The sequence below is a fragment of the Nicotiana sylvestris genome, chromosome 6, assembly GCF_000393655.2.
Source record: "Nicotiana sylvestris chromosome 6, ASM39365v2, whole genome shotgun sequence".
NCBI classification, from domain to species: domain Eukaryota; kingdom Viridiplantae; phylum Streptophyta; class Magnoliopsida; order Solanales; family Solanaceae; genus Nicotiana; species Nicotiana sylvestris.
In genome coordinates this window covers 19,090,598-19,162,686 of record NC_091062.1, presented here as the reverse complement: position 1 = coordinate 19,162,686, position 72,089 = coordinate 19,090,598, and the positions used below count along the sequence as shown (strand labels likewise).

Here is a 72,089-nt window from a genome sequence, read left to right as displayed (position 1 = left end):
GCGTAGAGTAAATAAACTAAACCTCTTCTGAAAACAATCTTTTAAAGAAAAGAAAAAATATTTTTCTGAATTTTTATATATTTTTTTTATTTTGAAAAGAGATAAAGACTAAAGAAAATCTTTTTAAGGCAGTATTTGGACTATTAGTCGGAATTTATAAAAGAGACACTATAAAAGAAACAACATTTTTTAAAATTTTGAAATTTTCCCCCTTTTTTTTTACTTCGAAATAAATATATTTTTTTGGATTTTGAAAGTGATTAAAGAAATTTTTTTTTTATATGTTTTTTTTTTAAATAATAAATCAAGCTAAAAGACAAATTTTGTTTTCATTTTTTTTAAGAAAATTTCGGCGAGGTTTCGACACTACTTGGACATCGGTTTTATTTTTCCAAAATAAGTAATTATCTCCCTACGCTGCTATTTTTTCTTTTTTTTTTAGAAACCAGTCAGCATGCAGATCTGAAGCAAATAAATGCGCAAAACAAACGGGATGCAGCGGGATGGTTTTTTCATTTCAGGTTGCCTGTCCTAGACGGACCCAACCCCTGTATTGAGTCCCCTATGTCAAATGCAACATGATGCAAATAAACATTCCTACTAGGGATCCGACATGAGGTTTCGTTATACTAGGTTTATAACCTGGGTATATGTTCTAGACTGTGTACCCGAGCGGACAACTCGAGTCGAGGAGGGGGCAACTTACCGGGAACCAAAAGGCCATCCGGCTTCGTAACTTGTCCGAGCCTCTTTTTATTTCAGGGTATTAACACTAATAGAATAGGGAGTGTCAACCAGTAAGCACATCCCCGGAGGTGAAGAGAGAAGAATTTCGGCACAGTTTATATACAGTTCAGATAATATCAACGCGGTAAACATTTAGCACATTAAGCATGAAACATATAGGAAAATCAGATATAACTAAATACAACAATTTATCTAAGCTCGAATTCTGAACCCTGAACAAAATGTTCTGGGTTAAGTCCCCAGCAGAGTCGCCAGAGCTGTCACACCTCCTTTTTGCGCGCCCGCCCCGAAGGGTAAAATGCGCGAGGGAATTTTTTCAATTTAAGTGACATTATTCGAAATGGGATTATTTATTTAATTCAGAGTCGCCACTTGGGAAAGGTTTGGCTTTTGGTGTCCCAAGTCACCGGTTTATCTTGAATCCCAAATCGAGGAAATTTTCGACTTTCTAAATGAAGTCTGCGAACCAGAAATTCTAAGTAAGGAATTTTGTTGACCCGAGGGAAGGTGTTAGGCACCCTCGAATCTCGTGGTTCTAGCACGGTCGCTTAAATTGTTATAATGGCTAAATATCTGATTTAAATACATGTTATGACTTCTGTGCTTTTATTAAGTTTAACCGCTTTTATTATTATCATTTATTTTTTATAGAATTGCAACGTCGTGAAAATGCATCTCGAACCACGTCACAATCAATGCACCCGTAGTTGTTAACACATTTCGACTCCGTTGAGATTTGAATTTGGGTCACAAAAATGCGCACCCGAATTTAAAAATGTAATTTAATTAAGTCGCGCCTAAAGAGTCTAACGCGTTATTATCTTTGGGGAAGGCCGTGAAATTCACTTGAACGGCCCATCCCAAATTCTAAGTATTTTTAATATGTACATTTATGAGGGCCCCGCAGTTTATGCATGTTATTTGGCGAGGCTCGTTTCATTTTGAAAGGATAAACCTACAGCGACTACATTTTTTCTATTATGTTTGTCTCTAAAAAAATGGAAGAAAAGAAAATACATGCTAATTAAATTACATGCTTGGCCAACTCTGGTCCCTTATTAATTATCAGATCAATTACTTACGGGAATTATCTCATGCCTTATATCATGAACGGGCTTTTGATTTAATAAAGAGAATCGCATGCCAAATAAAATGCTAAAACACGCGCTAAACATTCTTCAAGTTTGAATTTAAACTACATTATTTGAACTAGATTAATGGAATTATCTACTAGATGATGCTACCAATGGGATTCGACCCTTGTCCTAATAAACTGCCTAATGGAACCTAATTTGGACAGAGTTAACTCAGATGGTTAAAAGCTATATTGCGTTTGGCGAGATTAGTAGTAGTCTACCCTATACGTACAAAATATAACTAAATGAAGTCTAGTTATCGATTACGCTTAATTACTCATGCATTCCACCAATTGCATAATTATATCATTTATACAACCAAACAACTGTAAATCACAATACTTAAACAAACTAAGTTTCAATTTAAGTACAAGCTAACTAATGTACTTTTGCTATCGAGCTACAAACTAAGAATTACACAAATCTAAAAAAACACTTATAAAGCTGTAAGTGCAGCAGCTAATGATTAAAACTCTTTCGCATCTTTCGTTTCATGCTTTTACTGTTACATCAGTGTGGAATTCAAAAATGTGTACCTGGAAATTGGACAACAAGCAGGAAAAGAGGAGTGAGCAGTGCAACAGCAGTGATAAATAACAAACAGCACCAGCAACACAACAGTTTCAGCAACAAAATGCACCAGGAACAACTCAAACGAAACCCGAAATGATTTGTGAAACCCAAACAGCAACAAACAGCATGCAAAAGACTCAAAATGGACTTGAACTCAAACCAAAGTTGGACCAGTAGATTGCATAGGAAGTTCCAACAAGTTGGAGTCAAAACCCGAAGATCAATATTTGCTACCGGGGCTTTGAACTGAACCAAAGCCCAATAGAATGATGCTTTCCAACAAACTGAATTAGTTTTTTTTTAGGACTGTTTTTTGATGGCCCAAAAACCAACCCCTGAACTAATGGAGACCCTTCTGTTTTTATAGCTTCCTCTCAGCCCATTCGAACAGCCTGTTTAACAAAATGAACCCCCTCCCATGTTCTCCTACTGTTTTTTCCACTCAACATATTAAAATAAAGCCCCCTCCCATGAGATTCCCCCTGACAGCCCTATCTTTAAATATTCAAAGTGGTTTCCATTTTATTAAACTAAAACAAGAGTATGGGAAGCCTGAATATGCCCTGACAGCACATGCTGTCAAGTTAATTTTAATCCCTTAAAGGCTTCAATGCACATGCTGTCCACGCAGGGACAAAATTTCATGTCAATTTGAACTTTGAAATCTATGTTAAACTGTAGCTATAAACCAAACCTTAAGTGTTTTCTGATTCAAACTGAACAAACTAACAAGCAGCTATACTCAATTCTTAATTGGATTCAAACAAAGCTTCAGCAGAAAACAAATTACATGAATCAAATTATTACCATTCAATGCTAAAACTAATTGATGACATATATTGAATCGACTACGCGAATTACAACACATACAATTAATAGCTAATGATCGGAATTGAACAGTATTGAATAGGGGGTTCAGATTGCACTGTCAAAACAAGAAATGACCCTGGGAACTAATTAATCGATCGAAATTTATTTCAATCGATTACTCTGTTAAACACATACACTCATCAACGAATAGCAAAAGAGATTCGACCAAATGAGAGGTCCGGGCAAGGACAAAACAGTCGACACAAAAATTCAAAACAAATCAACTAAACATTTGGACATATGAATAGACATTTAACTATAACAGAACAACAAAATGAACTGACAAGGAAAAGGAAAACAGAAATACCTTAAAGGCTTGAAAGATCAGAAGGCCCTGTCTCGGATTTGAATCGACCTTTCTTGGGGTTGAACGGACTTTAATCGAAGTGTTCTCAACTGAGAACGCTTCGATTAAGGTCCATTAGACCCTAATTTTCTGGTTCAAACGGACAAAAATCGGACTCAGGACTTCTAGGGTTCCTAAGGCAGATTTGGGATTCAGGTTTTCCTGGTTGGATTCGGACCAAACCAAGCTTGGTTTGGTCACGAGGGAGGTCAGGGGAGTGTCTAGTGTGAATCTGGGGTAGGTTGGTGTAGATCGAGGTTTTGCTCGAATCTTCAAATGAAGATTCGAGAACCTAGGGATTGATTCGAACTAAACTGTTGGTGGATTTGGATTCAGGGTGGTTGAGTGGTCTTAGGGTGTTAAAATGGTGGCCGGCGGCGTTGATGCCGCCGGGTTTCAAACGGGAGGGGACTAAGGCGGCTAGGGTTTCGTGGGGTTTGGGTCTGGTGAGGGAGACGAAGATGAGGGAGTGGTCTAGCTTGGAGGTGCGGGGTGAGAGATGAGGGGTTATATACGGGGGGTGTGTTTTGATCCTGGCCATTGGATCAGTCAAGATCAACAGCCAAGATCCAAGAGCTAATCAAACGGTGTCGTTTGGTTTAGTATTGGGGTCGGGGTTGGTCCGGGTAACGGGTCGGGTATGGGGTTATGGGTGAGTGATCTGGACCGTCAATCTAGTGAGATTAACGGTCCAAATTGAGGGTGACACAACGATGTCGTTTGGACGGTCGTGTGGCCAGCTTAATTGGATCGGGTAAAAGGGTATTCAGACTGGGTTATTTTGGTTTGGGCGTGTTCTTATTTAGTTCAAACTGGCCCAATCCGAAAACCCCTTTCTTTTTTATTCTTTAATTTCTAAAAATCCCACATAAATTATAAAACAAAACTATACAAATATTAAACAACTATCACACACATTAATATTTAATTAAAATAAAATCACTCAAGGACGACAAATAGAATAACAGCTGCATATTTTGTGATTTTCCTTTTAATAACCGAATTATGGTTTGATTAATTCCTAATAGTAGAACGATATCCTAAGCTTACACACGACCTATATTTTTTGTATTTTTGTTTGATAAGACTAAATAAACACGGACAAAACCACAAATAACTAACAAAAATGCCACGTAAACTCCAAAAAATTGTACAGCAAGACCATTTGTTATTATTTTTAATTTCTTTTGGAGTAATTGTCGTGTAAACAAAAATCACGTGCTCACAGGTTCAAATTTATTTGTGTGAGGTTTCGGATTTGTAGGAAACCATAGACAACCAAAACTTCTAAGGTGTGAGTAGTTTGGTTTCTTCACATATAGAATCTCAAAGGGGCATTTTTCACTAAGAGTTGAAGATGGTAATCTATTAATCATATAGGTAGAAGTTATAATGCATTCTCCCCAATACCTTATAGGCAACTTGGACTAATATAGTAGTGCTATTGTAGTTTCAAGAAGGTACTTATGTTTTCTTTCGAATATAACATTCTGTTGTGGAGTGTATGGGCAGGTTTTCTGGTGTGTGATCCCTTTGGTTTGGAAAAACATGGATGTTTTAGTACTCACAAACTCTAAGCCATTATCATCTCTGATGGTCGTTATGGAGGTATTGAATTGATTTTGTACCATTGCAAAGAAAGCTTTTATAACACGTAAGGCATTGTTTTTGTTGGGTAGAAGATGTGTCCAAGTACATCGACTATAATCATCAACTAGGGTAATAAAGTATTTGTGATTATCATGAGTTGGTGCATGGTAAGGACCCTACATGTCTACATATAGGAGTTCAAATATCTTGATCGTGGATGTGGTTCTTTCTGGGAAAGAAGATCTATTTTGTCTAGCCATAGGGCATATAGAACATAGAAAAGGTTGTTTATTTGCAAAGGTTATTGGTATAGAATTGATGTCCTTCATCTAGTGTCACACCTCCTTTTTGCGCGCCCGCCCCGAAGGATAAATGCGCGAGGGAGTTTTTCCAATTTAATTGACAATATTCGAAATGGGATTATTTATTTAATTCAGAGTCGCCACTTGGGAAAGGTTTGGTTTTTGGTGTCCCAACTCACCGGTTTATCTTGAATCCCAAATCGAGGAAAATATTCGACTTTTCCAAATGAAGTCTGCGAACCAGAAATTCTAAGTAAGGAATTCTGTTGACCCGAGGGAAGGTGTTAGGCACCCTCGAATCCCGTGGTTCTAGCACGGTCGCTTAAATTGTTATAATGGCTAAATATCTGATTTAAATACATGTTGTGACTTATGTGCTTTTATTAAGTTTAAACCGCTTTTATTATTATCATTTATTTTATAGAATTGCAACGTCGTGAAAATGCATCTCGAACCACGCCGCAATCAATGCACCTGTAGTTGTTGACCATTTTGACTCCGTTGATATTTGGATTCGGGTCACATCAATGTGCACCCGAGTTTAAGAATGTAATTTAATTAAGTCGCGCCTAAAGAGTCTAGCGCATTATTATTTTGTAGGAAGCCATGAAATTCACTAAACGGCCTATCCTGAATTCTAAATATTTATTATGATTATTTATTGAGGGCCCCGCAATTTTGCATTTTTATTTGGCGAGGCTCGTCTCTATTTAGAAAGGATATCCTAAAGTGGCTACATTTCTAATACATTTATCTCTAAAACTAGAAGAAAAAGGTACATGTTGCTTTGGTCTAATCCGGGTTTTTATGATTAATTATTTACAAAGTTAAGAAAACATTATATTTTAATGGAAAAATGCTTTAATTTGACAAGGAAATCACATACGAGTTAACGAAATACAACACTTAATCCGAACAAACATCTTTAAGTCGAATTTAGATTAACTTGCTTAAACAGGGTTAGTAGAATTCCTTATTAAAGAATGTTACCGATGATATTCAAAGCTAGTCCTATAAACCGCCTAAAGAAGTCGAAACTGGGTGATTTAAAACTGTATTGTATTTGGCTAGATTTAACAGCCATTGGCCCCTACTTATTCAAAGCATGCTGAAAGAGTGAGTTCAATTCTAACAATCATATTGAATAGTTTCACATTCCATGAACTGTGTTTACATCCTGTATGCTTCTAAATGAATCAAATACCACGGTTTCAGATCAACATAAACATTAATTAAGTACAAACTTACGAATGTATTCTCTATTAGGCTACAAATTAAAGGATTTATACAACTTTAACAATATTCGCAAAGCTGTAAGTAAAGCCACAGATGATTAAAGATTCTTCAGATCTTTCATTTCAATTTTCATTTCGACATCAGTTACATCAGACAGATTCGAAGTGTGTACCTGAGAAGATGCTTACAATGAAGAAAGCAAGAGAGTCAGTTGAGCAAACAATGCAAGCGAAATAGCAGCAGTAACAGATAACAGCAGCAGGACAAGTTCCGATGCAAGATACAATTATAGACGAGGAAAAAGTGGAAAATGACAGCAGTAGGCAGTGAAGCATAAACAAAACTCCAGGCAGACCAACTCAAAAGAAACTAAGCACGAAAATACCACCAGAAATCTCAATTGAGACTTGGAAGAATCAGTACAGCCCAACAGGTTGACAGCAAATGAAGCCCAAACAGAAAACAGTTTTTCCTGAAATTTCTGTATATTCCCCGTTTCTTGTTCACTCTCTATCTGTGTATATAGCTTCTCTTAATGTGTCTGTATGTGCCTTTTTATGATATCCCTCTCACTATCTCTTTTCTTCTTAAACAAAAGAGTGCCAATTTTCAATCTTGGAATCTATTTGAGTTATCAAAAGAACTCCTCTCAGTTTTTCTTTCTTTTTTTTTTGAACTTCAAGCCCTCAATGATTCAGTCTCTCTCTCTCTATCTCCCTGTTCTCTTATGTCTGTCCCCTTTCTCTTATCAAAATCCCCCCTTTTATAAGCCTCCCATCACCCCTTTAACAGCCTGTTTTACACAAATCAGAACATCCTCCCATGTGCTCTTTTATTTTCAGATTCCACTTACTATTTAAATAAGAACACAAACCCATGATATTCCCTGGCAGACTTACTTTTAGGTAAGGTTTAATATTTTTGAACTAAAGCAGGGTAATGGGCAGCAGAATATTTCTGACAGTATGTGCTGTCAACTATTTTATTCAAAAGCCCTTATGCAGGGCACAGGCTGTGCACAAATGCACCTGTGGTGCACAAATGCACATGTTGTGCACAAGTGCACATGCCCTCCAATTCAGAACTTAAACAAACATTCCTTTTACATTTCCGATTCAAATTAACAACTATAAGTAAACAAACTCAGTTCCTAATTGATTCAAACAAATGTGTCCAGAAGCAAATCGATTTGTTATTGTTCAGGCAGTTGAAACTAATTGACGACACATGTCGACTCGACTATATTAATCATAACATGCACAATCGTAGCCAAAAATCAGACATTTAACAGTATCGACACATGATTTGAATTGTACTGACCAAACAGAATTGTACTCGAGGAATCAGTTAATCGGTTCAAATTTGAGATTCAGTTAATTGCACAACACATACATACATACGCATTATCAGAACAGGAGAGGGACCTAATCAAACATGTAGGTTCAAACAAAGTGGACAAGACACAGTTGATAAAACTCAAAACACAAATTTCACAAAACATGAACAGCCTTTAAAACAATCACATGGACTAAAACAAATAAAGAAAAGAAAGCAAAACTCACCTTAAACCCCGAAAAATCAAAAGACCCTAGCTTGGACTCGAACAGACCTTTCTTAAGGCTGAACAGACTTTAATCGAAGTGTTTCTCAGATGATAAACACTTCGATTAAGGTCCATTAGACCTTAATCTCTTCGGCTTGGACAAGATACGGACCAGCGACGAGGAACCTTAAGGTTCCAAGAATTAGATCCGGAATTCGTGCTTCCCTGGTCAGATTCGGACCAAACCAAGCATGGTTTGGTCACGAGGGGGGTCTGGGGAGTGTCTGGTGTGAAACTGGGGTTAAACGGTGTAAGTCAAGTTCCGACTCGAATCTTCAAACGAAGATTCGAGAAGGTGGGAAGGGATTCGAGTTAAGTGGTTAACAGATCCATGTTCAGGATGGCAAGGGGTTCTATGGTGTTAAGGGTGGGGTCACCGGCGTCCATGCCGCCGACTTTCATGGTGAAGGATACAGGGGCGGCTAGGGTTTTGGAGGGGAAGGGGATGAGGACGAAGGTGACCTAAGGCTGGGGTTCGGATAGGGGGCAGGGTAAGGTTATGGGTTTATATAGTTAGTGAGGGGTTGATTCCTAACCGTTGGATGGGGTGCGATGAAGGGTCAGGATCTCTTGGCTGATAGGGGACAGTGTCGTTTTAGACTAAAAGGTGTTGGGTCGGTGAGACGGGTCGGGTCTATTAGTGGGTACGGGGTGTGGGATCTTGGCCGTTGGATCAGTTTGGTTTGAATGGTTGAGAAGGATCGGCATTGAAACGACGTAGTTTTGGTGTTAAACTACATCGTTTTGGGGCCTGGGGGGTGGGCTGTGTGGACTGGTGGATTGGGCTGTTCATTTGGGCTTCAGATTTTATAATGTTTGTAGCCCAAATTCGTTTTAAAACAAATTTTTCCCTCTTTTTCTTTATTTCTAATTTCCAAAATACACAACCTAATTAAATAAAACTAGACACCATTAATTAACACTTAACATATTTATTTAACGCGTATAAAATGTTAAAAGTAGGTAAACTTAAACAAAGCAACAAATCAGGACAAAAGAAATGCGTATTTTTGTGATTTCCTATTTAACAATCGGATTACGGTTCACATTACGCACGACACATACATTTTGTATTTTGTTTTAATAAAAATGGGCAAAAATCATAAATAATTAACAAAGTGCCATGTAAAAATCCAATTTGTACAGCAGGACCATTTGTTATTATTTTTTTAATTCTTTTGGAGCGATTGTCGTGTAAAACAAAAATCACGTGCTCACAGCTGCCCCTCTTTGTTCGGAAACACGAAGAGTTTTCGTGCAAAGATAAAGTGAGCGGATATAAGCGATTTTTGCCTATGGACTACTCCGTGTGAAGCATGTTTTGAAAGTTTTGACCGAATCTTGCTTCAAAGATTTCCTACATATCCCGGGCTAAACGGGAATCAGGTCAATGTAGTTCGGGAAACTTTGGGTAGTTGGGACTACCATGGGATTGCAATGCTTGCTGTTACTGCTGTGGCTGTTGTCACTACTGCGTCACTGACCGCCTTATTACAACCAAAGGAAAATTGGAACTGAACTAACTACTTATATGCATGTCAACTGCGAGTTACAAGATTCTTATCTATGATTCTTTTGCGACTTGATCTTGGGTCTTAGCTGATTGTGCTTGGAGACTTTGATCCGAATCTTGATGCTTGCGAGTTGCGGCGACTTGTTCCATCTTTGGGATACTGAGTGAAACGCGACTGGCAGAGTTCAGGACCTTAATCAAATGTTGGAGTCGATCCTCCTTCCATTCACTCTGATATCTCGGGATATCTTCTTTTTGTCTTTTTCTTCTTTGATTCTGAGTTGAGACTCATCTCGTGGGTCATTTCAATCCGTGTGGCTCGAGGTTAGACCTGTGGGAGAAAAAACAAACAAACAAACGAAATTTTCTGCCCCAGTTTTACTAGGAAAATTTCGTGAATTATTCTCCAGGAAGTTCATAAAATTGATGAAGGAAGATAAAAAATGCTCAGTTCAGGGTTGGAGCCCTAATACCAACTAGCTGGGGAGAAGTTCAGTTTAGGGTTTAAAACCCTAATGCTGACTAAAGGAAAAATTCAGTTTGGGGTTTAAAACCCTAATGCTGATAGCATGAAAAAGCTCAGTTTAGGGTTTAAAACCCTAATGCTGGCTGAATGGAAAAGCTCAGTTTAGGGTTTAAAACCCTAATGCTGGCTGAAAGGAAAAGCTCAGTTTAGGGTTTAAAACCCTAATGCTGGCTGAATGGAAAAAATTCAGTTTAGGGTTTAAAACCCTAATGCTGGCTGAATGGAAAGAGTTCAGTTTAGGGTTTAAAACCCTAATGCTGACTAAATGGAAAAGTTCAGTTCAGGTTTTAAAACCCTGATGCTGACTGAAAGGAAAAATTCAGTTTAGGGTTTAAAACCCTAATGCTGACTGGAAGGAAAAGCTCAGTTTAGGGTTTAAAACTCTAATGCTGGCTGAACGGAAAAAGTTCAGTTTAGGGTTTAAAACCCTAATGCTGACTGCATGGAAAAGCTCAGTTTAGGGTTTAAAACCCTAATGCTGGCTGAATGGAAAAAAATTCAGTTTAGGGTTTAAAACCCTAATGCTGACTAAAGGAAAAATTCAGTTTAGGGTTTAAAACCCTAATGCTGATTGCATGGAAAAGCTCAGTTTAGGGTTTAAAACCCTAATGCTGGCTGAATGGAAAAAAATTCAGTTTAGGGTTTAAAACCCTAATGCTGACTAAAGGAAAAATTCAGTTTAGGGTTTAAAACCCTAATGCTGACTACATGGAAAAGCTCAGTTTAGGGTTTAAAACCCTAATGCTGGCTGAATGGAAAAAAATTCAGTTTAGGGTTTAAAACCCTAATGCTGACTAAAGGAAAAATTCAGTTTAGGGTTTAAAACCCTAATGCTGACTGCATGGAAAAGCTCAGTTTAGGGTTTAAAACCCTAATGCTGGCTGAATGAAAAAAATTCAGTTTAGGGTTTAAAACCCTAATGTTGACTAAAGGAAAAATTCAGTTTAGGGTTTAAAACCCTAATGCTGACTGCATGGAAAAGCTCAATTTAGGGTTTAAAACCCTAATGCTGGCTGAATGGAAAAAAAATTCAATTTAGGGTTTAAAACCCTAATGCTGACTAAAGGAAAAATTCAGTTTAGGGTTTAAAACCCTAATGCTGACTGCATGGAAAAGCTCAGTTTAGGGTTTAAAACCCTAATGCTGGCTGAATGGAAAACAATTCAGTTTAGGGTTTAAAACCCTAATGCTGACTAAAGGAAAATTCAGTTTAGGGTTTAAAACCCTAATGCTGACTGCATGGAAAAGCTCAGTTTAGGGTTTAAACCCCTAATGCTGGCTGAATGGAAAAGCTCAGTTTAGGGTTTAAAACCCTAATGCTGGCTGAATGGGAAAAAATTCAGTTTAGGGTTTAAAACCCTAATGCTGACTAAAGGAAAAATTCAGTTTAGGGTTTAAAACCCTAATGCTGACTGCATGGAAAAGCTCAGTTTAGGGTTTAAAACCCTAATGCTTGCTGAATGGAAAAAGTTCAGTTTACGGTTTAAAACCCTAAGTGAATTCCTTATTGCCAAAATACTTCTTGTACCCGTGTACCTTCTTCTTTGGGCGACACCTGCTTCTTGCACGGTTGTCTTGGATTAGACCTGTTTCAACTTTTCAGACAAAGAACATTTGTTAGTTCGGAAATGACGGTCGGTTTGGTGACCTTGATCGTTCCCGGTTGCTTTGTTGCGTCTTCATTTCTGTTGCGAAGTCCCGCCATTGATTTGATTCATATGTCGGAACCTTTTAGACTGCTCAGGCTTGTATTTCCAGATTCCGTAATGATTTGCCTCGCAAGGCTCTTTTTTTCTTTTCTCTCTTTTTTTTTGTCTCGTTTTGCTTGGAGGTTCCCAACGGGGATTTTATTGGAGGTATTCTGTGGGGATTTGTACAAAAGGAAGCTCTGTGGGGGGGAATATTTACAAAGGGGATTCTTTGTGTGAAGTTTTGTACAACGGGGCATGCCGGATATTTGTTTCAAAGCGGGCTTTCTAGGATTTGTTGGGGTAAGCTTGCTGGGGAACTTTTTACAAAAGGACTCGCTGGGGATGTGCTGAGGAAATTCCAACGGGGATTTTTTTTTTTTTTTATATATTGGGGAGACTCTGTGGGAGATTGTACAAGGAGAGACTCTGTGGAGATTTGTACAGAGGGAGACTCTGTGGGGATTCGTCCGAAGGCGGACTTGCTGGGGGAGATTTCTCTCTTTCCTCTTTACTTTAAACACCATCAAACATCATGATTCATCAGGCTTGGGCAATCGTACCAACGAAACGAGGCGTTTTCCTTCATGAAACGGAATTCCGTGCAACCAAACCTGCCACCTGTCCTTTCCGGTACATCTAGAACTTGGGCTTAAACATAAAATAGATTTGAAGAAAAACAAAGAAAAGATAAAACGAATTTCAGAAAAGGAGTGCCCCCTTCGGGACGAGAAAGACTTATTTGAGGAAGATAATGCTAGCTTTAATGACATGACATGCTCTTTGGACTGGACACCTGACCTTCCATAGACTTGCGTTTCCCTGAACCAGAACGGATCTGTGATTCCAAACCGGTGGAGCTTTGCCGAGACCTCCTTGGGGTGGAGTCATTCTTTTCGGCCAACAGCGCCCTTTGCGGGTTTTCGCTGGCTGACCTCTCTCATTTCTCTTCCTGTCATCGCTTAATAGCACTCTTTGCGAGTTTTTACTAAACAAGCTCTCTCATTTTGGTTTCTCTACTCCCGTCGCCTCGTGGTGCCCGAAGGTTTTCACCGACGAGACTATCTCATTTTATCTTTCTCGATTCAGAGTGTGCCGGTCTCCATTTGTGACGCTTATTGGTTTCCCACTATCTTTGGTAATTGATCTGAAAGCTTGTTCTTGGTAAAGAGAGGCAGATGATACTAACTTCCAAACTGCTCGACGTGCCCCGGTTTCAATTTCAGGGTGAATGGGATTTTATTGTTGGTGTGACTGAACCTCAGGGAGAGGCTGCCTACGTATCCTTTCGGAATCAAGTCAAACGTAGTTCAGGCCTCAATCAATGTTTTTTTTTTTTTTTTTTTTTTTTCAAAGGTTTGTAGAGAGAATTGGCCAGTGTTTGGGGAGTAGTGGGGAATAAAACCTTCATCATTTCAAATGTGTCAAGACTACTGGAGTATAATTCAGACGTAGTATCTCTTGACTGCATCCGCATTTACTGCTGTGTCGGGGTCATTTCCTTCGATATCACCTAAATACAATGCTCCTCTCGGCAATATCTTCCTTATGATGTATGGGCCTTTCCAATTTGGAGCAAACTTCCCTTTTGCTTCCTCATGATGCGGCAGAATACGCCTCAGTACCAGCTGACCTACTTCGAAATTCCTGGGTCGGACTTTCTTGTTGTAAGCACGGGCCATTCTTCGTTGGTACAACTGTCCGTGACAAACCGCGGCCATTCGCTTTTCATCAATCAAAGTCAATTGCTCTAACCGAGTCTTGACCCACTCGCTGTCTTCGATTTCTGCTTCGACAATGGTTCGAAGCGAAGGAATTTCTACCTCTGCCGGTATTACAGCCTCGGTCCCATAAACCAGAAGATAAGGAGTCGCTCCTACTGATGTGCGTACCGTAGTGCGATACCCCAACAGTGCAAATGGTAACTGCTCATGCCACTGTCGGGAACTTTGGATGGTTTTCCTCAAAATCTTCTTGATGTTTTTGTTTGCTGCTTCCACAGCACCATTGGCCTTTGGCCGATAAGGAGTAGAATTCCTATGCGTTATTTTGAATTGCTCGCATACATCTCCCATCAAGTGACTGTTCAAGTTTGCTGCGTTATCTGTAATGATAGTCGCAGGAATACCGAAACGACAGATAAGATTTGAGTGTACAAAATCCACTACAGCTTTTTTAGTGACCGACTTGAGAGTGACAGCTTCTACCCATTTTGTGAAGTAATCGATGGCAACCAGTATAAACCTGTGTCCATTCGAAGCCTTTGGTTCGATTGGTCCAATGACGTCCATGCCCCAGGCGACAAATGGCCAAGGTGCAGACATGGGATGCAGCTCCGTGGGAGGTGCATGAATCAAATCACCGTGCACCTGACACTGATGACACTTCCGAACGAAGCTAAAGCAATCCTTTTCCATGGTCATCCAGTAATAACCTGCTCGAAGGATTTTCTTTGCTAAGACATAACCGTTCATGTGAGGTCCGCACACACCTGCGTGTACTTCGTGCATGATCTTTCTTGCCTCCTCGATATCGACACATCTTAGAAGATTGAGGTCTGGGGTCCTCTTATACAACAATTCACCGCTCAGAAAGAAACCACTTGCATGTCGCCTAATGGTCCTCTTTTGATCTCCAGTAGCGTGCTCGGGGTATTCTTGTGTCTTCAGGAACCTCTTGATGTCATGGTACCAAGGCTGCGTATTTGATCCCGCCTCGATTACATTGCAGTAACCGTGTCTTTCCTTGATTTGGATTTCCAAAGGATCGACGTGGGCGTTGCCCGGGTAGGGTAGCATTGAAGCCAAAGTAGCAAGTGCATCTGCCAGTTCATTGTGACACCTCGGGATATACCTGAACTCTATTGATGTAAAGCGCTTGCTGAGGTCCTCCACATGCTGTCGGTAAGGGATAAGTTTGACATCCCGAGTTTCCCATTCGCCTTGGGCTTGCCGGATAATCAGGTCAGAATCTCCCATAATCAGTAAGTCTTTGACATCCTGATCGATTGCCATATGCATGCCCATGATGCAGGCTTCATACTCAGCTGTATTATTCGTGCAAAAGAAACGAAGTCTAGCTGTGGCGGGATAATGCTGACCAGAAGGCGAGATTAAAATTTCCCCAATCCCTACACCCTTGGCGTTCACGGCTCCATCAAAGAACATCTTCCAAACATGAACGTCCTCTGAGACTACTTCTACAGTATTTACCTCTTCATCTGGAAAGTAGGTATCCAATGGCTGGTATTCCTCATCGACCGTATTTTCGGCCAAATGATCTGCTAGCGCCTGGGCTTTCATTGCTGTGCGAGTGACATAGACTATGTCGAATTCCGTAAGCAAGATTTGCCATTTAGCCAGTCTCCCAGTAGGCATTGGTTTCTGAAATATATACTTCAAAGGATCCAACCTGCTTATGAGGAACGTAGTGTGGGCTTGGAGATAATGTCTCAGCTTTTGAGCAACCCACGTGAGAGCGCAGCATGTCCTTTCCAGCAGAGTGTATTTGGCCTCGTAGCCGGTGAATTTCTTGCTCAAGTAGTAGATTGCTTGCTCCTTCTTTCCGGTTATGTCGTGTTGCCCGAGGACGCAACCGAAAGAGTTCTCCAAGACTGTCAGATACAAGAAAAGTGGCCTCCCTGGTTCTGGAGGGACCAAGACTGGGGGATTCGAAAGGTATTCTTTGACTTTATCAAAGGCTTCTTGACACTCAGTTGTCCATTTAATCGCCGCATCTTTCCTTAACAGCTTGAATATGGGCTCACACGTGCTTGTCAGCTGGGCAATAAACCGACTGATGTAGTTCAACCTGCCCAACAGACTCATCACGTCTTTCTTTGTTCTCGGGGGAGGCAGATCTCTGATGGATTTTATCTTAGTTGGATCTAGCTCGATACCTCTCCTGCTTACGATGAAACCCAAAAGTTTGCCCGACGGAACTCCGAAAGCGCATTTGGCTGGGTTCAGCTTCAAGTCATACTTCCTTAATCTCTCGAAGAATTTCCTCAAGTCTTGGATGTGATTATCCTGCGTCCTGGACTTGACTATCACGTCGTCCACGTACACCTCTATTTCCTGATGCATCATGTCATGGAAAATGGCAGTCATGGCCCTCATGTAAGTAGCCCCAGCATTCTTCAAACCAAATGGCATGACCCGGTAACAGTAGGTGCCCCAAGGCGTGGTGAAAGCAGTTTTCTCGGCATCTTCTTCATCCATCAGTACCTGATGATACCCGGCGTAACAATCCACGAAAGACTGTATCTCGTGTTTGGCGCAGTTATCAACGAGGATGTGGATGTTGGGAAGTGGGAAATTATCTTTGGGACTTGCTCTGTTCAGATCTCGGTAATCTACACATACCCGAGTTTTTCCGTCCTTTTTTGGTACAAGAACCACATTCGCCAACCATGTTGTATATTGGACTACCCGAATCACTCCCGTTTTCAGTTGTTTGGTGATCTCCTCTTTAATCTTGTCACTGACCTCAGTTTTGAACTTTCATTGCTTTTGTTGAACTGGAGGACAATCAGGATGAATCGACAATTTATGAACCACTAGATCAACACCTAGTCCCGGCATGTCATCATATGACCAAGCAAACACGTCTTTAAATTCAAAAAGAAGTTGAATTATCGCCTCTCGCGATTTCTTGTCCGTGTGAATGCTTATCTTGGTCTCCCGGATTTCTTCAGGAGTTCCTAAATTAACCGGTTCGGTGTCATTCAGATTTGGCTTAGGTTTATTCTCAAAATATTCCAACTCTCGGTTTATCTCCCTAAAAGCTTCTTCCGCATCATATTCTGGTTCTGGGTTCATTGATTCGCAGTTAAATAACTCATTGTGATCTGGGCGTGAAGTCCACAAGCATGTCATATTTAAAGCCGCATTATTATGACTGAAAAGAAAGATAAAAGGAAAAATAACAAAAATCAGAACAAAAGAAAGAATGGGAAAGCAATGATGATTTTTTTTATTTTCTTTGGAAAGTTGGAAGACAACACTGTTTACAACTTAGGAATTCAAAACAACAATTGAAAGGAAGAAAACGTTCAAGTTATGTCCTGGAGATAACTTGTGACACAGGAAAGGTGGCAGGACAGGTCTACCCGGACTTCCGTCTAGTCGGGAATGGCGTGGCCTCCCAGTTTTGAAGTTGGGCGTTCGGCCCCATGTACAGCATCTCAGCAGTGCTTGTGCCTTCACCTGGTTGAACCATGTGGACCTCGTAGAGCATCTCTCTCATCGCCCCACATATCTCCTCGATTTCCTCAGCTGTGAAGACCTCATCATCTTCTTCTTCAACGTACCTTGGCCTGATGAAAGTTGCATATAAATCCGGCAGTGGTCGAGGTAACTTCCAACCCTCATTTTTCCTTTTCTTTGCCCACTCTTCGTCTGCTGGAGTAGGTTTGAAGCCTAGTCCAAAAGGTTTCTTGGTGACTGGTAGGGTAATGGGTTCTGTTATTCCCTGAAGGGTTCGTCCAAGCCCTTTACCTGGCCTAAATCCGTGCCGGATCATCTCTTTGGCCACCATAACCGAGGCGTTAGACAAGAAAGGCTGGGGGCAGGGTATTCCCTCTTCGTGCTGCTCTGCCAGTACAATCTCAAAAGCTTGATAGACCGTATGTTCGCTCCCTTCTCTCGGTTCCAGATATGGGATGGATGGGTCCCGATAAATAGCATGCTCATCTTCCCCATGGACCACGATTTCTCGGTCTTCGTACTCGAACTTCACCATCTGGTGAAGAGTGGAAGGCACGGCTCCTGCCGCATGGATCCAAGGTCTGCCAAGGAGAAAATTGTAGGATGTATCCATGTCGAGCACCTGGAAGGTTACTTGAAATTCGACTGGTCCTATGACCAATAACAGGTCTATTTCTCCCATGGTATCTCTCTTGATGCCGTCGAAAGCCCTTACGCAGACATTGTTGGGTCGGATTCTTCCGGTCCCAATTTCCATTCTTTGTAGCGTGGAGAGCGGGCAAATGTCAACGCCTGAGCCCCCATCCAACATTACCCGCTTGACATAATAGTCTTCGCATTTAACTGTTAGATGCAAAGCCTTGTTGTGTGCCGCTCCTTCCGGGGGTAGATCGTTCTTGCTGAAAGAGATTTGGTTGACGGCGAAGAATCTTTCTGTCATCCGCTCTAATTGCTCTACCGAGGTTTCAACTGGCACATATGCTTCATTCAGGGTCTTTAGTAAGATCTTTTGATGCTCGGTCGACCTCATTAACAATGACAGCATGGACACTTGCTCGGGGTACTTGCGCAGTTGATCTATCACTTCGTAATCCGGCATTTTCATTTGTTGGAAGAACACTTCCGCTTCTTCAACACTTACGGGCTTCTTTGGCGGGAAGCGCCTTTGTGTGGCGTTGTTCAGTTCTTGGGTATTTGAATACCTTCCAATGAAAGTATTTTCTGGAAGTTCTCCCATGACCTCTTTACCTTTGTACATTACCAAAGTCTTTTGATAATTCCACGGCACTGTGGACGGGTTGGTCATTGGCTTTTGTGGCACGCGTCCGATAACCACTGGCTCATTCGGCCGAGGTGGTTGAATCGTCCCCCGGACCACATAGGCCCCTTTTGGCACGTACATAGGTTTTGTCTTTTTGATTCCGAAGTTCTGCGTCTTCTCAGCTTGACCTCGTGGTATGTAAAGAACTCCATCCTTTACCGGTACCACTTTCTTCTCCACCTTCTTTTTAGGCTCTTCCTTTATAGCCTTGGCCTCCTCCCCCTTTTCTGGTTTCTGGTCTATTTCGGGCCTCTTCCTCGTGTCGACAATGGCAATTATGTCTTTCAGAGCAGGGTCGAACTTTTTGTCTTCACAAATTATTCCGATCAGCGGCCTATTATTGTGATCAGGTAATGGATTGTTAGTTACATTCGGGATCTCCTCGTCCCTTAGCACTATTTTCCCTTGCTCTATCAAATTTTCGACCACTCTTTTCAACGACCAGCAGTCATTTGTATCATGTCCCTCGGCCCCTGAATGATAGGCGCATCTGACTCTAGCTTTGTAAGAAGGTGACGTCGGGTTTTGCCTTGTTTGAGGGATTGGTTGCAAGAAACTCAACTGGACTAGCTTCGGGAACAAAGTTGAGTATAGTTCACCGATGGGCGTGAAAGTCCGCCTTCGGGGTGGCTCTTGAGGGCGGAAGTTATTCTGCGGGGGTTGTGGGTTATAGTGGTTGCGGTAAGGAGGCTGATTTCTGGGAGGTGGAGCTGGGCCTCGGTTGGCTTATTGTGGTGGATGGGCATAAGGTTGGGCATTCATGACCATATAAGGTTGATGAGCATATGCCAAATTGGAGTGGGGGTAGTAGTGTTGTGGGGTTCTTTCCGGGAAACGGGGCCTGGGATGACGATACTCCCTTGCTTCCGAGGCTGCCATAGTCATTTCTTCTTTCTTCTTCCCTCTGGTCATTCCTCCGGACCCGCTTTGGACGGCCTGGGAGGTTGCCCTTATGGCTGCTTGACTCAGAATCCTACCTGTTTTCAGACCATTTTCTACCATCTCTCCAATCTTGATCGCTTCCGCGAATGGCTTACCCATGGCTGACATCATGTTTTGGAAATAGTCAGATTCTTGAGCCTGGAGAAAGGTAGTGACCATTTCCACTTCATCTATGGGAGGCTTCACTCTTGACGCCTGTTCACGCCACTTAATAGCATATTCTCTGAAGCTTTCTGACGGTTTCTTCTTCAAATTCGACAGAGAATTTCGGTCTGGCGCAATGTCAATGTTATACTGGAATTGTTTCACAAAATCTCTGGCGAGATCATCCCATATGTGCCATCGGGACATTTCCTGGTCCATATACCATTCCGAGGCTATCCCTACTAGACTTTCCCCAAAATACGCCATTAGCAGTTCTTCTTTTCCGCCGGCTCCCCGCAATTGGTTGCAGTATTTCTTGAGATGTGCAATGGGGTCACCGTGCCCATCGTATTTCTCGAACTTTGGGGTCTTGAAACCCGCTGGCAGGTGCACGTGAGGGAACATGCATAGGTCGGCGTAAGAGACGCTCTTCTGTCCGCTCAATCCTTGCATATTCTTCAAACTTTGTTCAAGGCTTCTCATTCTCTTGGCAATCTCATTTTGTTCTGCAATTCTGGGGTTCTGATCCTGCCCGGGTGCAAGCTCGCACTGAAGTGGTAGAGGATTAGTGCTGGTAGCGAACCTAGTTGGTTCCATTGAGAACGATGGTGCTTGAAATGTAAAAGAGGATGAGTCAAAGCTTGGCTTGTACGTGGCAGGCTGTGCCGTAATCGGGCAAGGCAATGTAGTAAAGATGTTCATGCTTGCATCTGTGGATGACATTCGGGGATGAGGCTCAGAAGGCGATCCAGCAGAGAAGGCTGAGGTGGCTGGGTACCCGAATGGGGTAGCAGGATAATTTATGGGGACATTAGAAATCCCACTCGACCTGGAGAATAATTCAGGGAATCCGGGGACGACACTTGGCGGTTCTTTCCCATTATTCCAGTCGTCCAGCATTTCCAACATGCGGAGCCGTAGGATTCTATTTTCCTCTGCAGTTGTGGATTCAGGTGTGAGGACGGCTGAGATTGAGCTCTCCTCAGAAACAGGGATTGTTTGCAATGGAATTTCTGAAGACATTTCCACACTTCCTTTTGACCTGGTGAAGTAAGTGTGAGTACTGCTTCTGGTCCTAACAACAGGTAGTTGAACACTTCTCCTTGACCTCGTGAAGTATGAGTGCGAGGCCAGACTTTCACCAAACCAACCGTCTTTTCAAAAAACCCTGAAGAATGCTCAACGACAAACGCACGGTTAATTTGCAGCAAATAACAGATAGTCAATCTCACGTTGGGCATGATGCACCTATACAGTTAAGTGGATTACTACATGTTTGCTACGGGAGCATGCGTCATTCCGGCATTTTTCCTCTTATTAGTTTCCCCCCCCCTTTTTTTTCTTTATTTTGTTTTTTATTATTATTATTTTTTTTCTTTATTTTGCAGTAAAAGAAATGCGACCGGATCCGATGAGGATTGCCTACGTATCACGATGCCTACGTGAATCAGATCATTACGTAGTTCGAAAAACACAAATGAGCGTAAAAGAAGCAACCTCTTTATTGTTGAAATGGTCTATTACAAACTACATTTTGCAAAAGAAAGAGCAAACTTTGAAAATAAACCTAGACTCAAAATAGACTAAAAATCACCCTGATGGAAAAACAGGCAGAAGATGCTAAGATACAGGCTTGACTTATGAGTGCATTATGGTTTTGAAAATTGGTGTCCGCGGGGCATCGTTCGGCCTCGCCGCGGTCCTAGGCGTGATATCCCTCTCAAGTTGCTCCAGCTCATGCATAGTCTGCTTGACATAACCCATCACTGCCGAGAGGACGGTAACGCTGGACATGTTCTCACATCGTAGACATCGTCTGGTGATGGCATGGGCAATGGCCTTGATCCTATCTCTGGTTTGCTTCTTCTCTACGAGTAGGCGTTTTATCTGATCGCTACATATCTTGAATACTTGAGTATCCTGTATATGCTGATGCTTCAGTCGCCGTACTTCCGACTTCATCTGGGCTATTGAGTCGTACCAGTATCTGCTCTCAATTTGGGAATCCTTGGCCTGATTAACTGCTTTGATCTCAAGTGTAGCCATCTCTCTCTTCATTTTAGCAAGAGTTTTCTCGTGGTCGCCTTCCAATTGATTCAGGTATCGGCGACGCTTATCTACTCTTGTATCCCACTGTGCCCTGAGCTCGGCTATGACGTTTTCAGATTTCTCCAAACCATCTTGCCATTCCCTGATTTCACTTTTTAACCTTTTTATCAGCTGCTCGTCTATCGACGCCTTGGCTGTTTATCCGCATCCACCCTTATCTGTTTGATCTAGGCTCTGAGTATTTCGTTTTCCTGAATTAACCTGTTCTGCTCTCCCAGATCGGTAGCAACTTGCACGTTGTGCTCATATTTCAAGCTTTCCACTTGTTGCTTTAACCTGCTGATTTCGGCGCAATAGCCTCTTTCCTTCGCTAACCAATCCCACTGCCTTTGCGATGATTCGGTGAAATTCCGGATGTGGGGTCTCTTAGCCGGCCTTTCATGCTCAAATTCCCTTCTATACCATGCAAGGTAACCTGGCGCCGTCTCTCCTTTGGCTCGATCCCGCATGCAAGTATCTGATTTCAAATATTGACACTCGCTCCAGATTTGGTGAATCTTTGCTTCTGGGAATTGTCCGTTGGGACTTATCTCAACTGCTTGAGTGCTAAGATCTTCCTCCTGAGGTACTGTCTGGCATCTTCCGAACTGTCTCAAAACTCGGCAGGGTGCGTAAGGTTGAATGCTCCTAAGCCCCATCAGTAAGAAATGAGTTTTAGTTGCCGACATATATAGGATCTCATCAACAGGCAACCATCCCAGCGTCCATTGTATCTGGCCGGCAGTAAGAGCTTGAAAGAACGAGGTCCATGCCAGGACTCCTTTGGGCAAACTGATCTTTTTGGTTCTCGTGTAAAATTCTTCTATGCAAGTATTTTCCGGGGAACCATGGCTCGAAATCTCGGAATGATGGCAGAGGTGCTCGGTCATCCATATTTGTAGGAGCAAGTTACAACCTTCGAAGAAATTTCCCCCAGCTTTACAAGTTGTAAGAGCTCGAAAGATGTCAGACACCACCATAGGTGCGAGAGTACTGTCATTTTGTGTGAGTAAAGTGCTGACGACCCCGGATATCTTCAAATCAATGTTTCCGTCTTTCCTTGGAAATACCAGAAGGCCCAGGAACATCATCATAAAAGCTACCCGTCTGTGTTTGTCCCACTTCTGACGAACACCTTTGCTGCACAGTTTGTTGATTGGATTATTGAATACCCCCTCATGACCGTACCTATCATATATGAAGCATGGAGTACAAAATCCTGCTGCCAGATCTGGGTTGTGGACCGTTCTAGGTATCTTCAATGAATCTAGGAATCGATGTACCGTGACAACTCTTGGGGCGACCAAGTATTTTTGCCTCAACGGAAGTTCCGCATTCCTGATGTACCCGGCCATTTCTTCCAAAGTTGGGGTGAGTTCAAAATCAGAGAAATGGAAAACATTGTGCGCCGGGTCCCAGTAGGTAACCAAAGCTCTTATGATATCTCCCCGAGGCTGGATTTCCAACAAACCCACAAGACCTTTCAGATATTTCTTGACCTCATTTTGTCCTTCAACACCTAGATCATTCCACCATAGCCGTAACTTGACAGGGATTTTGGTCATTATTGAAAAATGTTCATTTTGCATCGTGCTCATCCTGCACATTTATTAAGGTGATTTTAACAAAAATGACTTGACTCCAAAATATTTTACAAAGGGGATCAAGTTTTGAACACGGCCTTTAAACACTTTGGGGACGAAGATTTTAAGGCTGTGTGGGTCAACTGGACAAAAATGCTAAACAAGACCCAAAGGTGGCTGTTCATGCAAAGTCAGCCTTCCGGCGTCCCTTTTCGGGAACATTCGGCTATTTATGACAAAACAACATCACCTGACTTATTTATGACTCTTTTAAAAATTGACACAACTTCTTTTATTTTTATTTATTTATTGATTTTGGCTATTTTAGCAAAATGGGGTTGAACCCGACGAGGGTTGCCTACGTATCTCACATCCGGTGAGAATCAAATCGGCGTAGTTCGGGCTATCGTGAATAGAGAAAATCAAATAAACCTAGAAAACAAGAATGTATATTTTTATACTATTTTTGAAAAGAGATAAAGACTAAAGAAAATATTTATTATTTTTTTTTTTAGGAAATATTTGGACTATTAGTCTGAATTTATAAAAGGGGCACTACAAAAGAAATAACATTTTTTTTTGAATTATGAATTTTCCGTTTTTTTTTTACTTTTAAATCAATACCTTCTCTTTTTTTTTGATTTTGAAAATGATAAAAAGAAAATTTTTATATTTTTTTTTAAAATCAAACTAGAAGACAATCTCTTTTTTTTATATATATTTTAGAAGAAATTCCGGCGAGGTTTCGACACTACTCGGACATTGGTTTTTCCAAAAGAAGTAATTATCTCCCTACGCTGCTATTTTTTCCTTTTATTTTTTTAAAAACCGGTCAGCATGCGGAACTGAAGCAAATAAATGCGCAAAACAAATAGGATGCAGCAGGATGGTCTTTTCATTTCAGGTTGACTGTCCTAGACGGACCCAACCCCTGTGTTGAGTCCCCTAAGCCAAATGCAACATGATGCAAATAAGCGTTCCTACTAGGGATCCGGCATGAAGTCAAGTTATTCTAGGTTCGTAACCTGGGTATTTGTTCTAGACTGTGTACCCGAGCGGACAACTTGAGTCGAGGAGGGGGCTACTTACCGGGGACCCGCGAGATCGTCCGGCTTTGTAACTTGTCCGACCTCTTTCTTATTTCAGGTATTGACACTAACAGAATAGGGAGTCTCGATCAGCGAGCTTCTCCCCGGAGGTAAGAAGAGAAGGGTTTTGACACAGTTTATATACAGTTCAGATAATATCAAAGCGGTAAAAGACAACATTTAGCACGTTATGCAAAAACATGTAATAAAGATAAGATAATAAAGCCAAATATAACAATTATTCTAAGCTCGAATTCTTGAACCCTGAACCAGTGGTTCTGGGTTAATATTCCCCAGCAGAGTCGCCAGAGCTGTCACACCTCCTTTTTGCGCGCCCGCCCCGAAGGATAAATGCGCGAGGGAGTTTTTCCAATTTAAGTGACAATATTCGAAATGGGATTATTTATTTAATTCAGAGTCGCCACTTGGGAAAGGTTTGGCTTTTGGTGTCCCAAGTCACCGGTTTATCTTGAATCCCAAATCGAGGAAAATATTCGACTTTTCCAAATGAAGTCTGCGAACCAGAAATTCTAAGTAAGGAATTCTGTTGACCCGAGGGAAGGTGTTAGGCACCCTCGAATCCCGTGGTTCTAGCACGGTCGCTTAAATTGTTATAATGGCTAAATATCTGATTTAAATACATGTTATGACTTATGTGCTTTTATTAAGTTTAAACCGCTTTTATTATTATCATTTATTTTTATAGAATTGCAACGTCGTGAAAATGCATCTCGAACCACGCCGCAATCAATGCACCCGTAGTTGTTGACCATTTTGACTCCGTTGAGATTTGGATTCGGTTCACATCAATGTGCACCCGAGTTTAAGAATGTAATTTAATTAAGTCGCGCCTAAAGAGTCTAGCGCATTATTATTTTGTAGGAAGCCATGAAATTCACTAAACGGCCTATCCTGAATTCTAAATATTTATTATGATTATTTATTGAGGGCCCCGCAATTTTGCATTTTTATTTGGCGAGGCTCGTCTCTATTTAGAAAGGATATCCTAAAGTGGCTACATTTCTAATACATTTGTCTCTAAAACTAGAAGAAAAAGGTACATGCTGCTTTGGCCTAATCCGGGTTTTTATGATTAATTATTTACAAAGTTAAGAAAACATTATATTTTAATGGAAAAATGCTTTAATTTGACAAGGAAATCACATACGAGTTAACGAAATACAACACTTAATCCGAACAAACATCTTTAAGTCGAATTTAGATTAACTTGCTTAAACAGGGTTAGTAGAATTCCTTATTAAAGAATGTTACCGATGATATTCAAAGCTAGTCCTATAAACCGCCTAAAGAAGTCGAAACTGGGTGATTTAAAACTGTATTGTATTTGGCTAGATTTAACAGCCATTGGCCCCTACTTATTCAAAGCATGCTGAAAGAGTGAGTTCAATTCTAACAATCATATTGAATAGTTTCACATTCCATGAACTGTGTTTACATCCTGTATGCTTCTAAATGAATCAAATACCACGGTTTCAGATCAACATAAACATTAATTAAGTACAAACTTACGAATGTATTCTCTATTAGGCTACAAATTAAAGGATTTATACAACTTTAACAATATTCGCAAAGCTGTAAGTAAAGCCACAGATGATTAAAGATTCTTCAGATCTTTCATTTCAATTTTCATTTCGACATCAGTTACATCAGACAGATTCGAAGTGTGTACATGAGAAGATGCTTACAATGAAGAAAGCAAGAGAGTCAGTTGAGCAAACAGTGCAAGCGAAACAGCAGCAGTAACAGATAACAGCAGCAGGACAAGTTCCGGTGCAAGATACAATTATAGACGAGGAAAAAGTGGAAAATGACAGCAGTAGGCAGTGAAGCATAAACAAAACTCCAGGCAGACCAACTCAAAAGAAACTAAGCACGAGAATACCCCCAGAAATCTCAATTGAGACTTGGAAGAATCAGTACAGCCCAACAGGTTGACAGCAAATGAAGCCCAAACAGAAAACAGTTTTTCCTGAAATTTCTGTATATTCCCTATTTCTTGTTCACTCTCTATCTGTGTATATAGCTTCTCTCAATGTGTCTGTATGTGCCTTTTTATGATATCCCTCTCACTATCTCTTTTCTTCATAAACAAAAGAGTGCCAATTTTCAATTTTGGAATCTATTTGAGTTATCAAAAGAACTCCTCTCAGTTTTTCTTTTTTCTTTTTTTTGAACTTCAAGCCCTCAATGATTCAGTATCTCTCTCTCTATCTCCCTGTTCTCTTATGTCTGTCCCCTTTCTCTTATCAAAATCCCCCCTTTTATAAGCCTCCAATCACCCCTTTAACAGCCTGTTTTACACAAATCAGAACATCCTCCCATGTGCTCTCTTATTTTCAGATTCCACTTACTATTTAAATAAGAACACAAACCCATGATATTCCCTGGTAGACTTACTTTTAGGTAAGGTTTAATATTTTTGAACTAAAGCAGGGTAATGGACAGCAGAATATTTCTGACAGCATGTGCTGTCAACTATTTTATTCAAAAGCCCTTATGCAGGGCACAGGCTGTGCACAAATGCACTTGTGGTGCACAAATGCACATGTTGTGCACAAGTGCACATGCCCTCCAATTCAGAACTTAAACAAACATTCCTTTTACATTTCTGATTCAAATTAACAACTATAAGTAAACAAACTCAGTTCCTAATTGATTCAAACAAATGTGTCCAGAAGCAAATCGATTTGTTATTGTTCAGGCAGTTGAAACTAATTGACGACACATGTCGACTCGACTATATTAATCATAACATGCACAATCGTAGCCAAAAATCAGACATTTAACAGTATCGACACATGATTTGAATTGTACTGACCAAACAGAATTGTACTCGAGGAGTCAGTTAATCAGTTCAAATTTGAGATTCAGTTAATTGCACAACACATACATACATACGCATTATCAGAACAGGAGAGGGACCTAATCAAACACGTAGGTTCAAACAAAGTGGACAGGACACAGTTGATAAAACTCAAAACACAAATTTCACAAAACATGAACAGCCTTTAAAACAATCACATGGACTAAAACAAATAAAGAAAAGAAAGCAAAACTCACCTTAAACCCCGAAAAATCAAAAGACCCTAGCTTGGACTCGAACAGACCTTTCTTAAGGCTGAACGGACTTTAATCGAAGTGTTTCTTAGATGAGAAACACTTCGATTAAGGTCCATTAGACCTTAATCTCTTCGGCTTGGACAAGATACGGACCAGTGACGAGGAACCTTAAGGTTCCAAGAATTAGATCCGAAATTCGTGCTTCCCTGGTCAGATTCGGACCAAACCAAGCATGGTTTGGTCACGAGGGGGGCTGGGGAGTGTCTGGTGTGAAACTGGGGTTAAACGGTGTAAGTCAAGTTCCAACTCGAATCTTCAAACGAAGATTCGAGAAGGTGGGAAGGGATTCGAGTTAAGTGGTTAACAGATCCATGTTTAGGATGGCAAGGGGGTTCTATGGTGTTAAGGGTGGGGTCACCGGCGTCCATGCCGCCGGCTTTCATGGTGAAGGATACAGGGGCGGCTAGGGTTTTGGAGGGGAAGGGGATGAGGACGAAGGTGACCTAAGGCTGGCGTTCGGATAGGGGGGGCAGGGTAAGGTTATGGGTTTATATAGTTAGTGAGGGGTTGATTCCTAACCGTTGGATGGGGTGCGATGAAGGGTCAGGATCTCTTGGCTGATGGGGGACGGTGTCGTTTTAGACTAAAAGGTGTTGGGTCGGTGAGACGGGTCGGGTCTATTAGTGGGTACGGGGTGTGGGATCTTGGCTGTTGGATCAGTTTGGTTTGAATGATTGAGATGGATAGGCATTGAAACGACGTAGTTTTGGTGTTAAACTACGTCGTTTTGCGGCCTGGGGGGTGGGCTGTGTGGACTGGTGGATTGGGCCGTTCATTTGGGCTTCAGATTTTATAATGTTTGTAGCCCAAATTCGTTTTAAAACAAATTTTTCCCTCTTTTTCTTTATTTCTAATTTCCTAAATACACAACCTAATTAAATAAAACTAGATACCATTAATTAACACTTAACATATTTATTTAACACGTATAAAATGTTAAAAGTAGGTAAACTTAAACAAAGCAACAAATCAGGACAAAAGAAATGCGTATTTTTGTGATTTCCTATTTAACAATCAGATTACGGTTCACATTACGCACGACACATACATTTTGTATTTTGTTTTAATAAAAATGGGCAAAAATCATAAATAATTAACAAAGTGCCATGTAAAAATCCAATTTGTACAGCAGGACCATTTGTTATTATTTTTTTAATTCTTTTGGAGCGATTGTCATGTAAAACAAAAATCACGTGCTCACATCTAGATAAAAGGTACATGACCCAGCCTATTATGCCATAAGTGATCCACAAGATTTTCATTAGAAGTACATGCACTGCACACTGAGCTTATCTCATTAGAAGAGTTATTCTTGGAATTGAAAACAACTTGTATACCTTTATTATCTCAAACATGGGAAGAAATGGATGCACTAGGTGCAGAATCACAAGTGTGGTGTAAGTAGTGTATATTATTGATATTGTGACTACCTGAGATGGGTGCACTAGGTGCAGAACTGTAGGTGGGTGATGTTGTGGAAATTTTAGTGACAGCAGAAGAATTGTTCTTTCCAGAACTTGAACAATGAAAGTAGAGACCGCCCTTAGCTTTACCAATCTTCAGAGGCTTACTTATTGAAAGGCCCTATAGAAGAATGCATGAGAATTTAGTGAATATGATGATGCAATCAAGTTGGACTATCAATAAATGTACAAAAATCACATTAAATCTGAAACTGGGCACATATAGGACTCTTTTTAGAGTGAATTGAGGAATGAGAATGACATCTCCAATTATTGTCAACTTTACTTTATATCCATTTGGTAAAGAGACATAAAAGGGGTAAACTAGAGTCTTAATGTTGCTTAGTGAGGCTTTGCTATAGGTCATATGGTTAGTGGCTCCTGAGTCAAGAATCCAGGAATCAACATTCTCTTTGAAACTTTCATAAGACTGTTTATTGGGCTCAACAGAGGTGGTACAAGCAGTCATACCTGCAAAGTTAACGGCTCCACCAGACATGTTGATATTTCCTGAGTTGTATGCATTGTTTCTATTTTTAAAACTCTCCAATATGCTCAGCAGTTGGCCATACTGTTCCTTGCTTAATTGTTGCATGGCTCGACCTTACTCCTGAAAGTTTCCTCCTTCATCTGCCACATTCATCTCATCACTTTATTGTATCAAATACATTTACTGTTATCTTCTTTCCCTTGTTACCATTGTTGTACTTCAAATTCTGAGGGTATATATGAAGTTTATAACACTTATCCTTGGTGTGCCCTAGCCTCTTGCAGAAGTCATAAAATGGTTTAGGTTTGTTTCCTATATAGCCTCTTCCATAGCTATTGTTCCCAGAAGTATTCATGTGTTGGTTGTAGTTTGTTCTAAAATTATTGTTCCCTAGACCATTAACATTCAGTGATGTAGATTCAATCATGAGTTGTTGATTGTGTGGTTTAACTTTCCTTTGCTTCTCTTCTTGTATGAGAATAGAAAAGGCTTGTGCAATGCTCGGAAGAGGATTCATCATCAATGTGCTCCCTCTTACAGCAGTATATACCTCATTCAGCCCCATCAAAAATGGTATCAGTCTTCTATCTTGCTCAGCCTTATGCACATTGGCTTTAGCTCCGCAAGTGCAGTGACAGTTGTATTGTGCGTGTGCATTTAGTGCATTCAGCTCTTCCCATAGCTTCTTTATTTTTGTATAATAGCCCGTTATGTCAAGAGTTCCTTGACTTAGGTCATTAATTTCCTTTTGAAGTTGATAAAGTTTCGCACAGTTGGTTTGATCATACCTATCTTCTAACTCCTGCCATAATTCCTTTGCATTATTCACATTTTGTAAACTATCTGTTAGGTCCTTCGAAAGAGAATTTAACATCCATGAAGTCACCATATCATCACATCATTTTCATTGATCAAAGGTCGCATGTCCAATCACTGGTTTTGACATTTCCCTGTTATGAAGTCAACCTTATTTTTCACTGAGAGAGCTCTAAGTACACCTCTCCTCCAAGATCTGTATCATGTGCCATCAAAAGCTACAGGTACCAATACTGATCTGGCACTCTCCGATGGATGTATGTACAAGGGACTCGAGGTATCTAAAGTATCCTTGTCTACAACACTTTTCTTATCTCCAGCCATCGCTCAAATCGTAAATCACAATTGATTGAATCGTGAATTGAAGACAAAATGAAACCAACAGAGGCAACACAGAAAAACCACACAATTTTGAGAAAATCACAGACTGAAATTGCTATAAGTCGTCGCTATCACACGAAGTCACAATGAATTACAGCTTCGAGCAAAACTTCAAAATTGATTAACGATTTCGAAGAAAACCTAAATCTTCAATTTGAAATTGAAGAGAGAACGAAGTAAGGAACCATGAATTACCTCAATAGATGAAGCCTACGCTCTGATACCATGTCAAAACTGAGAATTAGCGGAAAGAGATTTGAGTTGAAGCTCAACTGCCATGGCTGAAAGCCATAGATCTCAGAGACGGTGAGAAAGCTTCGAGAGAATTTAGATTGAGAGAATCATTTTTCATTAATTGGAAAGAAAGAAGTAGTGCGCCTATATACAAGACACTGTACATGTACAGCTGCCATCTCTACTAACCGCCTAAACTACCACTAACTAATAAGCTGACACTAACTAACAACCTAACTAACTAATTGCAATAATAGTCATAGCCCGTCCTAATAAATGTGGCTACTAGTTAAATAAATACAATACAACTCTAATCATAACAACCCTAATATGAATACTAGATATCGAGAAACCAAAAAAGAAAACAAATTGTCGAGCTAGTATATATGTCGATATATACCAGATGATAATAGTAAAAGGACAAAAAAAAGTAAAAGTTTCGCTATTTTGGCTTCCCTAGTGGGGAACTAAAATGGCAATATAATGGAAATCTTTATAAATATGATCCAAACCAAACAGACAAAAAGACATTAGAAGACAAATAGCCGAGTCACTACCAAATTACCAACTCATATTTTAGTAAAATATTATGCCGTAACATTATTTTAATTACTTCCTTTAATTTTTCCTGCACTTTTAGATTTGATTCGACCGACTCTTCCAACTAGATTAACTTTTTAATAAAAAATCTGGTCGATGAACACTTAAAAAGCAGTCCTTTAAAGTCCAAAAAGGCAGAAAAGCAGTGCTCCCATAAGAGAAGAAATGAATCCAACATTTGTGTTTAGTAAAGTTGTCATTATATCCTTCAATAATGTTTAAAAATCTAGAGGTTTCCCAAGGGTGTCACTAGCTAGATTGATTGTCACGTGCCTTGATTTCTCCATCACGTGACTTTGTAACAAAGTTTTTATTTTATCAACATTCGTTATTCGCAGTTTACTTGTTCGACTAATTGGATGATTGCCATTAATTTGGTTAGATTAAGCTCGTATTTGATAAGCCTAATATATATATGTTCCCTATCAAAAAGTTCTTAAAATTCGAACTGACCCCTAATTAACGATAAATTTTAATTATTTTATTACTTCTGCAAGACGGAAGGCGGCGGGGAAAGGAAAGAAACGACATTGGGTGAGATCTATCAGCAGCAAATTCTTCGTAAGACACCTATCACAAAATACTTGACTTGATGGTCAAAAAACAAAGTTGATCACATTGAGAAATATCAATAGAATAGAGAGAAATTTAGTAGGCGTTTGGACATAAAAATTGTAATTTTTTTGGAAAAAAGTAGTATTGGAGTTAAGTTGAAAAATGGTATTAGGAATTTGAAATTATGTTTGGACATGCATTTTACTTGAAAAAATGTTACAGTTTTGTGAGTGGGGGAAAAATATTCTAAAAATTTTTAAAAACTAGTCAAAACCACTTTTTGATTTTTGAAAAACTCGTTTTCGATTTTTTTCAAAATTTCATAGACAACTACATTTTTTTAAAAAAAAAAATGGAAAAAATGAAAACTTTTTTTATGAGCAAACGTGGCCTTAATATTCTTTCCAAGATTTTCAAATTTTACATGAGAAAGAAGTACTTTCAAGGACGAGATATACAGCATTCGAGCTAACGAAATTAAAGCAGATCATCGACTGTTGATGAAGACGTGGAGCTCATTAAGAAAGCAATCAAATAAAGATCTTAAAATTAACAAATTATATACAATTCAAAGAGTTGGAGTAGTGTCAATAGGAAAAGTTAAATAATAAGTAGGTCAAACAAAACGGAATATAAATTTCATATGGACAGAGAATACCCATCAAACATTCTTTTAATAAATTTTAAGAAGAATTTAATTTTGTAATCACTTTTACATTATCACATTATCCTACTAAAGAAGATTACTTGCCTTATTTCACAGTCACTTTTATATATAAAGTGCGGCCCGGTGCACTAAGCTCTCGCTATCCGCGGGATCCGGGGAAGGACCGGACTACAAGAGTCTATCGTACACAACCTTACCCTATATTTCTGCAAGAGACTGTTACTACTATTTCTAAGAGCAGCTAAAAATAAAGTCAAACATCTCTATAAGAGCCTAGTTTGTTCTAATACTTTTTGGTTACTACAGTGAAGTGTTGTTATAGAAAACATACATTATAACATAACATGAAAAATAGTTCCAAATAAAATTTGACCATTGCAGTGAAGTGCTCTTACAGAGTTGTTATAAAGAGGTCACACTATATATATTCCTCTAAAAATTTTACACTTACACAATATATAAAAGTAACTTTCTAAAGAAATTTAAGGTCATCAATTTTTTTATAATGGACCAAATTACTATTATTTCTTTTTCTGCTTTTGTGTTAAGCTTATCAATTTTAAATTTTTAATTTATTATAAATGATTAGCTACAAAGGAATTTTTTTTAGTGAACGAGTCACAAGCTTGCTCCTTTTTTTTTCTATTTGTAAATTTTTTGTAAAAAAAAAAAAAAGAATTTAATTAGATTTTCTTTCCTATTTACTATGGCAACGAAGAATCAAATTATCACTATATTTATTCCTTTTTCTACTTCTTCTTCCAAGTGCAGGATAACCCCCAAGAGGTTGTGAGTTTTTCTGTACCAAATGGGGCTCTCCCTTCGCCATCCCCATGGGAATGGTCTACAGGGTTTATAACTACTCATCTTACTACAGGACGATTACCTAGCCAACGCTTAGATCCGGCTCTACCTAAACTTTTCTAGTTCACCCCAACATTCCCAACTTGTCTGATTGTTGCTAAGATGTTTTTGGATATCAAACGAAACCTCCCCAGAAGTTAATTTTAATGTGGCCGATTTCCCCTCTTTTGCAATCAGTTTCGCTACAGCACCCTCTGCTCTAGCTAATTGTCCACCCTACCCAAGTGTAATTTATATGTGATGTATGGTCGTGCCTAAAGTCATATCGGTTGAAGTAGATTCTTCTTTTGATCAATCAAACCCTCTTCCAAAATTGTATAAGTTTCTTCCAAAGCATACGACTTTCTAGATGTAGATGATCATAATAAAAATTTCTTTTTCTCGAGAAGGAAGGCAGGAAACAAAGAGCACAAGATAAATGGGCGTAGAGGAAGATGGATCTGGCTCCGAAAGCTTGAAGTAATCACTAAAGTGCGAGTGCTATTGGGGTATTTATAGAAGTCGTATGGGCAGCAGAACAACCAATAGCGGTTTGCAGGTTCTTCGATAGTCGTGCTGACAACGACCCTTGTGTGGTCGTTGAATTACGGCATTTAATGCCCTGACTGGCTGACGTCATGGCGAGTGCAAATATTCAAAACTGTTTCCTATCATCTTATTCTAGGAAACGCGGGGACTATCTGTATAAGGTAAAATCCGAGGAACCGATTTTTTGATCATTTCAGGGCTCGAAAGATGCGACTCTTAAAGCCCGAGGAAGGGCCCGAAGTGCGATCTTGTAGAGTCTCTAAAATGCTTGGCTCAGAGACAATATGGGTCGACAACGGCCGTAGAAAAGTGGGGAGTTTCCTAGGCACTTGATGGGAGTTGACATGTTGACATGCGCCCGTACCAAGGTATTAAATAGTTGTATCAATCTCATATCTTTATAATAAATGCACTTGAACCATACTAGGATTTCCCTCATATATAAAGGGGATCCTTGTCATTTTGTAAGGTTTTATTGCTCAACACTAAATACACAAGAATAATCTCTCTGCTCTCCAACATATTCTCTTGATCTGGTTACTTCCATTTATTGCTTACATTCAATGTGTTCTATTTATTGTTTATCATTTATTACTTATCATTGATCATAAAGAGTCATCATTGTATATCTCATAATTGGTAGTCCTCCGTCGATCGCTCTAAGCCGACCGCCCAACTCGACTCTGAGGCCTCATATACGATAGCTCGAGGCCCTGATCTCCAGCCATTTGGTTCGATTGTCATATCGTCTCTAAGCTATAATCTTGCTTTCTAATCTTTTACTTATCATCCATTGCCTAACAACTAGCATAAAAATAGATCACGTATTTTAGAACCACAAAATCAAATAAAATTGTTGTTACCATTTTCACGGTAAACAGTTTGGCACCCACCATGGGGCTAAAAATAATAGCGATTATTTTCTTGCTGGTTTAACTACATAACGCAAGTTACCTTTCACACTTTTTCTTATCCAAGATCTTTGATTTCAGGCCAAAATGCCTAACTCAATAAACGCACGTGAAAACAACAATCTTGAAGACCACGGAGAGAACGGCGTGGATGTTCCAGGTATTGGTGTACCACCACGAAACCTTGAGAATGAACCAGAACCAATTCCCGTGGATGCAGTCTCACGCTATGCCTAACACGTTGATATAAGCTCCCATACTAACATGAGCGTACGTCAACTAGGGAAGAACGGGAAGTTAGCCTTCACGTTATTTTTGAAATGTTACAGGCACAATAGCTGGCAATTGCTAAGCTGCAAAGTCACCAGAAAACTCCCAGCATGGTAGCACCATAAAGGGATTCCCCAGCCAGCAGGTACCGAAAAGATCAAGTAACAATGGGTCGGTAGCCGACCCCGCCCTCATAAAGATGCTCGAGGACCTCACAAAGAGTATCGAGTCAGGCGAGAAAAAGATAAAAGCCAACAATAAGAAGGTAGAGACCTACAATTCTAGGGTTGACCAAATTCTGGGCACCCCCGGTCCTGAAAGGTGTAGATTCGAAGAAGTGTGTACAAAAGCCATTCCCGCAGGAAGCTACCCCGGAACCCATTTCGAAGAAGTTCAGAATGCCTGACCTTCTAAAGTATAATGGAACCTCGGACCCCAATGAGCACGTCACTGCTTACACTTGTGCGGTGAAGGGAAATGACATGAGGGACGATGAAATTGAATCCGTCCTGTTGAAGAAGTTCAGGGGAACACTCTCGAAAGGGGCCATGATGTGGTATCACAACCTAGCTCTAAATCCATAGACTCATTTGCCATACTGGCAGATTCTTTCATAAAGGCACATGTCGGTTCCATCAAGGTAGCTACAAGGAAATCCGACGTCTTCAAGATCAAGCAAAGGGAGAACTAGATGCTGCGAGAGTTCGTATCTCGCTTTCAAATGGAATGCATGGAACTACCACCGGTCTCTGACGACTAGGCGGTGTAGGCCTTCACTCAAGGTTTGAATGAACGAAGCTCGGTGGCTTCGAAACAGCTGAAACAAAATCTGGTTGAATACCCCACCATGACTTGGTCGGATGTTCACAACCAATATCAATCAAAGATCAGGGTCGAAGATGACCAACTAGGAACCCCCTTGGGCTCGGTATATCCTAATTCTGTCAAATGAGTCAAAGCCGAACAAAGAGAGATGCCAACCATACACCGAAGATAGAAGAAATGCCCAAGGCAAAACATATCCTGCAATGACCAAAGAATAGATCGAGGTCAGAACCCTCGTGGACTTGTCAGCAGAGCTAGGTACGATAGGCACACAGGGCTGATGGAGGCACCTCGCTTGTCAGAATACAGCTTCAACGTCGACGTATCAGACATCGTGTTCGCCATCAGTAAAATTAGAGACACCAAATGGCCAAGGCCTGTACAATCAAATACTTCACAAAGGAATTATAACTTAGTGTCTGAATTCCACAACATGCATGGTCACAAGACCGAGGATTGCCGGCAACTCTAGGAAGAAGTAGCCCGACTACTCAGCAAAGGTCACCTTCGAGAGTTCCTCAGTGACCGAGCCAAAAATTAGTTCCGGGAACAAGAGACGACCAAGAAGAACGAAACAAATGAGCCACAACATGTCATCCACATGATCTTGGGAGGCATCGATGCTCCACAATAACCCATGATCAGAAGAACAAAAATATCCATCACTAGAGAAAAGCAAACTCGAGGTTACATACCCGAGTACGCTCTCACATTCAGCGGCGAGGACATCGAGACCTTGTCTCAGGCTTACAATGACGCACTGGTAATCTCTTTCCTTGTCAATACGTTTCAAATTAAATGGGTACTTGTGGGTCTTCAAACTCGTAAGCCCTCAATGAGGCAACATCAAGATCACAAAACGGCCCCAAAACCAAAAACATCCCGAACACTCGGGGACTAGCGTCGAAAACTCAAGGCCACATGACCTCCAGGTCGGAAACTCCGAAATCGTAAGCCCTCAATGAGGCAATACCAAGTTTACAAAAAATGGGTCCCGAGCCAAGAAACTCTAGATGACTCGGGGGACTGCCGCCAATCGACACCCCCATCGACTTGTCAAAACCCGAGGTCATAAGACCACATGCAGGCAACCTCGGTCTCGTAAGACTTCAAGCAAGGCATAAATCACACTTGTACCAAGTGACCAAAACTGTAAGACCTCAAGCAAGGTATGACTCACACTTGTACCAAAACTGTAAGACCTCAAGCAAGGCATGAATCACACTTGTACCAAGTGACCAAAACTATAAGACCTCAAGCAAGGCATGAATCACACTTGTACCAAGTGACCAAAACTGTAAGACCTCAAACAAGGCATGAACCATACTTGTACCAAGTAATCAAAACTGTAAGACCTCAAAGGCATGTAAAATTTGTAAGACCTTACAAAAGGCATAATCCCGATCTTAAAGTTAAGGCTATATATCGAACTTGTAATACCCCTAAAAAGGCATACCCTCGATATAGATGTCGAAACTACTTCACTCGGAGACTGAAAGGCTCTGGCCAAACACAATGACTATGGTCACAAGGCTATACCAACCAAATTAATGCGGCTTAGGGACACTCGACCATCGCTATAAAATCGCAAGCCTTCAATTACTTTGAAAATACTTCAAAAAGAACCAGTTAAACATGCTACCTTTGACACAGGCAAAAGAGCTTCGACCATGTCAATTCCAAACTATAGGCTTCGAGATACTCAGCCACCAAGACAAACCTCCTGAGGTGCTCAATTATCACCATATAACGACTCACAATCGAGGTTTTTATCAAACCGTCAAAGAGTTAGGAAAACACAAACTTCAAAAGTCCTTAACGAAGGAAAAATAAAGCCTACTAGAGGTCGTATCGACCCAATGCGTAAGAGCCATTATCGCCAGCCCATATAAAAGGTCGTACCGACTAAATGCGTAAGAGCCACTGTCGCCAGCCCATATAAAGGTCGTACCGACCCAATGCGTAAGAGCCATTATCGTTAGCCCATACTAAAGGTTATACCGACCGAACACGTAAGAGCTTAAAGGCCGGCTTTAAATTCAAAAACTTGAGGGTCAAATGAGCTCGAGTCGAAACCTGACTCAGAGACTGAACCCAAAACAGTTAACTAAATATTCCTAAGGGCAAAAGCATAAGAGCTCAAATGCCGGCTTATACTAAAAGGTCGTACCAACCAAAGCGCCTAAGAGCCTACGGGCCAGCCTAATAAGCCCCAGGGCCATACTATGAATCTTATGATTCCTTTTAAGCCAAAGACCAATTCATCCGGCTAACGACTGACAAATATCAAGGCTAAAGGAAAAGTGTACGAAAAACAAAACCATAAGATTTCCTTTTATACATGTATGTGAAAAAATACAAGCTCCATTTACAATGTACTTTGAAAGTACTATATACAAAATCAGAAAAGGAAAGGCCTAATCTACGTCCCTCTCAAGGACTACGACCCATCGGTCTCTTTCTCGTTATCTTCAGCATCAGACAGAAAGAGCTTAGCATCATATTCGTCTGACTTTTCGTGCTTTATCTCTTCCGAGAGATCAAAGCCCCTAGCATGGATATCCTCGAGAGTTTCCCTTTGAGATTTGCACCGTGCATACTCCTTGCATCTGCTCTCACGATCGAGAGCCCTTATAAGCTCAGCTCGATCATCAGCAACGTCCTTCAAGTAGACCGCCACTTTCTTGTCAGCCTTAGTTTGGCTCATTACGGCTTCGGCCAGGGCATCTATGATCTCTGTCTTCATCTTTAAAATTTTCGATTTGAGCCTTGCATTCATGCTCGTTCGGACCAGGTTGTTCGCACGAATGTTTTGGAATTGCACCTCAAGGGCGGAGGCCTTGGCCAAGGCATCTTTCTGGTCTCGACCTAGGCGTTTAGCTCGTCACGCTCACACTTAAACTGGACAAATTCACCCCTGAGTCATTCCAGGTCCTCCATTTTTCTCTACAACTGAAAGAGGAAAATATTAGCCTGCAAAAGCAGAAGGAGGAGCATGCGTTGGCTCGAAGCAAAGGTTACCTGTCTTTTAAGATAGTCTTCGAAGTTCCGACTTCGATCCGCCTTATACCGCAGGCATGCCAGCTCATCTTCCTTTTTCGTGCAAAGGAACCTAAGGGATTTCTCCCCATCCAAAGCCTTTCGCAGCCTGTCCTCACGGCGAAGTAGCTCGGACTTAAGCTTGTCAAAGGCCTACATAAGAAAGTTTAATAATAAAGGGAATAAGCGAAACCGAAAAAAGCCTACACCGGCTATCAAAGCCTAAAATGAAGTTAAGCCGTTAAGCCTCACTAAAGGCCAAGCATACATCCGGTGGCTTAGTTTCCCCCGAAGTGACTTCGGTAGGAGAAGAGGGAGGTGATAGATAACTCGTGTCCCTCGAAATACCTTCGATGGGAACGGTCGACTCACCTCTTCTGAACCTCAGAAAAGGACTTGCCTCGCTGCGAGCATCCTCATACCTCAAAGGCTCTTTCCGTTTATTATCGATACTCGACCCCGAGGTCGGTAATCTCTCCTCCTCCCCTAGGGGACACGGCCTTATCTCGGAAAATTCTCCAACACCTGCGTTGGCAGAATCAGCACGCTGTAAAGAAAGTACCTTTCTGAGAAAACAAGCCACTAAGCACCTACCATGATGTTTTGCCTCCCATTTCCCCTTGGACAGGTCATACCATTTGCACTTGTCATAAGTCGAGCAAGCTGCCAGCTTACGAGACCATTCTGTCAGACCAGGAATCTCGTTCGGCAGCCAAGGGACCGCTACAGAAAGCAAAAAGAAGAACATCTTCACGGAGCTCGCCTCCACTATGTACAAAAATAGTAAAAGCACAAGTGTACCACTTACGTGTGAAATTCCATTTCTCAGGAAATGGCAGAAACTCTCCAGGGATAATATCGACTGTCCGTACTCTAACAAATCGAATCATCCATCCCCGATCCTCGTCCTCTTCGTCGTTAACAGTGAGGGGCCGGGTAGATTGACGTTACAGAGTAATCAATCCCTGGTAGTTCAAAGGCCGATATAACCTGACGAGATGAATAAGGGTGAATTCGAGCCCGGCCTTGTCCGCAAAGTACCTTATCATCAACACTATCTTCCAAAGGTATGGGTGAACCTGCACCAAGGTAACCTGATACCTCCTACAAAAGTCGAGCACGACCCTGTCGACAGGACCTAATGTGAAGGGGTACGTATACACGCTCAAGAACCCCTCGACATGAGCCATGATGCTCTCTTCCATGGAAGGTGCCTGCAACACCACCTCTCTCCCCCATCCGCAGTCTTCTCTGACTGCCTCAAGATGCCCCTCCCTTATCGATAAGATAAACCTCGACGCATGCTCCTGGTTTCCCAGGACATTGGGAGGTTTCACTAATGAAAAGTCCCTCTTCGAGACAAAGCACCTCGATGTCAGCTTGTCGTACATCGGCGGTGTACCACTATCCGGACACGAAGCAGAGGTAGAACTCTCCTCTCCTTGATGGATGAATTTCGACGTAGCAGCCATGACTACGGTAAGATAGAAAGAGGAAGATGAAAATTTGGGCGAAGGCTTTGAGTTGAAATGACGAGAGAACTAGCACAAAGAATACAGGCTCTTAGAGAGGGATAGCTATTCAGAGTAGCGGAATCCTCAGTTAAGAGATGAGCAAATGCATATATAGGGGCGAGCGACGACTGTCCGCCTATTTTGAAGACTAATTAATTCTAACCACGTCAGCACCACCTTTTTGGGAGATGTACCAGTGGGACCACTCCGGTCGCTCCACAAACGTGCCGCATAAATAATGCTATCGTACAATACCTTGGCGATGTTGAGACCCCGCGGATTTCTACTATTATAAACATCGACCCCAAAGAAGCTATCGACCTAATCTCGAAATGGCGCCCGATCTCGAGGGTCCTAATGGTCCCAAATATGGATTCCGAAGAGCCTACATCAAAACTCAACAAGCTAACTCTACGTAAGCAACAAAAATAAACTTGAGGAATTGAAGCAGAAGAATTCTCTTGCATCACCAAAAATATATTTACAAGGGGCGCCTTTATAAGACTCTTCCCCCTAAAAGTTCATACACAAAAAGAAAAAAGAGAAGGAAAGGCGACGTAGGTCTACTCTTCATCACCGCTGCTCTCTAAACCATTTCCGGCATCCTCGTCCAAAGTGACCAAGAGTGCCAATTCTTCCTCCAAATCTCGGGCCTCCTCTATCTCAGTTGAGAGATCAACACCTTTAGCATTGGTTTCCTCTAGGGCTTGCCTCCTTGCCTTGGCACGTGCGCAAGCGACAGTCCAAGCCATTTTTTGCTCGTCCTTCTCTAATATTTCTCGAGCTAGTTTATTCACAGTGGCGGCATCTTTCAGGTACGTAGCGGCATTCTCTTCGACCTCGTATTTAGCCACAGACAATGCAGTAGCCTCTTCTCGGGCATTTCGAAGAATATCCTGGTCTAATGTCAACTACGAGGCCATGACCTTGTTTCGCCTCCTCATCTCGAGGATCTCCGCGTTCATAGCAGCAACTTCATCCCGAAATCGGTAAGCATTGAATTGTGAGGATGACGAATGAGTTTCTGAACACCAAGTTACCTGCTCGGCAAGGCCAGCCTTTTCTCAGAGCACTCCCTCCAAATTCGCCTGAAGCTCGTTTAATTCTTCCCCCTTTCGGGCAGAGGAAGCCTCCGACTCCTTCAGCCCCAAGGTGAGGCCTTCGACCTCCTTCCTATGCTCATATCACAGCTTAGAGATAGTGTGGTCGTACATTTTCTTGGCCTACAACAAAGCAAAGGAGTCAGAAAAATAGGGAGAAATACTTAAAGCAATAAAAGCATGCAAGTAAAGGTTATCACGTGCTGATAGAGCCTCTCCGCCTCCTCGAATGCATCGGGAGCGTCGAGATCAATGCCTTCACCAACACCATCGAGAAAGTTGTCAAGCTCATCTCCCCCTTCGAGAGGGCCCCCCATGTTGGTAACCTTTGGGTCCTGTGCATCCCTGAATTCCTCAGGCGAGAATCGAGGACCCAAATTAAGGCCACCAAGGGCATCGATATCACCAAGGGGCAAATTCTGCCCTCGAAAAGCTCCTGGCTCGGACCTTGTGGAACCAGCAGCAGCGGTCTCCTCGATAGGAACTGCACCATGACTGACCAGGGGCTCAGGAACCGTGTCCACACCCTCCTCGAGGGTCTCCGCAGCAAGGGATCGACCTGAATCAACCGTTCCCAATTCAGCAGCCTTTGGCCCAGACGCCTACAGGACATCCGCGCTCGACCTAGTCCTCTGTACCAAACAGTAATCATCATTATCGTCATCTTCATCCCCAGTACTGGGACTTGCTCTAGAAGCTGAGGCTGAGGTCCCGGCAGCGGATTGGGGTTTGCGCAACTTAGGTTTCTTTGCCACAAGGGACTCAGCGGCCGCCCCTTTTTTCCTCTTCTTGCCCTTATCAGGATTCGAAGCCTCTTCCTCGCCATCGGGAGGCGGTCTCATCAGCAATCCTTCGCCAAGACCTACGCAAGCATAGTAATCAAAATTCATCAGCACGGGGGATATGAGGAAGAAAATATCATAACACGATAGAGGCAGCAAGAAGGAGCTTACCATGATTCTTGGCCACCCACTGCGTTTTAGCCAACTCAGGCCAAGAACGCTCGGGATAGGGGAACAAGGCATCTAATCCACTAATCCATCCCAACAGGCCCGGAACAGATTCGGGATACTAAAGGGCGATTGTGTGAGCAAAGGGAAAGTTAGTTTTTTGTGAAGAAGGTAAGAAGAAAATAAAGCATGCTCAAAGAAAAAGCACTTACGCTTCATGTTCTTCTCCTCCGGGAACAGCATCTATTTAGCTATAATAATGTTCGAGGTCTTCACTCGGACAAATCGACTCATCCACCCACGATTCTTATGCTCATCGATACTCGAGAAAAAGGGTTTCAAAGATCGAGTGTGAAGCTTGATCAAGCCTCGAAAAAGACAGGGGCTGTAAAGCCTGATCAAATGATCTAGGATAAAAGCCGTATCCTTGACTTTGCTGGAAAAGTAGGCGAAACATGTAAACTATCCTCTAGAAACAGGGGTAAATTTGGCAAATGTCACCCGGTATTTACAACAGAAGTCGAGAATGACCAAGTCTATAGCCAGAGAAGAAGGGTTCGAGGAGTCGACAGGGCCCAAGGTGAACGGGTATGTATATACATAAAGAAAATTGGCCTTATGGTCTATTATGCTCTCGTTAGGTCTAGGGATCTCAACCAGCACTTTCTTTACCCATTGACAGTCAGCCCGCTCTCTGTCTATATCGTTCATAATGTTAATGAACCGGGACACATGTTCGCATCGGCCCGACGTAGATGAAGGTCTCTCGATGGAAAATCCTTTATACTATCAAACTCGGTGGTTGTACATTGTTTGACGGTAGGAGCCACTTTGGGATTACCCTTGGATTTATTCTTGGATACTCGGGATGAAGAGGTAGCTTTGTCTTTCCGAGGCACCGTCTTAAAGGTTCTGGCCATCGTAACTAAAAAATTTCTTTTTCTCTAGAAGGAAGGCAGGAAACAAATAGCACAGGATAAAAGGGGCATAGAGGAAGATGGATCTGGCTCCGAAAGCTTGAAGGAATCACTAAAGTGAGAGTCACTAAGCAATTGGGGTATTTATAGAAGCCGCATGGGCAGCAGAATAGCCAATAGCGGTTCATAGTTCTTCAATAGTCATGCTGACAATGACCTTTATGTGGCCGTTGAATAACGACATTTAATGCCCTGACTGGCTGACGTCATGGCGAGTGCAAAAATTCAAAATTGTTTCCCATCATCTTATTCTAGAAAACGCGGGTGACTATCTGTATACAGCAAAATCTGAGGGACCGATTTTTTGATCATTTTAGGGCTCGAAAGATGTGCCTCTTAAAGCCCGAGGAAGGGCTCGAAGTGTGATCTCGTAGAGTCTCTAAAATGCTTGACTTAGAGACAATACGGTTCGACGACGGCCATAGAAAAGTGGGGAGTTCCCTAGGCACTAAATGGGAGTTGGCAGGTTGACATGCACCCTACCAAGGAATTAAATAGTTGTATCAACCTCATATCTTTGTAATAAATGTACGTGTACCATACTAGGATTCCCCTCATATATAAAGGGGATCCTTGTCATTTTGTAAGGTTCTGCTGCTCAACACTAAATACACAAGAATACTCTCTCTGCTCTCTAACATATTCTCTTGATCTCGTTACTTTCATTTATTGCTTACATTCATTGTGTTCTATTTATTGTTCATCATTTATTACTTATCATTGATCATAAAGAGTCATCATCGTAGCTCTCATAGCTGTTAGTCCTCCCTCGATCGCTCTAAGTCGGCCGCCCAACTCGACCCCGAGGCCTCATATACGACATCTCGAGGCCCCGATCTCCAGCTGTTTGGTTCAATTGTCATATCGTCTCTAAGCTATAATCTTGCTTTCTAATCTTTTACTTATCATTCATTGCCTAACAGCTAGCATAAAAATAGATCACGTATTTTTAGAACTACAAAATCAAATTTAATTGTTATTACCATTTTTGCGGTAATATATATATATATATATATATATATATATATATATATATATATATATATATATATATATATATATATATATGTATATGTATATGTATATATATATGGATCTTATATATATCGTAGAATGAAGTACCACATGGGTGGATATATATATGAGTCCAAATCTGCCGAATCACTCATGTTATGATCTTCTACATCCTGGGTCTTCTCGTTTTGTCATCTGGCTTATGTTCTTCATATATATATGCCGAATCACTCATGTTATGATCTTCTACATCCTGGGTCTTCCCGTTTTGTCATCTGGCTTATGTTCTTTATGTAGTATTCAGACCGAATGACTCTATGAAATTACGTCGATACTTCCATATATTATGGGTGACATAGAAAACATCTCTATTTTTTCCTTGAGGAATCTTTAGAATTCTCACTGCTTAACTTTCAATTCGCCTCTGACCATCAAATGAAATGTGAATAACCTGTCCTCCTCTCTTTGAAAGAAGGGGATTTTCCGGTTTTGTCGATGCTTGAAATAATTTTATCTTCTCCATATTACTATATCTCTAGAGTCAATAATTTTATATGAGGAACTACTGAACTCAATCACTTGTTGCCTTTACTCTTCCATTTTCTGTTGAGGTCTATCCTGCAGAGATACTCAAATTGGATCAGTGATCGATTTCTAGGTTTCGTCGTAAACCTAATTGGTTATTTCCAATTACGTAAATCAATAGTTCAAACCACACTCAAAGGTAGAGCATTTCTCATTTTTATAGGAACCTCTGTACCAGAAACAATGGTATCTCCAATTATAGCCCCTCTAGAATGTAAAATATGTCTCTTCTCACCATCCCTATAGTGTATGAGACAAATGTATGCATTTCGATTAGGGTCGTATTCTATGGTTACGATTCTACCATATATTTTTTTTCATTTCGTCGAAAATTAATTTTACGATATAGATGTTTATGACCTCCCCCTCTATGACCATATATATATATATATATATATATATATATAATTAGTACAGGCAATACAATCTAGTTTCCATCAAGGATATTAAAAACTAATGCGCCTCCACTATTCTCATCATCGGTGGGTTTTTTGGGTGTGGGGGGAGGGGGGGTGAGGGTGTGAGAGGGGAGGGGGCATTGTATGATGTAACCTCATCCACCGAACCCTTTTCATAATTGCATATTCCTCATGCAATTAATTATAATCATGTTAAATGTAATTCTCCTACTTTATTTGGAGTATGTGGTGTACAAGTAAGCATAGGATTGAACCAAATCACATGTAATGCACAAAAGACATAGTGAAGGTATCATGTGTTTTTTATTAAAAACATTTTCAATCTTATCTCTTTTCATTCATTCTCTAAACTCTCAGAACATAACATGGTGCCCCCATGTGTGTTTTTTTGTGTATTCCCTTTATCAACTTTGGTTTTAGTTTCCATTTGTTGTTTTTTAATGTTCAATGCATGTGCATTACCCACCAAGCAAATTCTGTTGTTTTTGGAAAGTTTTTAAGTAAATAAAATATCATATTGTATGCATTCTATTAAAGTAAAATCTATTTGTTTCTTCTTCCTTCTTTTTATTTTCTTACCAGCCATTTCATCTACATAAAAATTTGGATTAAAGTGATACTTAAATAAATTATCCAAAATTATTAGAGTGTCCCATATTAGTGTAGGGAATGAGCTAATGACTTGATACATGGTCTTGGTTAATTCGATCTCGCTTCATGAGCTGACTTTTGGAAATGAATGAAAAGGCATACCATCCATATTTTCTGTTTATCCAATGTTGGGTCCTAATCCTATATTTTTCATCTAACCAAATAATTATTTGCCCATGATGGATTTCGTACCATGGAATAAACCGAAGAAATAAGGACGTTTTCAATACCGATAGCAGCTCTCGCTAAAGCAATTATATTAGCTTTGGCACTTATTGCTTTTGCATCTTCTAACATCTCGAGTTTAGAATTCTCCTAACGCTTTTTCAATCTCAGTTTTCTCTTCGAGAACACTCGTCTCGTCGATTCTTCCTCTCGTTTTTTTTTTTCCAATTTTGTACCCTATGCAGGCTTTCAAAGCATAGGCTAGACAAGCGATTTAGTGAACATCAAGATGATGTTCTTCCCTCCGCGGCATGTCAAGATTGTTAGAATATCCTACATTGGTTTAAAAAAAGAGTTGTTATCTTCTTATATTATCTCAAACAATATTTATCTCATGAGCTAGTTTTTAGTGTTATCACAAAGTCCATTTTCTTTACCATTAGTGTAAATAAAATTATTAAAAGACTAGTTGTCTGTGAAATAGTTGATAAGTTTGTAAAAAGGTCACCTCACATCTGAAATAATATAAAAGAATATAATTATATATCATTTTAAATTATTCGAGAAAACTATCATTTTTGGAAATATTTAAACTTTTAGACAGATTAATGTAGAATTAGGTCATAGGATAATGAAGCTTGTATTATAATAAAACATAGAATTTAGCTAGCATAGGATTTTCTCTGTATAACAATTCCTCTAATAATTCTTTCGATCATAAATATTTTCTGCTCAAACATAAAATTCACAATTTCTCTTTCGATCATAAGTACTTTCTACTCAAATGCAAATTTCATTATTTCATCAATTCTTTAACTAACAGCTATTTAAACCTAAGAATTTTAATTTCCGTATTTTTGAATTCATACCAATTTATTAGGTACTTGATTAGAACACAGAAGTTTATAAGAAAACAAAGCTTTTCATTTATGTGATTAGATATTTCCAATACGGTGTTTACGACACAAAAACATTGAATGTAGTGCAATTTTATGCTTTCTGCTACTACAATTTCCCTTATTTTGGCAAAAAATAACCAAGAATTTGGCAGGATATTAAACAAGGAAATCAATTCCATTAATCAGAATTTCATTTTCTTTACGCAATCCAAAGAGAAAGAATTTTCTTAATCAAGTGTAGTTTCTCGATTACTTAAACCTTCACTTGTTTTGGCTGAAACGGTTAGTGAAAGATTAATGGAACTTGCATAGTTTCCATTATTGCAACGAGATATTGAGATTTCTCTTGTTCTTTTATTTTCCTCCACTTAAAAGTTAAAAACATTGAAACTCAACTGAGCGTTTTTTCCTAAGATTATAAAATTTTCTTAAATATATATTTATTGAGTGTGATATCCACCGTTCATAAAGTGCTTTTTGAGTGACATGTTCCTTTGCAAATTATAAAGTAGGCTCGCGCTAGCATGGGCCCAAGCTTAACTGACATCCAATCCCCTTCTCCTTTCTATCATTTATTAATTACGCATCTTTTTCTCAAGAGAAAAAAGTATTCTTAAGATTTTCGTTTATTTAATGTATAAATTGGTCAGGCTGAAAGTTTTGTAAAGTTATTTTCTCTTAAAGCTTTCTTTTTCTTTATTGAAAGTTAAAAGATAGGATGTAAGAAGGGCATTTTAGACAATACACACTCACACATGTGATTCACACGTGAGTGATTAGTTAAGTTGTTAGAAGATAGTTAAATACTGTGCATTGGAATGTACAGTGATAACAAAATTAGAAATCAATTTCTTCTCTTCTTCCTTCTTTCTTCATTCTCTGAATTTTCTAGAAATTAGGGTTTAATTGTTCATGCAAGCCTAGATTCAATCATGGTATCAGAGCGGGTTGATGTGACTCTGTAAGATCTGAACATTGAACACCGTTAGAAGCTTCAATTTGATCGGCCATGGGAGAAACAGCGAGTCTTCAGATTGATCAAAATCATCCTCTATTTTTAGCATCTACAGACACACCTGGAGTTGCATTGCACGATATGAAGTTCACTAGACCTGAAAATTATGGTTTGTGGAGCAGATCGATGCGGATGGCACTTTTGGTGAAGAACAAGCTAGGGTTCATTGAAGGAACCTGCTTGAAAAGCTCTTACAAAGGAGAATTGGCGAATCAATGGGAAAGATGCAACACAGTAGTTCTTTCATGGATAGGACGCACAATGTCTGCAGAATTACAGCCGAGTATCATCTATGCATCAAATGCAAAGACAGTATGGAATGAGTTTAAAGAGAGGTTTGATAAATCTAACCTTACTCGTTTTTACCTTCTGTGGATACAAATTGGATCGCTAAAGCAAGGTACTGATTCTATAGCATCGAACTATACAAAAATGAAAGACCTTTGGGATGAAATAGATCTGTTAGTTCCAGCACCAGGTTATGATTGTGAAGAGACGAGACCTTTCATTGAACAGTTTAAGAATTTACGTTTACTGCAATTCTTAGTTGGACTTAATGAAATCTATAGCCAAGTAAGAAGCCAGATATTACTGAAAACACCAGTGCTAACTGTAAACCAGGCTTATGCTTTGGTTATTCAAGAGGAAAGCCAACGTGAGTTAGGTGTGCTTGAAGTGAACAGGGAACCCTTGACTATGCTGGCAGGACAGAATCAAGGCTATAAAGCTAAGAAGATTGGGATTGTTTGTGAGCATTATGGATACAAAGGACATCTCAAGGAAAATTGTTACAAAATCATAGGGTATCCTCCTGATTTTAAAAGCAAGAAGAAACAACAGGGCCAAGAAAACAAAGTTTATGCTAACATGATTTCAGAAGAGACTGCAGGTTCCTCTCAAGGACAACTTGGACAATTTTTTACTGAAAGCCAGTACAAGCAAATATTAGATCTTTTGAACAAAACACCTGCAGGTGATTGTCAGGCACTTATGGCAGGTATAACCACATTATTGTCCAATATATCTCTATGTGAGTGGATAATAAATATAGAAGCATCTCATCATATTACATGTAATAAGGAGATCTTATCTAATTTAGAGAATATTAGTCAACAAAGCAACCACAAAGTGCAGGTTCCAACAGGTAGCAAATGTTCAGTAACACACAAATGAAATGCATCTATCCTAGGAGGATGTGAATTGAAGGATGTCTTATATGTTCCTGATTTTAAGTTTAAGTTGTTGTCAGTCTCCAAATTGACCAAGGAATTGAGGTGTTGTGCCCTATTCTTCCCTAATTTTTGTGTGTTGCAGGGTCTTTACAATGGGAAGGTGATGGGGATTGGTAGAGAGAATTGTGGACTTTATATGGAGAGAGAAGCCTATAGCAGCAATGGTTACCAAAGGGAATGATAAAAGCAGACTTTGGCATATGAGATTAGGACATCCATCAATAATGGTAATGAAGCATATTTCTGCCTTGAAGAATATAGCAGTAGATAGTCTACAGCAAAACTGTGAATTGTGTCCTTTAGCTAAGCAAAGCAGATTGAAGTTTCCTCTTAGCAGTAGTAAAACTAATTGTATTTTCCAGCTTATTCATCTTGATGTTTGGGGTCCTCACAAATTGCCTACATATGATAGAAACCATTATTTCCTTACAATTGTGGATGATTTTAGTAGGTATACTTAGGTGTGCTTATTGCAATCAAAGTCTGAAGTTGTAACAGTGCTGAAAGATTTTCTTATAATGGTAAAAACCCAATTTGACATGAATGTGAAAGTATTAAGATCTGATAATGGGAAAGAGTTTTTTAATTCTAGCTGTAATGAGTTATTAGAATCTTTAGGTATTATGCATCAAAGCAGTTGTCCCTACATACCCAAACAGAATGGGGTGGTGGAAAGGAAACACGGGCATATACTTGAAGTAGCTAGAGCATTAAGCTTTCAGAGTTCTATTCCTAGCAGGTTCTGGGGAGACTGTATTAAAATTGTTGTATACTTGATCAATAAATGGCCTACATCTTTATTACATGAAAATTCTGCTTATGAGATTCTATATAACAAACTACCTACTATTGATCACTTGAAAGTGTTTGGGTGTTTATGTTTTGCTAGTAATTTGCCAAAGGGAGACAAGTTTGCAAATAGGGCAAGGAAATCAGTCCTCATAGGGTACTCAGAAGTTCAGAAAGGATATAGATTGTTTGACTTGGAAACTAACTCCATTTTTGTAAGCAGAGATGTTAGTTTTAGAGAACATATCTTTCCTTTCAGAGAAAATACAACTACTATAGAAGACTGTTTTCCTACCCAAACAATTGTGCCATTACAACCTGATTACTCATCATCAGTTTCAACTACTGATTCACAAGAATCATACCCCACTATAGCCACAGATATCCCTATTCCACCCACAGACAATAATCTAGTCACAGGAGATGTCAATATGCCAGTTGCAAAAATACTGGATACTAATTCTACAACTCCAAATATAGCAGCAGTTGTAGGTGAACATGAAGTGCAAGATATTTCATCTGAATTGCTCCCAAGCAATGTACCATAGATTGTTGCTGATCTTCACACAAACAGGCTGGAACCTGTTAATGATCAAGGTTCTAGGAAGACAACAAGAATATCAAAGCCTCCAGTTTGACTAAAGGATTATCAGACCACCAAGAAGTTCACTGGTTGCTGTCTATACCCCTTATCTAATACTTTGACTTATGTTAATCTATCAACAGGTTATCGAGCATATTTGTAGGCCTTTTCAGTTGAAGTTGAACCCAGCATTTTCCAACAGGCTTCCAATGATAGCAGATGGGTTGCAGCTATGAAGGAGGAGATCAAAGCACTTGAGGACAATCACACTTGGGAGATAGTGGACTTACCAATTGGGAAGCAGGCCATTGGGTCAAAATGGGTATACAAAATCAAATACAAAGCTAATGGACAGGTAGAAAGATACAAGGCAAGGCTGGTTGTAAAAGGATATAATTAAAAAGAAGGGCTGGACTACCATGACACTTTTTCCCTTGTAGCCAAGATGGTCACAGTCAGGACCATTATTAGTATACCTGCTACAAAAGGATGGAGTCTGTATCAAATGGATGTGAGCAATGCCTTTCTGCAAGGAGATCTCTATGAGGAGGTTTATATGCAGTTACCTCAGGGATTTCAATAGCAGGGGGAGTTGAAGGTATGCAGGCTTATGAAATCTCTCTATGGTCTCAAACAAGCATCCAGACAATGGAACATAAAACTCACTGAGGCACTTATTCGAAATGGCTATAAACAGAGTGCATTTGATCACTCCTTATTCACAAAGCACCAAGGAGAAGAGGTGGTCATTATACTGATATATGTGGATAATTTACTAATTATTGGGAGTTGTGCCAGTCTAATTAATGATGCCAAGATAATTTTACATAGTAAGTTCAAAGTTAAGGACTTAGGCACATTAAGATACTTCTTGGGAATTGAAGTCTCAATATCAAAGAAGGGGATCCTACTCAATCAGAGAAAATATGCTTTGGAATTAATCTCGGAGACAGGTTTGAGAGGTACAAGGCCAATTGCAACTCCTATAGAGCTGAATCAAAAATTGACAATAGTGGAATATGACATATGCATTAGGAAGACAGGAGATTCAGAGTTAGAAGACAAATCAGCTTATCAAAGATTGATAGGAAGGTTATTATACTTAACTATCACTAGGCCTGACATAAGCTTTACAGTACAAACCTTGAGTTAATTTATGCAAAAGCCCAAACAATCACACATAGAGGCAACATTGGGAGTGGTGAGATACATCAAGGGAGCACCAGGAATGGGGTTATTGATGGAAGCAGGAGCCATTAATCAACTTAGTGCATACAGTGATTCAGATTGGGCATCATGCCTCAACACAAGGAGGTCTGTGACAGGTTATGTCGTGAAACTAGGCAATTCCTTGATTTCATAGAAATCAAAGAAACAGCCTCAGTGAGCAGGAGTTCAGCAGAAGCTGAATATAGAAGCATGGCAGCTGCAACTGCAGAAATCACATGGCTGACAGGAATGTTGGAAGACTTGGGGATCAAAGTGTCTAAACCTGTTTCTATGTTTTGTGACAACAAGGCAGCCATTCAAATTGCTGGAAATCCAATATTTCATGAGAGAACAAAGCATATCGAGATAGATTGTCACTTTGTAAGAGAGAAGATCAAAGCAGGGCTTATACATCCATGCTATATTTCTTCTTCTTTACAGTTAGCTGATCTCCTAACAAAGGGATTGACTACTTCACAACATTGTTTCTTAGTATCCAAGCTTGGTGTGTTAGATATATTCCACCCTCCAGCTTGAGGGGGAGTATTGAGAGTTAAAAGATAGGATGTAAGAAGGGCATTTTAGACAATACACACTCACACATGTGATTCACACGTGAGTGATTAGTTAAGCTGTTAGAAGATAGTTAAATATTGTGCATTGGAATGTACAGTGATAACAAAATTAGAAATCAATTTCTTCTCTTCTTCCTCCTTTCTTCATTCTCCGAATTCTCTAGAAACTAGGGTTTAATTGTTTATGCAAGCCTAGATTCTATCACAAACAAACTCCTTTTTCCTTATTTTCGTTGAAATTGTTTTTACAAATTTACTTTATGATAACTCTTTTTTAGAAGTTGAAATGCAAATTTGATGTAGGAGTATTTCTTTTATCAATATTATGATATAAAAAAATTTAGAACTTAAAATATTCCATGTCCATTCACATTTTTTAGTGCATATTATAATGAGGTGTGTTAGCACTTACTTGGAAATATTTGCTAAATTTGGCTTATTCCAAAACGTTAAAAGATTTTCTGCAATCGTACACATTAATTATTTATTACACACTATAACTTAAGACTTCAATGAAATATTAAGTCAACAACGATATCTAATTTTTAAGAAATCAGCTTAATTAAAGTTAATTGTTAGTAGCTTTATAAAGGTTCATATAAAATGTACTTTATAATTAATTATTCATGCAATCTTAAAATCAGCACTAAATAAGACCATCAGTTATCAGCTTATATTTGCAAGTAGGGGTGCTGATTTTATGTTAGCCATAAATGTGAGGGTGCTTTTACTAGGGGTGTACATAGGTCGGGTTGGTTCGGATTTTACAATTACCAAACCAAACCAATTGTGTCGGGTTATTAAATTTAAAGACCAAACCAAACCAATAAAACTCGGGTTTTTCGCTCTCGGGTTTTCTCGGATTTTCAGGTTATTCGGATTTTTTTCCGGTAAAATCTTCGTAGAACAAAACGTATAAATTGTGCTCAAAATATTTCTTTAGTCCTAGTAAGATACAACTATATAAATGTTTTTTAAGAAAATAATACAAAATATGAAATATGTCATGGCATTATCCTAAAATATTCAACAATAAAATTATGTAATATAAATTTTGCTAATTAAAAAGCCATAATAAAAATAAATATAATCTAAAGTACTAAGTCATGCTAAAATAAGTAGACTAATAAGAGTATTAATTACATGACTAAACGCTAAAGAAAAAATAAAAATAGGTTATGCATTTTTATCTAAATTATTACAAAACAAAAAATAGATATTCAATACATTCCAGTTCGTAGTATTGAATTGAATGTCTTTTATTAGCATTAATATTGATTTGATTTTGGTTTGGGCTTTTGTTAGCACTATTTAATTTACTAATGTTAATGGCTATAAAACTTATTGAAACATTCAAAAGTTCTAAGTCCAACCTTGAAATAATACCTCAAAAGATAAAATTATGAATTCTTTTAAGAAATGTTTATAAATTACATCACAATAAGTATATTTATATATTAAATATATCTAAATTTCTATATATATAATGTCGGGTTGGTTTGGTTTCGATTTGACTTTCTTTAGTTAAAACCAAACCAAACCAATTATGGTCGGTTTTTTTTCCAACACCAAACCAAATCAAACCAAACCATAATCGGGTATTTTTTTCTCGTTTTATTTCGGATTATCGGGTTGGTGTGGTTTGTCGGTTTCCTTTGTACACCCCTGACTTTTACTATGAATGAACTTCCTCTCTTTTTCTTTGATAACAAAATGAAGGTTCTTCTATTACTTATTAAAGCAACATGACAAATGTGTATTTTAAAATCAAACCTGGTCAACTCAAGATTTTAGAAAATATTGTATTTTGCAAATTAAAAATCACCTTTCTTCCTTCCATTTCAACAAATTTCCCAAAACGTATTAATTTTTACAAAATATAATCCAACACAAAGGCACGAAATTTTTTCCAAAACTTTCTTCATAAAGTTTTATGAAAAATTAAACTATGTGAATTTTTAGAAAAAATCTACTCTTCTATAAAAAGATAGTTGTTGTTAATATAATTTATAAATGGTGTTGGTGATAATTTGTCTAACCTTTTCATATAACCTCATATTTTTTCGGAGAGTACAATGCCCCATTTTATTTCTGATTAAGGGGACCAATAATACTTTTAATGAGTTAAGAAGTGGAGGAATACTAAAAGAAACAACAAATAATCCTTCGAGTTTACTAGGGAAAAAGAGAATAAAATAAGTTTATAGGCCAAATTAGTTAAAATAGCACGGTCTAGCCAGTTTTCGGACTGGTCATTCAAAAATAGCCAGCGTTTACCAAGTCAATGGAAAATAGCCACTATTTTGTTGCAACAGAGTCCGGTCCAGCATAATATACTGGAGTTCGGTGCACCTGTGTATGAATTTCCAACATATTATGCTGGATCGGTATACTTTGCTGGCTCCAGTATAATATACTGGAGACTGGAGTACCGGTGCTCCAAACTCCAGTATATTATGCTGGACCGGTATATTATACTGGAACTCAAGTATAATATACTGGAACTCCAGTATATTATGCTGGAGTATTTTTCCGGATTTTGAACAGTGTTTTCGTTCAGATTTATCTTTACATAAAAAGTGGCTAAATTTCGATTACCATAAATATTATGACTATTTTTGAATGATCACTTATAAATCTGACTATTTTTGAATTTCTCCCGCCAAATTAATACAAAGAAAATGGTCATCTACGCGCGAAGAAACAAAGAACGGCAAGTGAACCTAACAATTTTGTTACGACAAAAAAAAAAAATACTTAACAAATGGCTTTTTATCATTTTGGTTTGGCTTACCCAAAAAAGGGAGAAATTCAAAAATAGCAAGATTTACAACTGGTCGTTCAAAAATAGTCCAATTTCAAAAGTAATCGAAATTTAGCTACTTTTTATGTAAAGATAAATCTGAACGAAAATATTGTTCAAAATCCGAAAAATACGCCAGTATATTATACTGGAGTTCCAGCATAAGTACGCTTGAACTCTAGCATATTATGCTGGAGTTTCATCATATTATGCTGGAGTTTCAGCATAATATGATGGAGTTCTAGCATAAGTACACTAAACTCCAGCATAATATACTGGAGTTCCAGCAAGTATAATTGTTCAGTATAATATACTGGAGTTTGGAGCACCAGTGCTCCAGTCTTCAGTATATTATACTAGAGTCAGCAAAGTATACCGGTCCATCATAATATGCTCGAGTTCATACACAGGTGCACCGAACTCCAGTATATTATGTTGGACCGGTCTCTGTTGCAACAAAATAGTGGCTATTTTTTATTGACTTCGTAAATGTTGGCAATTTTTGAATGACCCATCCGAAAACTGGCTATACCGTACTATTTTTACAAAAAAAATAATGGTTTCTGAAAATATGATTTGAGCTAGATTTTGTTTTGTGTTATAAAATAAAGACTGTAAAGTAAAGACAAGTATAGAGAGAAACTGATATATTATTCGAATTCAAACTGATGTACATAATGAACTGAAATCTCTTCTATTTATAGAAGAAAGGAAGCTGCTGTGTAAGCTGCTACTATACCAGATATGGATAATCTTCTACTGAGAGCAATGTTTATCCATAACGGAGTACTGAAAGGATAAGCTTATTATACCCGATATGGATAATCTTCTACCGGGGGTAATGTTTATCCATAACTGGGTACTGAAAGGATAAGCTTATTATACCCGGTATGGATAATCTTCTACCGGGGGTAATGTTTATCCATAACCGGGTATCGAAGTGATAAGCTTCTTCAGGAAGCTTATTTCCAATAGAGTACTTAAATAGATAAACATATTTACGGTGGAGTCCCATATGGATAAGCTTCTTCAGGAAGCTTATTTACAACGGAGTACTAAATGAACATCCATAATATAATATATTTATAACACTCCCCCTTGGATGTTCATTAAAAGATAATATGTCTTATTAAACCTCACTAGGAAAAACCACGTGGGAAAAAATCCTAGTGAAGGAAAAGAGTACACATATTTAGTAATACGCATTGCTAGGTGCCTCATTAAAAACCTTATAAGGAAAACCCCATGGGGAAAAACCTTAGTAAGGGAAAAAAAGTGCATCGCATATTTTACTCCCCCTGATGAAAACCTTGTTTCAAATATTTGAGTCTCTGCATTCCAATCTTGTATACCATCTTCTCAAAAGTTGAAGTTGGCAAAGATTTAGTGAATAAATCTGCTGGATTATCACTTGAACGGATTTGTTGCACATCAATGTCACCACTTTTCTGAAGATCGTGTGTGTAGAATAATTTTGGTGAAATGTGCTTCGTTCTATCTCCTTTTATAAATCCTCCCTTCAATTGGGCTATGCATGCAGCATTGTCTTCGTATAAAATTGTGGGTCTTTTCTCACATTCCAAACCACATTTTTCTCGAATAAAATGAATTATTGATCTCAACCATACGCATTCCCTACTTGCTTCATGAATAGCTATTATCTCAGCGTGATTTGAAGAAGTAGCAACAATAGATTGCTTTGTGGAGCGCCATGATATGATAGTACCTCCATATGTAAATACGTAGCCGGTTTGAGATCGAGCTTTATGGGGATCAGATAAATAACCTGCATCTGCATAACCAACAAGGTCTGCACTATCTTTGTTAGCATAAAACAAACCCATATCAAGAGTTCCCTTTAAATATCGCAATATATGCTTAATCCCGTTCCAATGTCTCCGTGTAGGAGAAGAACTATATCTTGCTAGTAAATTAACAGAAAATGCTATGTCAGGCCTTGTAGCATTAGCAAGATACATTAGTGCACCAATTGCACTGAGATAGGGTACTTCGGGACCAAGGAGTTCCTCGTCCTCTTCTGGAGGTCGGAACAAATCCTTATTCACTTCAAGTGATCGAACAACCATTGGTGTACTCAATGGGTGCGCTTTGTCCATGTAAAAGCGTTTTAAGACCCTTTCTGTATAGGCAGATTGATGGATAAAGATCTCGTCTGCTAAATGTTCAATTTGCAGACCAAGACAAAGTTTTGTCTTTCCAAGATCTTTCATCTCAAATTCTTTCTTAAGATATTCAATTGCCTTTTGGAGCTCTTCTGGAGTTCCAACAAGATTTATGTCATCAACATAAACAGCAAGTATAACAAATTCTGATGTCATTTTCTTTATAAAAATACATGGACAAATAACATCATTTATGTAACCTTCTTTCAGCAAATATTCACTAAGGCGATTATAACACATGCGCCCAGATTACTTTAAACCGTACAAAGATCTTTGTAATCTGATTGAATATATTTCCTCAGATTTTGCTTCAGGCATTTTAAATCCTTCAGGGATTTTCATATAAATTTCATTATCAAGTGAACCGTACAGATAAGCTGTAACTACATCCATTAGATGTATTTCAAGCTTTTCATGTAGTGCTAAACTGATGAGATATCGAAATGTTATGGCATCCATAACAGGTGAATATGTTTCATCAAAATCGACTCCAGGTCGTTGTGAGAATCCTTGTGCAACAAGGCGAGCTTTGTATCTTTCAACTTCATTTTTATCATTCCTTTTTCGCACAAAAACCCATTTATGACCAACTGGTTTTATACCAGCAGGTGTTTGGACTACTGGTCCAAAGACCTCTCTTTTAGCAAGTGACTTCAATTCCGATTGAATTGCCTCTTGCCATTTTGGCCAATCAGATCTTTGTCGACATTCTTCGACAGATCGAGGTTCAAGATCCTCACTATCTTGCATAATATTAAGTGCAACATTATATGCAAAAATATTATCCACCACTATTTCAGATCGATTTAAATTAATCCCATCACCGATCGAACGTATTAAAAGTTCCTCACTCACATGAGCTTCGGGTTCATTAGTTTCTTCAGGAATCTCAGAACTAATCAGATTTTGGGTCTCTTCAGGAGATCCCTTCATAGTATCATTTGTCGATTTTCTTTTTCGAGGATTTCGATCCTTAGAACCCAAATGTCTACCATGCTTTAGGCGTGCTTTAGGTTCACTATCTCTCATGCTAGTAGATGGTCCTACTGGGACATCAATTCGGATAGGTACATTCTCTGCTGGGATATATGACTTAGTTATCCTTTTCAAATCAGTAAATGTGTCTGGCATTTGATTTGCTATATTCTGTAAATGGATGATTTTCGGACCTCCTGATTACATATAGGGGTACGGGGATCAAAGTGAGATAATGATGAAATTTTTCACACAATTTCTCTTTTGATTTCCTTTTTCTCTCCCCCTAATTGTGGAAAATTTGTTTCATCAAACCGATAATCTGCAAATCGAGCAGTAAATAAATCTCCTGTTAATGGTTCAAGATAGCGAATAATAGAGGGTGATTCAAACCCAACATATATTCATATCCTTCTTTGTGGTCCCATCTTACTACGTTGTGGTGGTGCTACTGGCACATATACAGCACATCCGAAAATTTGTAGATGGGCAATATTTGGTTCATGACCAAAAACTAATTGTGACGGAGAATATTTATTATAATGTGTCGGTCTGAGACGGATAAGTGATGCTGCATGCAAGATAGCATGGCCCCAAGCAGTAGTGGGCAATTTTGTTTTCATAAGTGGTGGTCTTGCTATCAATTGCAAGCGTTTAATAAATGACTCTGCAATGCCATTTTGAGTATGAACATAAGCTACAGGATGTTCAACTTTTATCCCAACGGATAGACAATAATCATCAAAAGTTTGAGATGAGAATTCTCCAACATTATCAAGGCGAATAGCCTTTTATAGGATAATCTGGGAATTGTGCCCTTAATCGAATTATTTGGGCTAATAGCTTTGCAAACGCCAGGTTGCGAGATGATAGTAGGCACACATGAGACCATCTTGAAGATGCATCTATTAGGACCATAAAATATCTAAACAACCCACTTGGTGGGTGAATAGGTCCACATATATCCCCATGTATACGCTCTAAAAAGGCAGGGGATTCAATACCAACCTTCATTGGTGATGGTCTAGTGATCATTTTTCCTTGATAACAAGCATCACAAGAAAATTCGTCATTTGTAAGAATCTTCAAGTTCTTTAATGGATGCCCACTCGAATTTTCAGTAATTCGTCTCATCATTATTGATCCGGGATGGCCCAAACGGCCATGCCAAAGCACAAAAGTATTTGAATCCGTAAACTTCTGGTTTACGATAGAGTGTGCTTCAATTGTACTAATTTTTGAATAGTATAAGCCAGAAGATAAAGTTGGTAACTTTTCTACAATGCATTTCTGGCCAGAAATATTCTTTGTAATACAAAGATATTCCCTGTTCATTTCATCTATTGTCTCAACATGATACCCATTTCGGCGGATATCTATAAAACTCAACAAGTTTCTTCGGGACTTGGAGGAGAACAATGCATTGTCTATAATAAGTTTTGTTCCCTTAGACAGAAATATTATGGCTCTTCCGGAGCCTTCAATCAAACTTATATTACCAGAAATTGTTGAAACATTTGCTTTTTCCTTATGCAAATAAGAAAAGTATTTCTGATCGTTGAATATGGCATGAGTTGTTCCACTATCAATAACACAAATATCTTCATGATTTGTCTTTGATCCAAACATAATTTGAGGGTTATCCATATTCTTCAAAATAACATAAATAAAATATATTATAGTAAACATCATTATCAAAGCATAACTTTTATTTATGTACAACAATTACATAACCATACTATTTATTACAAACAACAAAAATTAAAATATTTACATTTCTACAGATTCACTACCGATTACATGACTTATTTCTCCTTCTGGGAGTGCAAAGTAATCAGCTACATCCAAATGCATGAAGTCTAAATTATCTTCAGAAATAAAATTTGCTTCAGCATTTTTCTCTGTCTTCTTCAGGGAGGCTTGATAAAGCTCAACCAGGTGCTTTGGCGTACGACAAGTACGTGACCAGTGCCCTTTTCCTCCACATCTATAGCATGCATTTTCTGCATTTGGCGCTTGCACCGCTTCATGCTTTTGTTCCTTCCTTTTCCACTGCTGGTGGTGAGGAGGCTTCTTTGGTGCATTATTATTACCATGATTGGGGTTTCTTCCCCGACCACGGCCATGACCACGACTGGGGCCACGACCTCTTCCACGTTTAGCTTGGTGGAAGTTCGTCTCATTCACTTCAGGGAATGGACAAGAACCAATAGGTCGGCTTTCATGATTTTTCATTAATAGCCCATTATGTTGCTCTGCTATAAGAAGATGTGAGATAAGTTCAGAATACTTTTTAAATCCCATCTCTCGATATTGCTGCTGCAGGAGCATATTCGAGGCATGAAAAGTGGTGAAAGTTTTCTCCAACATATCATGATCAGTAATATTATCACCACATAATTTTAATTGGGAAATAATTCTGAACATAGCAGAATTATACTCACTGATAGATTTAAAATCTTGTAGCCTTAGATGAGTCCAATCATAACGTGCCTGTGGAAGAACGACCATCTTCAGGTGGTCATATCTATCTTTCAAATTATTCCACAGTATGACTGGATCTTTAATAGTGAGATATTCCATTTTCAGGCCCTCATCAAGGTGATGGCGTAGGAATATCATTGCTTTGGCACGGTCTTGGTTTGATGCCTGATTTTTATCCTTGATGGTGTCTGCCAGACCCATCGCATCAAGATGAATTTCAGCATCAAGCACCCAAGACATGTAGCTTTTGCCCGATATATCCAGGGCTACAAATTCAAGTTTAGAAAGATTTGACATTATTTAGGAAAAGAAAGTTCTTACCTCTAATACTTTCAAAGTATTTGCTCGAAAGGTCAGAGTCTCATGCTGATAACGTGTTATAAAATAAAGACTGTAAAGTAAAGACAAGTATAGAGAGAAACTGATATATTATTCGAATTCAAACTGATGTACATAATGAACTGAAATCTCTTCTATTTATAGAAGAAAGGAAGTTGTTGTGTAAGCTGCTATTACAAGTTGTTGTGTAAGCTGCTACGCAAGCTGCTGTGTAAGCTGCTACTGCAAGTTGCTGTGTAAGCTGCTACTGCAAGTTGCTGTGTAAGCTGCTACTGCAAGCTGCTGTGTAAGCTGCTACTATACCAGATATGAATAATCTTCTACTGAGAGCAATGTTTATCCATAACGGAGTACTGAATGGATAAGCTTATTATACCCGGTATGGATAATCTTCTACCTAGGATAATATTTATCCATAACCGGGTATCAAAGTGATAAGCTTCTTCAGGAAGATTATTTACAATAGAGTACTAAATGGATAAATATATTTACGGTGGAGTCCCATATAAATAAGCTTTTTCAGGAAGATTATTTACAATGAAGTACTAAATAAACATCCATAATATAATATATTTATAACATTTTGGAAATTTACCAGAGTCGATAAGTTTTTAGTTGCTATAGTATTTAAAAATAAAAATCACGTGGCATTGAGAAATTCAAAGCGCTACAAATTGACAGCAAGTTAGCAACGTGTGCAGTGAATAGTTTTGTGGGACCAAAGTTAGAAAAGTTAGGCGATCATCACATATTCAAAGGGTAGAATCGTCAAGTATGATATCAGTTTTCAAGGGTAGAATCACTGTACGTATCTTTTTTTATCAGCCAATAGAATCATTTTGTTTGCTGTAATTACAAGTGTGCCCTCATGACCCGATTTGTAATCGGATGTAGCTCAATTGTTAACCGGAGGCTGCTCTCGTTGTGGCTTATTAATAGTAGTAATTTTTCAATTAAGAACGAGTGATGTATGGGTTGGCTAGGGACACAAGAGTGTCATTTGAACCTCCTTAATCGAAAGATTATACAAATTCTAGATTAAAATTACCTTATATATATATATATATATATATAGTAGATGTTGACTTTCCTTGACTTATTAATTATCTGTTTACTTCTATATATTTTAAATTTTCTTTGTAAGAGTCCTAGCTCCAAGTCTCCAACACTGATTAGATAATTGATTGCTTCCTGTACCCACCACCCTAGTCTGTTTAGGTGATAAAAATGCTTTACGATACCCTATCTTTTTGCAATGTTGGCCTATCTTTTTGCCATTACGATAGCCTATCTTTAAGTTTGAGCTTGCTTGAATTATAGAGGTGGAGTTAAGATTTAAAGTTTATGGGTTCAGGATTCCATTTTTTAAAAAAAAATTATTGAATTCTAAATTAATAATTTTACATATTCAATGAATTTTTTAAGACAAATATGAAGTTTAGACGAAAACTAATGAATTTGGCTGAACTCAAGGCGTGAAATGTGCTAAGTTTAATACCACTCAAGGAACACATTCCCTTTTTTTCAAACACTCATGACAAACATGCAACACGAAAACAAAAAACAAGGAAAATGAGAAGAGAAAGGACCCATAAAGCATTCTAAGCCCCAACCCCACAAGAACAATATCTACCAATTTTTTTTTTATAAAATAGAGTAAAATTCAGTTTACCCCTTATCTTTTAAGATTTGAAAAATTATATTCCTTTCACATTTTGAATGGGAACGACAACCCCCTTATGCAATCCAATATGCCCCTTAACCTTTAAAGGTTTGAGAAACTATATATACCCATTTACCTTTTGAATGGGAACGATTCCCCCCTTGTACTCAAAAGATGAAGTGAATTTCAAGAACATCTCAGCTCTCCCTTAGAGCTTTTGTCCCTGTAGCAAGAGTACTCGGCTTTGTTCCCATATGTCCCAGAATGAACAAAATGGCACCTCGCAGGAAATTTCACAATACTTTAATCATATATCGTCGTTAGTAGAATGTGTCTGCCCCTACATGGTTTTAGACCATTCTAGAAGTGAAGATTTCAGATGGAATTCCTTGCTGTTGGATTGAAGGGATATGGATTCATCGATGAAAATTGACGAAGATGGACTCCATTCATATTGTAGTATTTTAGTATTTGTAGATTGTCCTTTTGAAACATAAATCTGACAAATAATATTATATATAAGAATATATTATAAATATATACAGACTTTGGCACTTGTGCACAAGCGCAAAACCACTGATATGGCATTATATTGCCATAGTGAAAAAGGTTACGCATCTTGAAAAGTTCGTCTAGTTTTCAGATGATTCTAGGCTTTTCCCAAATTTATGTCAAGCTTTTGACTTAAACTTTAAAAGCAAACACTGTGATTTATGCTAATTACCAGAATATAGCGCCAAAAATATTCCCTCCAAAAAAAGGGTTCATTTTGAATTTTTATTTTTATTGATGGTAATAGCTTTTTTACCAACTGATTTTTGAGTACAAAGGTGTTGTCGTGCCCATTCAAAATGTGAAAAGGGTATAGTTTCTCAAGCCTTAAATGTTAAGGGGGTAAACTGGATTTTACTTTATAAAATATAAGTTTAAAGTAGGACATTAAACTATCTTCACAGAATAAGATAGCGGATATAATCCTCCTTGCATAAAATGCAAAATAAAAGTCGTATCTAGAATTTCTTTTTTAAATATTTCGTTTAAATCTAGATCTGAAAGTCAATGGATAATTAGACCAAAATTTCAAATAAGTTGGTTACGAAATTCATCAACTCTATTGAATTAATTCACAGAGAAATTTAAAAATAGCCAGATTTACAAGTGATCAATTAAAATTAGTTATAGTTTCAAAAGTAATCGAAATTTAGCCACTTTTCATGTAAAGATAAATTTGAACAAAAACACTGTTCAAAATCCGAAAAATACTCCAGTATAATATACTGGAATTTCAGTATAATATATTAGAGTTCCAGCATAAGTATACTGGAACTCCAGTATATTATACTGGATTTCCAATATAATATACTGGACTTCCAGGATATTATACTGGAGTTCCAGCATAAGTATACTAGACTTCCAGCATATTATACTGGAGTTCCGGTATAATATACCAGTCTAGCATAATGTGCTGGAATTTCATACACAAGTACTCCAATCTCGAGTATATTATGCTGGAACTTTCCGCGTGTTGGAGTTCTAGCATAATATGCTGGAAGTTCATACACAGGTGCACTGATCTCCGGTATATTATGCTGGAACTTTTCGTGTTGCAGCAAAATAATGGCTATTTTTAATGATTTTGCAAATACTGGCTATTTTTGGATGACCAGTCCAAAAACTGGCTAGCCCATACTATTTTTACTTTTTCGTATGAGGATAAAACTTGGGGGAAGTGCACGGTTAGCCACTAATAAAACATGTATTTACTTTTAAGCCACTGTTTAAAATGTCTTTAGTCTTTAACCACTGCTTTTAATAAACTTTAACTGCCCGGACGAAAATGCCCTTCTTCTCATGTCCTTAACTTCAGGACTTCAGGACTACATGTCCTTAACTTTTGAACTTGTAACTGTAAGTTGAGGACCAAGTGTCCTTAACTTTTGAGCTTGTTAATCTAAGTTCAGGACCTATTGTCCTTAACTTTTGGGCTTCTTAGCCTAAGTTCAAGACCTATTGTCCTTAACTTTTGAGCTTGTTAGTCTAAGTTCAAGACTTCAGGACCTATTGTCTTTAACTTTTGAACTTGTAACTGTAAGCTCAGGACCTATTGTCCTTAACTTTTTGAGTTTGTTAGTCTAAATTCAAGACCTATTGTCCTTAACGTTTGGGCTTCTTAGCCTAAGTTCAGGACCTAGGAATTAGGCTCAATGTGAAAAAACAGAGGGCCCAATAAACTAATCATTTACTAAATATTATCTACACTTAACTAGGTCATGGATTGATAGACAAAATTAATTGTAACTTTTTAATGTACCAAGGATAATAATGTTCTAATTTGTTCCTATTCAATAGCCAAACAAGACCTATTCCTCTCTCATAGTCTCTTCTGTTCCATAGCACCAAGACTCAGAAATTGGGTGTCACGTGAAAACTTCCATTTTCAAGGACTATCTCCTGGTTTCTGGTATTCCGACCGACGAATTAGCCATTTTCCGGCAAACCCATTATGGAGAAAGAGTCTCACAGACGCACAGTTCTTCTCTCTAATAAAAGAAAGGGTAACACAATCTTTTCATATTAATTTTAATAGACTAGTGGCTACTATTGTTAAGCATTGAAAATGCTGGATAAAAAATAAATACCACTATAAAAAGTGGGTACCCCATACAGTTTTTCCTAAAAACTTGGTGTTATTTATTCCGAGTGGCCACTTTTATGGCCATGTATTTAGAATTTGGTCGTTCTTTTAACAGTAGATCGGTGGTCTGATATTAGTTTTGAATTATAAACTTCAGATCAGGTGGTCACTTTTGAACTATAGACCATCGCTCTAATTTTAACAATGTGGCCAACTCTTAAATACAAGACCACAAAAGTGGTTAATTGTGTAAATCAGTCAAAAACAATTTAAAACGGGTAGCAGCCAGAGGCTCCATGTATATGCTTAACTGGGCCTGTGATTTTCAGTAGGCCTGTATGCCTGTTCTTAAAGGGGGCATTTGCATTTATACCCGCTTTTTGGGTCACGTTTTAATGAATCTAATAGATCATGATTAGCAGCGATTGATAATGTTCATTTCAAAGATTAAAGCATGAAAAATATTTTCGATATGAAAACAAGTTACTACAGACAAATTAGAATCAAAAACCGATGTGCTTGTAAAGCTAAAATATCTAAGAGGTTAAATTATTGTGAATAAGACCAAACTGAACATAATAGGACAAACAGATATATATGAATTATCGGGCTAAAATTGTGATGATCCAAAAGGTCATCTTCTATTTTAGAACCTCATTTCGTATTTCGAGGCCTTAGAAACCTCATTTTATCTCTCTTCGATTTTCGTGCGCAGTTCGGGCGTGTTTCCGAAAAGCCTTTATGTGAAAAATTGATAAAATAATAATTTTTTGCCTAAAAAGTTAATTTTTATTGACTTTGGTCAACAATTTGGGTAAACAGACCCGGACTCGTATTTTGATGGTCCTGGTAGGTCCGTAGTAAGATGTGGGACCTGGGTGTATGCCCGGAATCGAATTCTGAGGTCCCAAGCCCGAGAAATGAATTTTTGATGAAAATTGTAAGACTGAAAATCTAAGGGATTAAAGAAATTGATTAATGTTTGATCTCGTTGGTATCGAGCCCGTATTTTAGTTCCGGAGCCTGGTACAGGTTTAATATAAGATTTAAGTCATGTCTGTGAGATTTGGTGAAAAACGAAGTTTATTTGACGTGATTCGAACCTTGGGTTGAGAAAATAGAAGTTTTGAAACTATCTTGAAAATATCATATAATTTGGGGCTAAATTCGTAGTTCTAGGTATTATTTTGGTGATTTGATTGCGAGAGCAAGTTCGTATGATGTTTTATGACTTGTGTGCATATTTGGTTTGGAGCCCCGAGGGCTCGGGTGAGTTTTGAATAGGCTACGGGGTGTTTTGGAACTTAGAAAATTTTGCCGGTATAGCTAAACCTGTTGTAGGCCTCTGATCTCGCATTTGTGAAAGAAGGTGGGAAGGGGCAGTGATCGCAAATGCGATCATTATGTCGCATTTATAGAGGTTTATGTTCACAATTACGAAGGCAACAAAGGTGTGAGGGTTCTCGCATTTGCGATGGGACCTTCGCATTTGCGAGCTTCACAATTGCGAAACGCAGGTTGCAAATGCGACATCTGCAACTGATATGTTTGGACTTAGACGGGATTTTTCATTCATTCTCCCATTTTTCAAAACCTAAACTTCAAGAGGCGATTTTCCAAGGGCAAGTTCTTCCCCAAATCAAAGGTAAATGATTCTTAACTCACTTCTTTCAATCTTTTACTTCTTTTTACAAGATTTCATCCTAGAATATAGGATTTTCATGGTGTTTGGGGATTTTTGGGTAGAACTTAGGAATTTCGAAATTTGAGAATTTAGACCTCAATTTGAAGTGGGATTCCAAAACCAATTGTATATCCGGGCTCGGAAGTGAATGGGTAATCGGGTTTTGGTTCGAATTTCGGGTTTTGACTAAGTGCGCCTAAGGTTGGTTTTTGACTTTTTAGAAAAAATATTGGAAAACTTATAATTATGCGTTGGAATTGATTTCTTTAGCGATAATTGATGTTATTAATGTAATTATGACTAGATACGAGTGGATTAGAAGTGGAATCGAGAGGTAAAGCGGTAATTGAACTTTGAATTAGCCGTTGGGTTGAGGTAAGTGTTTGGTTTAACTTTGACTCGAGGGATTAGGGATCCCCAACATGCTTGCTATGTGAAATTCCATGTTTGTGGCGTATAGGTGTGGTGAGTACCTATGCACAACTAAATTATCTGTTTAACCTGTTCTTTTCCTCGTTCCTAATATATTATTTCCTGTCATAACTGCTACATGCTTATTGGTGCTTCCATGTTTAATTGCTTCTTATTAGATGTTGTTTCCTTTATTGAATTTATTAATTGTTCCGTAGTTAATTATGTCACATTATTGGTTTAAGTTGGTTTATCGGTGTTTCATGGTTCATGTTTGTTGGTTTCGCTGTGTAGTATTAATTGATGAAGTCTCATAATTGTATGGTTTTCCGTTTATTTTGGGTTCGAGGCATAAATTTTGTGGAGGGTTTTGAGCCAAATTGTGAAATATTTGTTCTTATTGTGTGATTTGTACTGATATGGTGGGATCGGGTTTCACGCTGCAATAGGAGGAATAAGGGTGGTACATTGGGGATGAATAAGGGTGAAATGTAATTGTCTAGTGGGATCGGGTTGCGCACCGCTACAGGAGTAATAAAGGTGGACAGGTGGGATCGGGTTGCACGCCGCAACAGGAGGAATAAGGGTGATATATTGAGGAGTAATAAGGGTGGACAGGTGGGATCGTATTGCACGCTGCAACAGGAGTATTAAGGGTGAATGTTCATATTGTTACGGATTTTATGGTGGGATCGGGATGCGCACCGCATCATTTTGCTGTTTATGTATTCTTCTTCTGTTGTAATTTTATTATGTAGCATTGTAACTCTCTTAAAGATTAGTTATAGCTGAGTACTGACAGGATAACTGGGTTCCGTATTTATTTACTGCAAGTTACTGTTCCATTTCGTTTCGTAGTTCCTTTTTGCTTTATTATAAACTAAATGCAGGTTATATTATAAACGCCCCGCCGTAGCCTCATCACTACCTCATCGAAGTTAGGCTCGGCACTTACCAGTACATGGGGTCGGTTGTACTGATACTGCACTTTGCACTTTCTTTGCAGATTTTGGAGTTGGTTATGACGATCGAGAGTTCGGTTGCAGGCATTCATCTAGGAGACCCAAGGTAGTCTTGTAGGCGTCCGCAGGCTCTGGCGTCCCCTCCTATGTTCTACATTTCTGTTTTATTTTCTTTCGAGACAGATGTACTTTTCTTTCACACCAATACTTGTAGATATTCATAGAATGGTCGTGGGTTGTGACACCAATTTCTGGGTGGTAACATTTCAGTATCTTAATAGTATATAGATCACCGGTTTATTATGTACTTCTGCTTTTATTTCCGTTTATTTAGTTTTGTTAAATTTTAATTATAAAATATAAAGAAAAAAGGTGAATAGAACTCTAATGTTGGCTTGCCTAGCGAGTGCGATGTTAGGCGCCATCACGGTCCCGACGGTAGAAAATTTGGGTTGTGACAAGTTGGTATCAAAGCACTAGGTTTCCTAGGTCTCACAATTCATGAACAAGCTTAGTAGAGTCGGACGGATTGATACGGAGACGTCTGTGCTTATCCCCAGAGGCTACAGAGTTAGGAACAATTTTACTTCTATTCTTCTCTGTCGTGCGATTTGATCTTTCAATGCTAATTGAACTCTCTACTTTGTTCCTTCGCAGATGGCGAGAACGTTTACCGCTTCATCAGTTGATCAACAACCCGAGCCCCAATGGCAGCTCTTACGAGGGGCAAAGGACAAGGCCAAGGCCATGCTAGAGGCCGAGGCAGGGATAGGGCTCAGACTAGAGCTCGAGAAGCAGCACCAGCGGCGGAGCCTCAGGTAGAGTTTGATGAGGAGGCTCTGTCCCAGACCGTTCTAGAAGGGCCAGCTCAGGTTCTAAAAGGGTTCATAGCTACCCCGATACTTCAGAATGCTTTGGTCCGCCTAGTGGGCCTTAGAGTGTTACTCAGGCTAGTACATTCCCTGTAGCACCAGCCGTCTCTCGGGTTGGGGAGGAGCACAGAATCCCGCTACTCATACTCAGGAGCAGATGGATCCCCAGTTTCAGACTCCAACAGCTCAGCCAGTTGGGGTAGTTCCGCCAGGTGTTGTAGCACAAACCGCGATGGATCAGCTATGTCTTCTGAGGCCTTATGGAGATTGGATAGGTGTACCAAGCTTTCCACCACTACCTATGGCGGTACATCTCCATAGGATCCCCAGGACTATCTGGACAGTTGTCACAAAGTGTTACGGAACATGGGGATAGTGGAGACCAATAGGGTTGACTTTGCTGCCTTTCGTCAGACAGGTTCCGCCAAGAAATGGTGGAGGGATTATTGTTTGGCCAGACCAACTGGGTCACCAGCTCTCACTTGGGACTAGTTCTCTCAGCTTTTTTTGGAGAAGTATCTTCCTATCACTCAGAGAGAGGACTATCATAGGCAGTTCGAGCGCCTCCAGCGGGGTTCTATGACCGTCAGTCAGTACGAGACTAGATTTGTTGATCTAGCCCGTCACGCTCTTGTTATACTTCCTACCGAGAGCGAGAGAGAGTGGGGAGATTTATTGAGGGACTTTCTCGGCCTATCAGATTGTAGATGGATAAGGAGTTAGGGAGTGAGATTTCTTTCCAGGATGCAGCCAATATGACCAGACGAGTTGAGATGGTTTTAGCTTAAGGGAGTGGTCAGGGGTCTGACAAGAGGCCTCGTTACTCCAGTGGATTCAGTAGGGCCTCATCTGGTGGCCGGGGTACTTTTGGTAGGGGCCATTCTCCCAGGTCATTTCATTTAGCATTTCAGACATCCCATGGAGCTTCAGGGGGTCGTGGTCCTTATGTACCTCCTTCACGGCAGCCAACTTATAGTGCACCGCCAGCTCCTATTATAGCACCTCCTCTTCAGAGTTATTATCGCGGTCAGCCGGCTCTTCAAGGTCAGTCTCATCTTTCTCAATTGCAGTATCAGGATGGATGTTTCGAGTGTGGTGAGTATGGGCATATTCGGAGGGTTCTCGTTCCATGATCCCGGCACCGCCCGCTCAGCCAGCTAGAGGTAAGGGTCAGAGAGCTAGAGGTAGGGGTCATGTCGCTAGAGGTGGAGGTCATGCCGTTAGAGGTGGAGGCCAGGACGCTAGAGGTGGAGGCCAACTAGCAGGAGGCCATCCCAGAGATATGGTTTAGAGTGATAGGGCCCAGCCCCGATGTTATGCTTTCCCAACCAGGCCTGAGGCTGAGTCCTCCGATGTTGTTATCACAAGTAATGTTTCGGTTTGCAGTAGAGATGTTTCAGTTCTATTTGATCATGGGACTACATAATCATATGTGTCTTCTTATTTTGCTTCATATTTGGTTATGCCTCGTGATTCTTTGAGTGCTCCCGTATATGTGTCTGTCACACCTCCTTTTTCCGACCCCGCGAGGGTACAAAGAGTTTTTTCCAATTAAAGGACAATCGAAATGGGATTTGTTTATTTATTTCAGAGTCGCCACTTGGGAGATTTAGGGTGTCCCAAGTCACCAATTTAATCCCGAATCGAGGAAAGAATGACTCTGTATTACAGTCCGCGAACCAGAAATCTGGATAAGGAATTCTGTTAACCCGGGAGAAGGTGTTAGACATTTTCGAGTTCTGTGGTTCTAGCACGGTCGCTTAATTGTCATATTCGGCTTATTTATCTGATTTTATACAATTATGAGCTCATGTGCAAGTTTTAACTCTTTACCGCTTTTATTATTATATTTCAAAAGAATGTGAACATCGTTTAAAAACATGTCTTTGGATTGCGTCACATGAAATGCACCCGCAATCCGGAACACATTTTTATTCAATGTTTTGGGATTTGGATTTGGGTCGCATGAAATGCACACCCGAATTTAAGAAGGTAAGATTATTAAAATGCGCCTAAAGAGTCTAACGCGTTATTATCTTTGGGGAAGGCAGTGAAATTCACTAAACAGTCCATCCCGAATTCGAAATATTCAATTAAACATTTATTGAGGGCCC

The 72,089-nt window shown here is 39.3% G+C and overlaps 2 protein-coding genes across 2 annotated transcripts; one reads left to right on the top strand and one right to left on the bottom strand.

The window, feature by feature from the left end:
* Window positions 1–29,754: 29,754 nt before the first annotated feature.
* Window positions 29,755–30,486, bottom strand: LOC138870329 (uncharacterized). The gene has a single exon (XM_070148126.1). It carries the CDS (start codon window positions 30,484–30,486, stop codon window positions 29,755–29,757), a length of 732 nt encoding a protein of 243 aa, XP_070004227.1.
* A 17,535-nt stretch (window positions 30,487–48,021) lies between these two features.
* Window positions 48,022–50,352, top strand: LOC104241143 (uncharacterized). The gene is made up of 2 exons (XM_009796062.2): window positions 48,022–49,573; window positions 49,891–50,352. The coding sequence occupies exons 1-2, from the start codon at window positions 48,571–48,573 to the stop codon at window positions 49,923–49,925; spliced, it is 1,038 nt and encodes a 345-aa protein (XP_009794364.1). The 5' UTR covers window positions 48,022–48,570; the 3' UTR covers window positions 49,926–50,352.
* Window positions 50,353–72,089: the final 21,737 nt, after the last annotated feature.

Excerpts from the sequence above, each read along its gene's own strand:
- LOC104241143 (XM_009796062.2), top strand. The coding sequence starts at position 48,571 with ATGGGAGAAACAGCGAGTCTTCAGATTGATCAAAATCATCCTCTATTT. Across the intron at positions 49,574-49,890 it reads TTGTCAGGCACTTATGGCAG|GGTCTTTACAATGGGAAGGT; the intron begins GTATAACCACAT and ends TGTGTGTTGCAG.
- LOC138870329 (XM_070148126.1), bottom strand. The coding sequence starts at position 30,486 with ATGGTGACTTCATGGATGTTAAATTCTCTTTCGAAGGACCTAACAGAT.